At 38.3% G+C, this 72089-nt stretch overlaps 1 long non-coding RNA gene and 1 pseudogene across 8 annotated transcripts; both read left to right on the top strand.

The window, feature by feature from the left end:
• Positions 1 to 20673: 20673 nt before the first annotated feature.
• LOC138803122 (U6 spliceosomal RNA) lies at positions 20674 to 20772 on the top strand (annotated as a pseudogene).
• Positions 20773 to 41124: 20352 nt separating this feature from the next.
• Positions 41125 to 67657, top strand: LOC138803114 (uncharacterized). Of its 8 annotated transcripts, XR_011364868.1 has the most exons (8): positions 41125 to 41323; positions 41939 to 41986; positions 42647 to 42846; positions 45690 to 45794; positions 49667 to 49836; positions 58963 to 59050; positions 66420 to 66654; positions 66939 to 67657. It is a non-coding gene; the product is annotated as an uncharacterized lncRNA (long non-coding RNA). The 8 variants fall into 8 exon arrangements; XR_011364870.1 differs by lacking the exons at positions 41939 to 41986; positions 42647 to 42846 and adding an exon at positions 57429 to 57576; XR_011364869.1 differs by lacking the exons at positions 41939 to 41986; positions 42647 to 42846 and adding an exon at positions 57405 to 57576.
• Positions 67658 to 72089: the final 4432 nt, after the last annotated feature.

Here is a 72089-nt window from a genome sequence, read left to right as displayed (position 1 = left end):
CTAGTGGGTCCCTTATGTTCTTCTTTGTAATTATGAAAGTTAAAAATATCCTTTTCCTTAAATCCCTCTAGACCCTGTTTAAGCCTTTGTGCTTCTTCTCCATCCAGGATATCATCATAGGATGCCTGATGGTCTGTCGTGACCATGGAATCCATTTGTCTTAGCATGACTTGCCCTAGTAAATTGGCAGTAAGTTTTTTTGCAACTAAATGGCAAATCTTTTCCTGCTCTCCATCTAGGCTAGTCCATTTCATAAGGGCGACTGTCTCTTTGGACTGTGAGTTGCCCCCTACACCCAATAATTGGGGCCCACGTGCAAGCTTCCAGTCCAAGGGCACTTCAACCTCCCTGAGTACGGTTAAATATGTACTCATATCAATTAGGCAGTGAAACCACTTTCCACCTATGAAAATACTCTTTTAGGGCAGATTCCTTCCACCAGGGGGATGGTCCAATGCGCCTGGGTAGTCCTGCCATGAGGTTGCCTGGGCCTTATAGCAGAGGGGTTTCCTCCTTGAGTGAACAGGGCTGGAGGATGCCCCTCCCCTAGTTTAAAGGCTTCCCATCTAAATCAATTTTGGATTGACAATCCTTTTTCCAATGGTACCCCTTCCTGCACCTGGGGCAGAGTGTAGTAGGTGGTTTGGACCCCTCGGGCCGGTTAGCATGAGGGATTGTTGTAAAAAGTCTTGCTTAAAGTGGCCCCCCTGTCTGCATTCAAAACATGTCCCTCTCCCTGATGGCCCTTGCCCCTGGGCTCCCAGAGCCTGGGTAAGAGCCTCAGTCATTGCAGATGTCTGAGCCTGTAAAGCTAAGGTAGTGATTGGGACTGGTGCTGTTGCAATCTCACATCCTGCAAGACCACCACCCATCTGCTTAGGGAACTCTCTCTCAATCCCACGCATGCCATGCTGTGGCCTGCCTTCATCCCTTCCCAAACCAGTAGCTTTACAAGTTGATCTGGGAGGTTCCCTGACGGCTACTTGCGGAGAACACTCTGTTGGAATCGGTCTATAAAATCAGGTAGAGGCTGACCCAGTTTTTGTCTCACTCTTGATATGGGGAACTCAGTGGGCCCTTCATCCAATTTGTACCACGCTGCAAGTTCTGCCTGCCTCACCTGGTCATGGTACAGGACAGGTATTGTGGCCTGTTGGAGTACCCTGTCCCTGTCCCTGTTAACATGGCTTAAATAATAAGTATCCTGGGTTGAGCCTGCTAGTTATTCTCCACCCACACTCTGCATTCCTCCTTAAAGAAAGCACACCATTTAATAAACTGAGAATTTGCGAGGACGGCTTTGGCCACATCCAGCCAATCCTCAGGGACACATGGGTGATGAGCAATGTCCTGCAATAGGGTCTAGGTCCAAGGAGAGTTTGGGCGATCCTCCACCACCACCTTGCGGAGCTCTTTAAGATCCTTTGCTTCCCATGGATACTATTCCAATGGTCTGTTAGCTCCTGGTGCCAGATTGACCAAATATTCTTGGGGAAGTGAATCCTTTGGCCCAGGGTCAGGGCTCCCGGGTGGCGGCTCCCAGGAAGGACTTCACATAGGTTACATCCCTGATTCTCGGTCCCTCCTTGGAAGGTCTATAAGGGTCCATGCATCCCAGGTCCCTCTGTAGGGCCGCATACAGCGCCATACCTCTGCCCCAATTGCGGGAATAGGGTGAGGGCCTAGGACAGTCATGGGCACCCACATCAGAGGGGGTAACCTTCACCCTCATTTTGACTTCCACTGTGTATGCTTCTGTCTGATAAGTTGAATTTGACCCATTCGTTTTCCTTACCACTTCCCAAGTCCTCTTTTACTCCCTCTAGGCCTAACGTTGCCCCTCCTCTTCCTTCTGTGAGATAACATTACCCATACTAAGGGTTTCACTTACCCGTAGAGACACCTTAGCCTCAGCCAGAATATTTTCCTTTCATGCCCCACATTGGGTGCCAGATGTTGAGTCTTTGTAAGTTCCGCAGAAGATGGATGGGGTCCCAGGAAAGGAAAGTGTGTCACTCACCTGTTTCCCAGTATCCCCTAGGCCCAGAGACAGTCATATGCAGCAGGGAGTCAAGTCAAGCAGGAACTTGTTTATTACCATGCAGCAAGCACTTTTTAAAGCAAAAAACCGCGTGGCATGGACGGGGAGGAAAAGGAACCAACCAATCACTGTAGAGGTCACCCTATCATGCGCCTAAGCTTTCTATACTTTCCCTGATGTCTGTTTTTTGTTCAAGCACTGATGTCACTGTGCCTGGTTGTGGTACAAAGTCAGATTTTAACATAAACAACTCGGGCTCTACCCACTCAACTCCCTCTCAGCGCCATCTTTGATGCTCATGTGCCCTACATCTACCATCCCTTCCCTCCCATCTCCACAACTACTTCTCCCTGCCAAGGTTAGTGACTTAATTATTTTTTTGGCTTGGCATAGGGTTTGAACTCAAGTAGATGCATCTCTGCACCTTCCCTCACATTGCTAAGGATTTACCAAAACCCTGTGTTCAAATCCCAGGCTAGGAAACAAAACTGGCAGAAATTCCAAACCAGGGAGCTTTATTTTTTTAATTTAGTTAATTAATTAACTAATTAGTTAATTTTGCTAACCACGAGGCCTGAACTCAGGTCGTGGCAACTCTGACTCAACTTCTATCGCCCTAGCCTGTGGTGCAGCCTCCAGATCCATAGTAGATCCTGGGACCCTAGACCCAGAGGGCTTGCAGGAAGACCAAAAAAAATTGGGACAGCACAAAAAGTGGTGAGCTATAGAGGGCTGGGGAGTTTTACGATTTTTTGTTTGCACTGTGACCATCCTGGTTCTGAATGACATGGTAGGAAAGTGGACCTGACCTGCCATTGCTGATGGCTGGCAGGCTATCATGGAAGCCATAAGCCAACAATGTCAACATAGGCTTTTGCTCAAATCTTGGTCCTGACACCTACCAATGGCAGGAGATCACAAGAGACTTGTTCCAATGCATAAGAATACTTATTGAAAGAGTAGTTCATGCTTCAATGTAGTCTAAAATTGGATGCAATAATCCTGGGATGCTGATTGATTTTAATTAATAGTTTATTAAGCACGAAAAGAATAATATTATTTCAATGGCAATATGATAATTACCTAATAGTGGGTAGGGACATAGTAGATATCATTCAATCATAGACAGCTCTGGCACTCTTCACTAATATATATTTATTTGTGTACTACCGTCTGCCTATCCATATCTGGCTGTTTTGGCCAAACTTGGGGCTACATCTTAGTGCCTGGGAACCACCAGACAGCTTCATTGGCTAGAGGTTGCTATGTTCACACTCACCCATTCATGACTGGGCTTGCTAGGCCCATAGTTCATATCCTAGCACTGCCAAAATTTTAATATTGGATTAAGAAACTCAGTGTGACACATGTTTTCATTTTCTGGGAGAGTCCTGGGTGTCAGGCATGATGGAGAACACATCTACAAATCTAGATTCTATGTGAAAGTATGTAAACAATGTAATGAGTGGTACAGGTGTCAACAGAGCAAATAAAATAAATGGTAAATAAATGAATAAAACAAGAAAGAAAATGAATAACCACAGCAAACACGATATGTACTGAACATCTGTATGGAAGTATAAATCCTATCTTTAAAATGTATATAAGGAGTATGTTTTCCAAGCCTGAGACCTGAATTCAGTCCCCCTATGAGAAGGCAATGGCGGGAAATCCTGAGTTACTGGTTTCTGTACCACAAAGAGTCACGGAATGTGATCGATCTAATCCTTGAATGAATAGTTCGTGCATGATGTGAGTAGGAAATGATAAGCAAGACACATGGGGTATCGCTTATTTGTAAAGAAGTGTTGATTAAGCGTGAAAATAATCATCACATTCACGAAATGGAGGCTTTGGGAAAGATCCAAGAATCAGTAGACACACCTTAGATTGGTTTCCATCACAGGTCATCGTCTCTCCTACGCTATTCAAATATGTACTTATTTGCATACTACATTCAACTTATGAATGGATGACTGTTGTGTGCCCTCCTCCTGCATCTGCATCTTGGGGCTTCATCTCATGTCCTGCGAATGGCCTTGCTCCTCAGTGGTTCACAGGCTGGTGTGATAACATGGACCCATTCGTCAATTGCGCTGGTTAGACCCCGAGTTCAGATCCCAGCAGTGCCAAAAGATTCATCTTGATGTCAGATGTTGCACGTATTTTCCTTTCCTGTGCAAATCCTGGATCTCTGCTAGTATGGAGAATTCATAGGCCATCCTGTGGCCATGGGAATAGGTTGTCATCCATGTCAGCCCACTTATACCTATCATCACATACTCAATACTATAGCTACACTAAATGCACACTGCAGTCCACACACGGATGTGAATATAAATCCCATGTTGAAATGATGCATGCAGGACTATTGTGGCCTCCCTGGGGCTCAATCTCAGTTCCTGGGAACGGCCCAGCCCCTTAGTGGCTCACAAGCTGGTGTGTTCACGTGGACCCACTGGGCCGTTGGGCCACCTAGGCCCTGAGTTCGAATCCCAGCACTGCCAAAAATTCACCCTGATGTAAGAAGCCCTTAGTTGCACCTGTTTTCCTGTGTTGTGCAAGTCCTGGGTCTCAGCTATAATAGAGAATGTATAAGCTACTCTATCCTCATGGGAATAGGTGGTTATCCAGGTCACGACAGTTATATCCGTCATCCTATATTCAAGAAAATATAAAATACATCAATGAATAAGACACAAAATACAGAGAATGACTACACCAAACTCAAGATGCTGCCCACCCATGTATGGAAATATAGATCCTCTATTTAAATGATGAATTTATGACTATATTGGCTCCCAACAGGACTGGATCACAGGTCCTGGGAATGGCCTAGCTCCTTAGTGTCTCACTGGCTGGTATGTTCACCATGACCCATTCAACAAATAGTCCTGCTAGGCCTTGAGTTCAAATCCCAGCACTGCCAAAAGATTCATCATGATGTAAGAAGCCCATCAATCCACCTGTTTTCCTTTGGTGTGAAAGTCCTGGGTCTCAGTGAGGATGGAGAATGCTATATAGGCAACCCTATAGCCATGGAAATAGGTTGTCATCCATGTCATCACAGTTATATGTCACCCAACTCAAAAAAATACACAATACATCCATAAATATGACACAAAATAAAAAGAATTATTACACTGAATGCAAGATGCATACCACACCTGTAGGTGAATAGAGATCTTATGTTTAAAAAAGGTGAACTTGTTAATTCGTCTAGTGCTAGGGCTTCAAATCAGGCCCTGGACCAGGCCTGGAATTGTAGTATTTGAGGATGGTGAGCTTCCCCTTCTCCCACAGTGCAACAGAGCTACCTCATTTCAAATCCCAGCACTGACAAAAGTTTCATTGTGTTGTCGGAAGCCAGTCATTGCACATGTTTTCCTCTCCTGTAAAAGTCCTGGGTCTCAACTAGGATTGAGAATGCATAGGCAACCCTATAACCATGGGAACAGGTTGTCTTCCATGTCACATAGTTATTCCTGTCACCATACTCAGTAAAATACACAATACTTCCATGAATTAGACACAAAACAAGGAGAAGAAGTGCACCAAATGCAAGATGCTGTCCACACATGTATGTAAATATAGGTCCTATGTTTAAATTATGAATTTAAGACTATGCTGGCACTCCCTGAGACTCGATATCAGGTCCTAAGAACAGCATATCTCCTTCGTTGCTCACAGGCTGGTGTCCTCACCTTGACCCTTTCCCAAATTGGGCCTACTTGGCTCTAAGTTCAAATATGAACCCTGCCAAAAGATGAATCCTCATGTGAGAAGCCCATCGATTCACCCGTTTTCCTGTCCTGTGAAAGTTGTCGGTCTCATCTAGGATAGAATATGCATAGGAAACCCTACAGCCATGGCAATAGGTTGTCATCCATGTAAGCACTGTTGTATCTGTCACCATAATCAGTAAATTACACAATACTTCCATGGACAAGTCAGAAAATAAGGAGAAGTACACCAAATGCAAGATGCTGTCCACATATGTATGTAAATATAGATCCTATGTTTAAATAATGAATTTATGACTATCGTGGCCCAGCCTAGGGATCAATGTCAGATGATAGGAATGGCCTAACTCCTTAGTTGCTCACAGGCTGGTGTGTTCACCTTGAACAATTCTCCATTTGGTCCTGCTAGGCCCTGAGTTCAGATCCCAGCACTAATAACAATTGGATCATGGAGGAAGAAGTTGAGTGTGAAACCTTTTTTATCCTCTGAAACTCCTGGGTGTCAGGCATGATGGAGAACACATCTACAAATCTAGATGCCATGTGATAGGATGTCATCAATGTAATAAACAGAATCGGTGTCATCATAGTAAAATCAATGGTAAATAAATGAATAAAACAAAAATTACAAGCAGCAACCATACCAAACGTGTATGGAGTGAGCATCCATAGGTAAGGACAAATCCTGTCTTCACAATGTATATAAATAGTACTTTTTCCAGGGTTAGGGTTTGAAATCATTCCTAGAGAACAGGCCTGACTTTCTTATCTTCAAGTACAGAGAGTTTCCCTTCTTTCACAGTGCTCCAGATTTACTCAGAACCTGAGTTCAAATCCACATTCTGGCCGAATAAACGGGGTGAATTGTAGGCCAGGGAGCTAATTTCTTTTATTTATTTATTTATTTATTTTGCTCAGCAGTGGACTTGAACTAAGGTCGTGGGAACTCTGCCTCAGCTTCGATCATCCTATGCTGGGGTTCAGCCAATGGACCCACAGCTGATCCTGGGATCCTAGAACACCAGGCCTTGTGTGGAAAAATGCAGTGAGATGGCCTTTTTATGTTTTCTTCCTTTGCACGGTAACCGCCACCCCCCCGGGTCTGAATGACACTGTAGCAAAGGTACATCACCTTGCATTGCTGAAAGTTGGCAGACTATTGGGGAAGACATAGACCCACGTGGCAATGTAGGCCCTGATTTCTAATCCCCCTCCTGACACCAACCAATGGCAGGAGATACTAAGAGACTCCTTCCCACCCATAGGAATAACAATGGAATATTATCAATGTTACGGTTGAATGATTTGATCGTGAATGATGTCTCTACAAAACTGGACAGCATGACTTCAGGAGTCTGATTTTATTTAATATTTATGAAGCATTAAAATAATACTATTACAGGAATGCAATAATTTCAGACATTGACTGATTTACTTAATAGTTTGTTAAGGATGATAACAATAACATTAATTACATGGAGGCATAATAAATTGGTAGGAATGTAGTCTATATAACTGAATAATGCATAGACATCTCTAGAATTCTATCAAGATATATACTTATTAGCTTACTACCATCTGTATGTCAATCTGTTCTTATTTTCTCAACACCTGGGGCTCGATCTCAGGTCCAAGGAACTGCCTGTCAGCTCAATTTGCCTCAGGATGGCATGCTGACCCTCACCCATCCATGAATTGGGTCTTGTAGGCTGTGAGTTCAGATGCCAGCACTACCAAACAATGAATCGTGGAGTAAGAAGCTGATGGTGACATACATTTTCCTTTTCTGTGTAAGTCTTGGGTGTCAGGTATGAAGTGGAATATATATGCAGACCTATATCCTATGCAATCTATTTAATCACTATTCTATATGTCATAATAGTCAATAAAATAAACAATCAATACATGAATAAGACTAAAAATAACTACACTGAATGCAATATGGAGTCAACATATGTATGTAAGTATAAATAATATATTTACAATGTACATGAATAGGATGTTTTCTAATGGTGGGGATTGATTTCAGCCCTAAGGAACAGATTTGAATTTCTTGACTTCAAGGAGGCAAACCTCCCCTTCCCACACAGTGCAACAGAATTACCCAGACCATGAGTTCCAATCTCAGTCCTGGCAGAAAAAAAATGGCACCTTTCTACTATGTGACATCCAATTCTTAAGTATTTCATTATGCCTCCATTTAATGAATGTGATTGTTTAAATGCTTCATAAAGTATTAACTAAAATTGTTCAGTGTCCTATATATAATTGTGTATAATTTTATCCTAGAATCATTCAAGAACTGCCCATTCAATCATGACATACATCACATTCCATTGGTAATCATATGAAAAGAAATGAGTTTCTTAGTATCTCCTGCCATTTGGAGGTGGCAGGATCAGGATTCAAACTGTGGGCTCCAGCTCCCACCATTTAATCCCGAGGATAGGAAACTCACTGGTCTGTCAAAGAACATCAGTAAGACCAATGATTAGGCAGGCACCAGTGGCTCTCAGTAGTCTTCCTTGATACTTACAAGGCTGTGATAGGAGGATCATGGTCAAAGTCACCCTAGGAAGGAAAGTCTTTGTGACCCCTGTCCAACTTGTACTAACAAAGCCAGAAGTAGAGCCTTGTGGCTTCAGTAGTAGAGGGCTAGCCTTGAGCAAAATCAATTCATGGACTGTGCCCAGATCCTGAGTTCAATGTCTGGGATTGACAACAATCTAACATACACAACAATGGTTGCAGCCATCCAGCTAAAGCAGGTCACCCTCTTGTCCCCAACTGGATTGGACACAGTTATCTGGGAAAGGGGCTGCTGCCATCTTGACTCCGGCCATTCTGCCTGCATCACAGGATTCCGGCCACACCCCCATTCTTTCATGGTTTATTCTGACCAATGTGATACAAGAATGGCAGTCGCACCTACATTCCATGCTGCCAGGAAGCACCAGGATTCCCTGTTTGTTGACAACACTATCAGCATTTGAGGAAGATAGATGTGGCTGAGTAGTGAGCAAGAGACTCGAGGCCTAGGAGGAGAAGCCTTGCTCAGTCCCACCAAGTGCCTGCCTGTGCCCCGGCTCCCTGTCCCCCTTCACTATGGAGTAGAGTTTCAAACTTGGTGCTTCTGGCTCACACCACAATGACTCTTGGGGTCCTCATGTAATGGTGCAATGGTGCACCTCTGGCCAGCTTGAGTCCCTGACCTGGTCCTGGCCCTCCTGTCCTCGACTCTGGACCTGAGTGTCCGCCATGCCTCCGCCATCAGTGCTCGCCCCACCTGGAGCAGCTGCCAACATCTTCTTCCAGCAGCACACGAGAGTGGCTGCCACACAGTCCCGCATCTCGGGACCAAATTTCTCCCCCCACACCAGGATCGGTGCCTCCCTTGTGCCCCACAGTCTGGTCAGGGCTCTGCCACAAGTGTGTCCAGGGATGGGGGTGGGTGTTGAGCCGTGGATTCCATCCCCATCCCTAGCAGCCAGTGTCCCAGGAAATGGGGAGATAAACGGTTGGGTCAGGAGTGGGCGCCACAGAGCCCCTGGCCTGAAGCAGTGGGAGCCACACAGCAGCACATCTGCACCCTTCCTCTCCCTGGTGGGAATGTGGTGGCTTTAGTCAGAGATGGGAAGCAGCATCTCCACACCTGCCTTCTGGGGTCATTTCCTTTTTTCTGGGGGTAGGGTATGTTGGATGCAGAAGATAGGCCCCCTTGCTCTGTGAACCCTTGTCTTCTGTGCTCAGTCACCATTTCACCTGAAGAGGGTCCCAGAAAAGGTGCTGGAGGTCAGAGCAGAAGGTGAGTATCTGGGAAAACACTTCCCCCCCAAACACATACACATGGCCTGTCCCCCCCTTCCCCCAGCTGTCAACAGTTCTCACAGGGTTATCAAATTTCCCGGCTCTGCCAAATTCTGCTGGTGTTCCCGGTCCATCTGGTCTCCAAAAAACTCTGGAGAGGCACTGATCTGAGTTTGTGTGTATGTGTGTGTGTGTGTGTGTGTGTGTGTGTGTGTGTGTGTGTGTGTGTGTGTGTGTGTGTATGTGTGTGTGTGTGTGAAAGAGAGATACCGAGAGAGGCACAGAAAGAGAGAGAGAGAGGGAAAGAAAGAGAAAGATCATCTTTCTCTTTGTACAGCCTGACTGTGCTCAGATGAGTGATCAGTTGGCATATTGCAGGTGTTGCATGGACAAGTCTTCTGTCACCAGTCTGGATGTGTGTGTGTGTGTGTGTGTGTGTTTGTGTGTGTGTGTGTGTGTGTGTGTGTAGAAGTGTGTTGTAAAAAGGAGGTGGATGCTTTGTTACCGGCTATCATTAGGGAGTGCATGGGCTTTGCAGCTGAGGTCTGGGGACCTGGAAGGGTGAGACGCTTGAAGGGGACTCAGCACTGTTAAAATAGAAGAAGAAGCTGTGTACTCCCTTGGGCCTGATTGGTGGCAGTGAAAGCTTGGGAAGATCTGGGAGTGCAGCCTGCAGGGGGTGGCTTCCCAGGGGCAGAGAGAATGGCCAGCACTTAGTAAGGATATGAGCCCTGCTAGTATGGAGCGCAACAGCATAGGTCAGACTCTGGGTCTTCTCATCATGACCTCTGATGGCCGAGGTGAACACTATTTTAAATCTTGAGCTGTAATCTTCAGATATCAGCCTCCTGAGTAATAGGATTATAGGCATGAGCCTCTGGCACTGGGCCTCTGGTTCTTTTTGGTATATTAGGGTTTGACCTCAAGGCCTTTGGCTTGCCAGTCAGGTCTTCTACCATGAGAGCCAAGCTTTTCTGTCTTGGGCATTTCTGAGATGGAAACTTAATATGTGGTCTGGCTGGGCTGGATCCTGGTCCTCCTATCTGTGACAGGCATGCACCAGGAGAGCTGGTCCTCTGTAGTTGGGATGGTAGACATGCATCACCATGCTCAGTCATTGGTTAAGATGGATTGTACCAAATTCAGTGCATGGCAGCTGATTATTGACCACAGGTGAAGCTCTGGGTTGGGCCTCGACCCTTGGCCCTCAATCTCCTCATGGGATTGTTTCGAGGAAACAAGGGATTAATACAGAAGGATCTCTGGAGCAGGGCCAGGCACAGAGGGAGCGGCAGTCAGATATGGTTCTCAGCAATTCTATGAGCATATAACAGGAAGATACCAAGAAAGGGCTCAGAAGGTGTGTGTTATTAATGGTGTGACAGGTATGGGATTATGAAACAAGACATGGCTCTATTTCATTATTACCCTATCCCCATGAGGAAGAAGATCCTTCACTTTGTTCAGTTTTGCAGCTGGGGAAACTGAGTCATGGAGATGCCAGGTGACCTCCTCATGACTCCCAGCTGACAGGAAGCTTGGCCTGACTTCTCTGCCATGATCCCTAGGACAATGGGTCCTATTCAGTCCACATCTTGTGGTGAGAAGTCCACTGCTTGTCAGTTGTGGGGCTTGAACTCTTGGCCTCGGCAGTGTCCTCCAGGTCCTAGGCTCAAGGCTAACTCTCTACCACTTGAATCACAGTGCCACTTCCAGTTTTCTGGTGGCTCTTTGGCGATAAGAGTCTCACAGACAGTCCTGCCTGGGTTGGTATGAACCATGATCCTCATATCTCAGCCTCCTGTGTAGTTAGGATTATTGGCCTGAGCCAATTCTGACCTTCTCTCTCTCTGTCTCTCTCTGTCTCTTTCTGTCTCTGTCTCTGTCTCTGTCTCTGTCTCTGTCTCTGTCTCTGTCTCTGTCTCTGTCTCTGTCTCTCTCTCTCTCTCTCTCTCTCTCTCTCTCTCTCTCTCTCTCTCTCTCTCTCTCTCTCTCTCACACACACACACACACACACACACACACACAGGAATTGGTTGAATGCGTAATAGAGTAGGTGGCCCAGCATCCCCATGTGGCTGGAACCATGGCGGCCCTCTCATTCTGGAGGTAGGCTGTGGGTCAAGAGCTTTCTCGCTCAGTCTGTTGTACCAGCTCTATGAGGTAAGCCCTTCTGTGGCTGGCTAGACCATGATGGTTACTCATTGTCCATCTAGCCTTACTGAACTTAGTATTGTGTTCTAAGTCCTTTTCTAGTTAAAGTTTCTGGCAAAAATTATGATACATATTTAGGAATGAAAATGTAATGCCGTCTTAAGAACGTCATTTAGGGCTCTGGCAATGTGGATTCATGTTATGGTGATTGCCTAGCATGTATGAAACCAGGGTTCAATTCCTCAGTACACATAAACAGAAAAAGAAACCCTGGAAGTGGTGTTGTTCCTCAAGTGGTCGAGTGCTAGCCTTGAGCAAAAAAAAAAAAAAAAAAAAAAAAAAAAAAAGCTGAGGAATAATTCCCTAGCCTTGATTTTAAGCCCCAGGCCTGGCAAAACAACAACAACAACAACAATAAGAACAACAAACATTCAGTTAGTAAATGCAAAATAAAGAACCCATACTTGGAATACATAATTGCTCCTTCCATACTGATACCTGACTATAGTCCCCAATTCATGTATTTTACCTATATTAGGATACTGTTTTTAAAAAAATTTTGTTCATTAGGTCACGGCAATTAATGCCAGGAATGTGCTGAGATGTCAGGTGAAGATTAATTCTGGAAATTCAAAGTTTCCAGGCTTTTGTAAGGTCACTGCTAATCAGAATGAGAAGGGTAGCCTAAGTGAGATTTGGAAAACTTTTTGACCAAAAACAAGAAAGGGATACACAGTTGGAAGTTTGGGCTAATTTTGTCACTATGTTTTCAGAAGTCAAGTTTCCTATTGAAATGCAACTCATATATAAGCCTCAGTTGTGTTTTAAGTGCTCTCTTCATTACAGAACATTCCTAGATGCTAAATGGCTCATGATTCCCATCCAAAAATTCTAAAAGTAAATAAGCATCATTGTGTTGGATTCCAAAGAAATGATGAAGGATTACAAATGGTTAAGCCTCGAGAAATATCAAAGTACTTGTAATGTAAGAGTTTGTAGACCTTGCTAAATTAGAATTGAGATTTAAAATAAATATTTTGGTTTTGTTTGTAATTTCATATTCTTTAGGATACTACAAAACTCTTTTTAAGTAGAAGGTTTAATTGACAAATTCACAAATGATTCTGGCATTCTATTTTCCTAGAATATACTTTCAAGAGAGTTATAATTAGAACTTAGTTAATAGATAATTCCAACACTTCATGTATAACGTGATAATGTGAATAATCTAGACAGAGTAGCATACAATTAAATGACATTAATTTATAATTTATAATTTATAATTTATATTTATAATTTATAATTTATAATTGAGGGTTTGGTATACTATGGTATGAAGAGAGTAATTGTGTGACATCTTTCTTCTACCTATATGTAATTCAGGAAGCCATTTCCTTAATTAAGTTCCACTTTACAAATTGAGAAAAACACTAGGTTTGGGATTTGTTTTCATTTTTGTTTTTGTTGCATTGGCTTGTCATAGAGCTTGAACTCTGTGCCTGGACACGGTCTCTGAGCCTGTTTATGCCCTACCACTTCAACATCATTGGCACTTGAGTCTGGCTTTTTCTGAGAAATTTACTGCAGATAATTATCAAAGAAACCTTCCTACCTGGGTGGGTTTTGAACCATAATTTTCTGATCTTTGCATCCTGAATGTCTATGATAGTGAAAAAGTATAAATGTATGTAAATAATGATTGCAAATGTTCTGATCTCAAAAATACCAATGGGGGGGGGGAAATGATGCAGCTCAGTTTATTGTGGTGTTCTTTCCAGAACAAGAAGGGAATCACATTAGTAGAAATGTAATATTTTTTTCACAATAGAGATAAGCTATTCATTATGTGAATTAAGGAATTTTAAGGTAAGGTGCACCTTACAAGTTGGAAATTGTTGGGCTAGGATGAATTTATGGCATAAATCTTGGGACTGATGATCATAGAAATAATAGCTTACTCTGATAAAAAATATTGCTTATTCTTGAAGAATTAATTAGTACAGATGCTTCAGAGTTTTATTTTCTACCAGAATGTGGCTATTTTTCTGTTTACCTCTCAATCTGTTAACGCCCATTGGAAATTGTATGTATTGCAGAATTTCATAAGATGCGAATAGGTTTTGAATCTCTCAGATATGGAATGTTGAAAATTTTAAAATGAGTAGTTATCAACCATAGGAGTTTTGAAGAACCCATATATTCTGTCCTCTTAACAACTTATTTAATTATAAAAATTATGGGTTTCCTTAAAATTAAACTGTTTTCAGTTTTAGTAAGAAAAAGTACTAAATTTAATCTTTTTCAAAATATTGGCAAGTATATTGTGAAAATATTGTCTAGTTGGATAACATTCAAATTGAAGACTCTCTGATAGAAAAGGGGTAATTAATTCACATTAGATGCAAAATAGAATTATTATTTTTTTAATTTAATTTAATTTTATTTGAGAACATACTGTACAGAGGGGCTACAATTACATGGGCAGGATAATGCATATATTTCTTACCAAGCATTGCAGCCTCCTCCTTTGTTTACCCTTCACCTCCCTTCCCCGCCTCCCCCCTCCCCCCACCCAATTATACCCCCCTCCCCCCCAACACCGACATTGTAAAGCTGGTTTTGACATGACATTTTGTACTTCTCATTGTTGCAACAGGTCGACCTGAATCCTTAAACGACTTGTTTGTCCCCATCTCGTCCACATGTTATACTGACATCAAATATAGTGAAAGCGGGGGTTACACTGTGGGGGAGGGACATACAAAGCAACAAAGAAATAATCTTATAAATGCGTTAGAAACACATGCATGAAAGAAACGAAAACATTAAAATACATATTTAAGGGTTCATTTTCCTAACATCACATTATCTGACCTTTTCCGCTTGACTCATACCTATACTGTATATTGCAAATAAGGGAAACCATGGGACCTATGCTTCTTTGGGCCTGGCTTACTTCACTTAATATAATTTTTTCCAAACCTTTCCATTTCCTAACAAATGGGGAAATGTCATGCTTTCTGATGGAGGCATAGAATTCCATTGTGTATATATACCACATTTTCTTGATCCATTCATCTACTGAGGGGCATCTGGGTTGGTTCCAGATCTTAGCTATGGTAAATAATGCTGCAATAAACATAGTTGTGCTGGTAGCTTTAGTGTGGTCTTGTTTGTAAACATTTGGGTAAATGCCCAAAAGTGGGATTGCTGGATCATAGGGGAGATCAGTAAATGGTGCTGGCAAAATTGGTTAACTACATGTAGAAAACTAAAGCTAGATCCTTATATATCACCCTGCACCAGAATCAAGTCCAAATGGATCAAAGACCTTGAAGTCAAAGCAGACACTCTGAAAACATTACAGGATGGAATAGGAGAAACCCTAGGTCTCCTTGGCTCAGGCCGAAATTTCCTGAATAGAGACCCGGAAGCACAACAAATCAAAGAAAGGTTGGACAAATGGGATTGCATAAGATTGCAGAGCTTCTGCAGGGCAAATGACATAGCTGGCAAGATCAATAGAAAGCCCACCGATTGGGAGAAGATCTTTACTAGCCATACAACGGACAAGGGTCTCATATCTAAAATATACTTGGAACTCAAAAAATTAAACCACCCAACAACAAATCCTCAAAGAAACAACTGACGAATAAATAAGTGGGCAAAAGACTTAAAGAGAAGCTTCTCTGAAGAAGACAGAATGATGGCCAATAGACACATGAAGAAATGTTCAACATCCCTAGCCATAAAAGAAATGCAAATCAAAACAACATTGAGATATCACCTCACTCCAGTTAGAACAGCAAAAATCAAGAACTCTAACAACAACAGATGCTGGAGGGGATGTGGACAGAAAGGAACCTTACTTCATTGTTGGTGGGAATGTAAACTTGTTCAACCACTTTGGAAAGCAGTATGGAGGTTCCCCAAATAGTATTATTTTTTAAAGGTTACTACATAAACAATAATATTTACTGTACCAATACAATGAAATTATATTTTATACAGCTTATTTTTTAATTTTATTATCAAAGTTATAAACAGTAGGGTTACAGTAATTGTAAGTAGTGAATACATAACTTTTCAAACTTGTTAACCTTCCCTCATATTTCTCACAGTTTTCTTTCACCCCTTCACCCCTCACAAGTTGTAATGTACATTTCCAACATATTGTCTTGTGCGTATTGCTATTGCATTGGTTGGCCCTTTGTCCTTTGTTCCTCTTCTCTTCTCTAATTAAGGTAAATGAATACACAATACACAGGGTAACAAAATCAAATACAGCAGGGATAAACCATAGGGAAAAAAATCCATTGCTGTTCTTCTTCCCTTCTCTAATTAAGGTAAATGAATACACAATGCACAGGGTAACAAAATCAAATACAGCAGGGATAAACCATAGGAAAAAAACCATAAAAAATAGAAATCACATAGGACATTAAAAACAACAACTGCAAATAAAAATCTCTTGGATTTTTATCTTGGATTTCATTTTGCTCAGCATCAACAAATATGGTCATATATATGCATAACAAAGTCACTGGAAAATAATAGTTGCATGGACACTATATAATGAAAACAAGATGTTAATTTTTTTATGTTAAAGATGGAATTAGGATTGGTGAATTCGTGGTTCTGATAAAGGAATTTCAAAAGAGTTTAAATTTTAATTGTTCAAAATTTTTAACAACATAGCCTATTAAGAAAATTTAAAATTGCCTGGGAAAATAGGCTTTCATGCAAAGAAGTCCATGGAGACTTAGTAGAGAGGAAGCAATGTGGTTGAGGATGTCTCTTTTTCACACTAAACAAACAAACCTCAGAAACCTTGCTGTAAATCCTGTAGGTTCCCTTGAGAATTGTCTTTACCCTGGAAATATACTCTCACTGTGTGAAACAAGGTTGTAGTGGAATTTAAATACAAAATTCTTAAAAACATAAGATATCAAAATTTGTGAATTAACCTTTAATTATCAAACAGTAATTCTCTGAAAATGAAAATTTGGGTCAAAATATTTAGGGAGAAACTGCCCTCCCCAATGAAAGAAGGTATTGGGTTACACTTTTCTCTTTGTAACATTTTCCACAATGTCTTTGCACGTGAAGCAGTGAAACACAGAAAAAAAAATCTGATTGGATACATCAAACCAATGATTTCACATTTCTAAGTGGTTCACAAAATATAATATCCTTATTAACATGAGATAGTGAAGACAAATTACATAAGACAAAAAATTTTGGGATTAGAAAAGAATTAAAAATAGAAAAGGTTAGAAAATTGTTCTTAGAAGTCCTAGCTAAGCATGTTGGCTTCAGCAGTGGAGGGAGGCCCAAACTTTTTGATATAGATTGTCTTAATATTTTTGCTACCTAAAGTGACAGAGCTTATTTGGCTCACTACACTGAAGAACTGATTGAATGAAGACAGGAAAATAAATTCTACATCCAAATGAGACAACTTAAGAGAGTTTTAAAAGAGAAACCATGAAGATGTAGCAGTGGCTGAGGCTGTGTAGTCCGTCACTAGACGTAAAGCCAAGGACCAGTGATAAATTGGAAATCAAGCAAGAGCTAAGAGGAGGACATAGAAGTAGGACATAGAAGCATTGTCCTTTTGTACCAGACACTATCTTTCAAGGTATGGGTAATTTAATTCTGTTCTCCTTCATACATCTTGTTGAGCAAATGCAAGCCCAAGAGAAAAATAATCTATTGAAAAAATTTTGCAAGGAATAACTTCACTTTTCCTGCTATGGTATCTAAGGAGAGTCTTAAGAGAGAAGATAAAAGCAGTGTAGTTTTTAATTCGTCTAAGCATCATGTTAGGAATATATATCTTTGAGGTTAGAATTGATTAAACCAAAAAGTGATGGAGTACTTATTTTTCTGGGCACTTTAGACACAAGAAGACATTCAAGGTAACAGAAAAGGAAAATGTATAGCTAAATATTTGTGATCACAGAATCTTCGACTGGTTTTCTGGAGAGAAATGTTTACATTAGATTTTCCTCATTAACATAGATGTTCTTTCATGGCAACCAAATGCAAGAGGGAAGTTTAATGGACTCGCTTGCCCAATTCAATAGCATGATAAAAAATGGCAAGTAATATTTAGTGAATTACTTTGACTAATTAATTTGCCAGAACAAAGAAGGAAAAATATAATTCAAAATCGACTTAAAAGTATGAAGAAAACGTAGTGAAGAGAGATGAAAGAAAACATAGAGGATTGTTTTCTCTCCAGTGGAGCAATGGTTTCTTGATCTTGTTTCATCCATTCTATCTTCTCAAGCTATCAAGTGTGGCTGAGGGCTGGAGTATCCAGTTCATCCAAAGAAAATTAGCAGAAGAAAGATAATATTTGCAGCTGATGTAGGTGATTTATAACCTTAGACAATCTATTTAAACCAGTTCAAAATTCTCCCATACCCCAAACTGCCCTCTTTGAACAGCTTTATTTGCTTTTACCAAGAATGCCCTTCATTAACTCCTTACAATTTTGAGAGGTCATATTCATACTCTCTAGAGATTGCTATTTGGTTGTGATTTTTGCGTGTTTTTTTATTTCTTGTTGTGTTTATTAACTGAATTTCATAAGGTTGTGCAAGTGTGTTACAATTAAATATATCCATCCAATTATCTAATACTCCTGGATCACAGTGACTCCTTCTATCATTCTCAACTAACCCCTTCTCCAAGATTTATTTCTGATATATCACTTCCTTTATCACATGTGTATTCTAGCTGTACTTACCCTTTGTTCAATTTTTCATCTTTACTATTATTCCTCTCTGGTTTCAACTTCCTCTCTGATACTCATTCTGTTAAAATGTCTGATAATACTTTGAAAGGAGTTTCAATCCTGCATATACTTGAACTGATGTCAGCTTATATTTCCATAATTCACTCATCTGTAGTAACAATTTGCAAGAATGGAGATGCGAAGCACCTAGACATAATTGTATTCTCATCTATTTGGAAGATTGATCTTTAGTCAAAAAGAAAGTTTAAAATGGCATAGAATGTATTCCTAATTATCAATTTTTATAAATGGCTTTGTACAATGGTGTGTGATTATTTTATTTTACCTGGGATAATATTTTCTACTACTTGTAGGTTTTGGAAAAAGAAGAAAGCTAAGATTTACTATTATAGAGGAATATGATAGAAATAGAAGACAGATTTTATGTTTTTCACATCTCTGATGAGTATTCATATTCAAGACATAAAGTCATATTTCTTACTATGTTATACAGATAGAGAAAAAATAAAACAACATTTGATAAGGCAACTATTTCTGACTATTGTCACTATTTGTGGAGCACATGGGCAGCAAAGATGGTTCTGAGAGGGAGTTGAGTGGGCAGAGCCCAATTTACTTTACCTTCAGTGCATAACTAGACCGTGGAAGTTTAGGTGCATGATAGGGTGTGGCCTTTACAGTGATTGGTTCCTCTTCCTCCCCTCCCAAGCCACGTGCTCTTTTTTTTTTCTTTAAAAAGGGCTTGCTCTGTGTTAATAAACGAGTTTACTGCTTGACTTGACTCCCTGCTGCGTCTGATTTTCTCCTGGGCTAAGGGAGGCTGGGGAACGGGCTACCAGCCACACTTACCTTTCCTTAGACCCCTTTTGTCTTTCGTGGGATGGACGAAGACCCAACAACTATTGTGTTGAAATTAACTTCATTAGCTAACCTTAGGGTTTGAAATATGGGAGGCTGATCTATTGAACACATTTTTGGAAGGCACCTACTGAACAACACAAATGGTGGGTGGTACTCTTTCTACACTTTAATGAATGGTTGAACCTGTTTGTCATTGGTGCTGGGTAAATAAATCAACTCTATTGTAACTTGCTCCCTACACTTGAAAAACTTGTAATGGCACTAAGTATCAACTACTTGTCAAAAGTTATTTTGGTGAATATGATTTTAAAATGTTTATTTGAAAAGGAATACACTTTCAGGAGATTAAATGTACGTTGTCATTGGTTTGAGAGTGACATTTTTATATCACAGAACCAAGTTTAACTGAAGTATCAATGTTTTGAAGCACTAAGGATCTTCTCATTTAATGTTTTTCTAAATTACATTTCACCTCTAAGTCAAGTTTTCCAAAAGTTGATAGAGCAATTATGGATCGATCATTCCAGGAACTCTTTTTTGGATCACTTATGCTGGACTGAAATATTTCATTACTCATTAGAGGAGGAGTATTAAAAATAATCTTATGACATTTTGTGATCTTGTTCACTCATATGGATTGGTCATATGTAAACTGAAAGTTTGAATTACAGCACTGTCTCTCAGATTTTGTGATCTCCTCATTCATTTTAAGTTGCCTTGCATTTCACAATTGCTTACTGATAATTCCTGCATCTCAAGGAATTGGGGATCTGAAATATAGGAAATGAGAAATTGATATGGGTCTTCAATTAGTTTCTGTTGGCATGTTGCATGGGCCTAGGTGAGAAATCTTGCCCATGTTATCTGATGATGCAGATAACTGGGTCCTGGGATCCTAGGATCTCATTTAGGAAGTAAGACCTCATTTGGGAAAATTTCAACTGCAGAAGTTTAGAAGTAGCTCTTAAGCAAGGCTTACTTTGAATCCATTGGTTCCACAGAGCTATCTCAGTTGGATAAATTACTACTTGAAACAGCCATCACCTTTAGACCTAGCTATAAATACTTGAAAGTACAATCAAATCCAAAATGGAAAATATTTAAAATAGGAATTGACAAAAACTTGCAAATGTGAGCAATGGACTGAACAATAAAATTTTTCGACTATTCACAGTATTTCAGGGAAATAAGATCAATAGCACTGTTAGAAACAATAAGGTTTCCTTGTAACAAATAGGCACCCAAGAATATAACCCTGTATAAAGATTGCAACATTAACTATTTAGTTTAGATGATACTATATGCTTCAGCAGCATGTATAAAAAATTACAACAATACAGAGATTAACAGGGCACTTGCATAAGGATGCTATGAAAATTTGTGAAGTATTCAAAATTTTTCATTCTTCACATACAAGAAATGAAAAACATTAAAAATTGATTACAAAATTACAAGTAAAATTACACGTAATTCATATAATTAATAGTTTGACATCAGTGTATTAAATCTTCACCTTAGAAAGGCCTTTATATTTCCTAACAAATGGGGCAATGTCATGCTTTCTGATGGAGGCATAGAATTCCATTCTGTATATATACCACATTTTCTTGATCCATTCATCTACTGAGGGGCATCTGGGTTGGTTCCAGATCTTAGATATGGTAAATAATGCTGCAATAAACATAGTTGTGCTGATACCTTTAGTGTGGTCTTGTTTGTAAACACTTGGGTAAATGCCCAAAAGTGGGACTGCTGGGTCATAGGGGAGCTCTATGTGGACTCTTTGAGGAACCTCCATACTACTTTCCAAAGTGTTTGAACAAGTTTACACTTCCGCCAACAATGAAGTAAGGTTCCCTTCTGTCCACATCCCCTCCAGCATCTGTTGTTATTAGAGTTCTTGATTTTTGCCATTCTAACTGGTGTGAGGTGGTATCTCAATTTTGTTTTGATTTGCATTTCTTTTATGGCTAGGGAGGTTGAGCATTTCTTCATGGGTCTATTGGCCATCCTTCTTTCTTCTTCAGAGAATTTTCTCTTTAAGTTATTAGCCCACTTAATTTTTGGGCAGTTGTTTCTTTGAGGATTTGTTGTTGGGGGATTTAATTTTTTGAGTTCCAAGTATATTTTAGATATGAGACCCTTGTCCGATGTATGGCTAGTGAAGGTCTTCTCCCAATCCGTTGACATTCTATTGATCTTGCTAGCTATGTCCTTTGTCATGTTGAAGCTCTGCAACTTCATGCAATCCCATTTGTCCAACCTTTCTTTGATTTGTTAGGAAACAGAAAGACTTGGAAAAATTATATTAAGTGAAGTAAGCCAAGCCCAAAGAAACATAGGTCCTATAATTTCCCTTATTTGCAATATCTAGTATATGTATGAGTCAAGCAGAAAAGGTCAGATAAGGGGATGTTAGGAAAATGAACCCTAAGATATGTATTTTAAATGTTTTTTTTCTTTTTTTTAATTTAATTTTATTTTATTTGTGAACATACTGTACAGAGGGGTTACAATTACATGGGCAGGATAATGCGTACATTTCTTACCAAGCATTGCAGCCTCCTCCTTTTTTTACCCTTCACATCCCTTCCCAGCCTCCCCTTCCCCCCAATCCCAATCCTTCTCCTTTGCCCCCCCTCCCCCCCCCCCGCACCGACTTTGTAAATCTCGTTTTGGACATGACAACTTGTGCTTCTCATTGTTGAAACAGGTCCACCTGTATCCTTAAACAATTGGTTTTTCCCCATCTCCTCCACAAGTTATACTGACATCCAATATAGTAAAAGCAGGGGTTATACTCTGGGGGAGGGACATACAAAGCAACAAAAAGATAATCTTATAACTGCGTTAGAAACACATGCATGAAAGAAAAAAAAACATTAAAATACATATCTAAGGGTTCATTTTCCTGACATCACATTATCTGACCGTTTCCCCTTGACTCATACATCTACTAGATATTGCAAATAAGGGAAACCATGGGACCTACGTTTCTTTGGGCCTGGCTTACTTCACTTAATATAATTTTTTCCAAATGTTTTTTTTTTCTTTCATGCATATGTTTCTAATGCAATTATGAGATTATTTCTTTGTTGCTTTGTATGTCCCTCCCCCACAATATAACCCTGCTTTCACTGTATTTGATGTCGGTATAATTTGTGGAAGGGAAGTGGAATAACAAGTCGTTTAAATAAGGATACAGGTGGACATGTTGCAACAATGAGAAGTACATGTTGTCATGTCAAAAACGAACTTTACAACTTGGGGGGGAGGATTGGGTGTGGGAGAGGGAGGATAGGAAGGGATGGAAAGGGTAAACAAAGGAGGAGGCTACAATGCTTGATATGAAATGTACTCACTATCTTGCCCATGTAATTGTAACCCCTCTGTACAGTATTTTCACAATAAAAAAAGAAATAGAAAAAAGATAGGCCTTTATATGGGGCTGGGAAGGTGGATCAGTCTTAGAGTGCTTGCCCTGCAGGCCTGAGGCCTTGAGTTCGATTCCTCAGCACCACATAAGCAAAAAGAAAAAAGCTGGAATTGGCACTGTGGCTCAAGTGGTAGAGAGCTAGCCTTGAGCTTAAGAGCTGAGGGACAGCGCCCAAGCTCAGAGTTCAGTCCCACAACTGGGCCCCCCCCCAAAAAAAAGAAAGGCCTTTACATAGCATATCCTCTATAAAACTTTTGAAATTAGACAACATTTTCGTTCTATCCCAAAGAAATATAATACTATAAGGACCTAGGAAACAAAGGAATCTTAAACTATTTCTATATGGAATGAAACCTGAAAGGAAACATTAATGAAGCTATATATTATAAAGTAGCATAAAATTCAAAGTATTATATCTGGGGGACAATAAAATAGATTATGGACACTATACAAACATAGACTATAGAATATTTTAAAATATACTTTTTCAGACAAGCACGAGAAATATCTTTAGTTTCTGTATTAATTTCAATAGATAAGTTAAAATTATTTCTGATTAAAAAGCCACAAACTCTGAAGAAATCATTATAGATGTATACAAAAACACTTGAATACATTTTGACATCAAAGGCAGGCAATTCACTTGAAAGAATTCCACAGAATCCATGAATTTTTACAGTAAGTGATTGCTGTTATTTGTATTTTGAAAATATTTTGTATGGACACAAAGGATGGAATGGCATTTTTGAAATTTAAAAAAAGTAATTGAATCATTAGGACTTAGTGGAAAAATTTATGCATTCTTCCACAACTTCAAAGAGGTAGTGATACATACTTATCCTTTTAGCAATATCAAACGCAGTTTCTTCCAAATTGTTCTTCAGTCATGGTTTTATGTAATGTTTCATCAGTAGGGGATCAAATGAATTTTTGCTATCTTAATTTCCATCAGCAAGATTCAAGGGGGTCAAGAGGCCTTTAGAATGGGCCTTGGAATCTGCATCATGATGAAGTGAGAAAAAAGCCACTCTGTTATTATTCCACTTATAAGCACTGTGCAGATATGTCCATCCATCTACAGTTATTGTATGTGCCACTTGAGCCACCAACTCAAGGACAATGTCTAAGTGTCCACTGTAGACTTCCTGATGAAGAGGCATATACTCATCGTCATCCCTTGTATTCACATGAGTGACCATTTTGGAAAGTAGTCTCGGCACTGTAGTAAGCCAATTATTTTCGGCAGCACAAAGAAGAAATTTGCTTGGATCCTTCTCTATTTTTTTATTGCAACTGATATCATTTCTCATATTTTCATCTTGTTCCTCATCTTTATCAGAATTGCCTAACCAGAGACTTTGAGTGCCAGTGAAAATGAGGTGTCCATGTATTTCCCTGATAGTTCATGTTGGTTGACCTGCTCAAAAATATCTGGTGAATTTTCTGCATCTTTTTTCACCATGTTTTATTTTCTCTTTTTCCATTTTTACTATTCTAAATTATTCTTACGAGAGTAGGGATTTGATGGAGAGCAGAGGAAAGATGTTCCTCCGTATTCAATGGTACAGACTGAAAATGAGGACTATGGCTGTCTTCATGTGCAGCTTATTCTAGGAATGAGAAAATATGAAATAATGCCTTCTACATTAATGATTTGTGAAATGGCAGAGCAGAAAATGAAATGATGAAACCAAAAATATAAAAGCAAAATAAATTAGGATAATTATGGAGCAATCATATTATCTATGAGAACCATGAAAGAGAGAGAGGAACAGAGAGATGTGCAAGGACCTACCTAGCCACAAATCCATGCCTCTGATCAATTTATAGAGCAAGCAGAATTTTATTTTTTTAAAAAGATGGAAAGAGAATTCATGTATTAACTTGAAATTTGTAAATTCACTTTTGTAGCCTACATAAAGAGACACAGATTTACTAATATACAGACAAGAATCTAAATCCTTGATACTTCTAGTAACATATCTCACTTAAATCAGTTGAATCACACTTTTCCTGTACAATGAAGGAATAGGCCCAGACTAGGAAAGCAGCTAGAGAAGGCAGGCCAATTATATCTGTCACAAAAACTTTGTGGAAAATGGTATTTAGGATTACTTACTGGTGATCCACTTGCACTGGAAACATGATTCTGACCTATTGCTTGCTGATTCTGAACTATTGTTTGATCATTATATTCTCCAAGAAGAAAAAGTGAGAATTGATAACAAAGGACTATAATGCATTTTGATTTCTCATTAAACACTTTCAATCATCAAAATCACATGAAGACAATAGACAGCCCTATTTTTTAAGATGAAAACAGTGACTTAAAAAAACAAGGAATTTACGTAGTCATGCAAAGGAATTCTATTTTATTACTGCATTATACATTTTTTCTAATGTTGGTACCAATAAATATTGGATCAATTAGAAAGCTCATATGTTCAACAGTGAGTTCTATTACACTATATCATGGTATTTTTTGTGTAAGGTCTTAAGAAGAAATTTTCATTACTAACTTGAATTTCTGATAGGACAATATCATCACTCTCAGTTTTAAATTGCTACCTAAGTATGTGCATTAGATAATCGTAGAGAAGGGAATATGTCCAGAAAGGAAGCCATAACTTAACTCAGCAAAAGTAGGTACATTGAATCCTTTTGGAATTATTTTCTGTGCTTGCGAAGATTACTATTGACTTTGTCATTCCTTTGGGGGAAACAAAGTCATATTTACACATTTTCTGTCGGTCGTGGGGCTTGAACTCCAATCCTCGGCACTGTCCCTCAGGTCTTCAGCTCAAATTTAGTGCTCTACCTCTAGCTACAACACCACTTCTGGGATTCTGGTGTCTAATTGAAGATAAATGTCTCATGGATTTTCCTGACAATGGCTTGCTTTGAACCACAATCCTCTGGTCTCAACCTCCTGAGTAGCGAGTATTATAGGAATGAGCCACCAGTACCTGTCTCATATTTGCATTTATGTGCACTAAATGACATTATGTAGACAAAGAATGGAAATTTGAATCAAATGATGTGACATTGCAGCTTTTTAGAAAAATTGAGGTAGCAATAAATATGTCCTCCTTTTCCATGTTGTTACATTAATGACTCATGAGGTGTGGGACTCTAACCTTAGCATCATCTGCTGTCTGCTTTTGTGGACTTAGTATCAGAAATTGTTCATAGAGAAATATGAAAGACATAGATTTTTAGAAAGCAAAGGAAATCAGTTGTGAAAGAACAGTATAGAAGGATATACAACTTATCACACAAAGATTAAGAACTAGTCTAAGTGATTAGAATGCTAAAGGCACTGAGGAATAAGCCTAGTTGATAACTAGTTCTTCAATAACCATAAATGCTTCCATAGAACAGTTCGTGGTGTAACTTAGTTATTACTATCATTTATTCCTTCAATCTGGAGTTATTCCTTCTCCTCTGTCAAAACTATTAATTAACTTCTGCCTTTTCGGTGCCCTGATTTACCAAAAAGATTTCCAAATCTCACATATGTACTAACCTTTTTATTGTGATTAGCAGTTACCACTCAAAAGCCTGGAATCTTTGAATTTCCAGGATTAATCTTCACCTGATATCTAAACATACTACTGGCATTAATTACCATGATCTATTATGAAAACATTTTTTTGTTCAACACAGTATTCTAATATAGGTAAAGTACATGAATTAAAGACTATTGTTAGATATCATTTGGAAGGAACAATTATATATTCCAAATATGGGTTCTTTATTTTGCATTTACTTGATAAATGACTCTTTTGCCCATCCTGGGGCTTGAACTCAGGGCCAGAGAACTGTTCCTGAGCTTCTTTTTTATTTTACATCAGTGCCAACACTCTACCACTTCAGACAAAGCACCACTTCCAGTGTTGCCTTTTCTGTTTATGTAGTATGGAGGAATTGAACCCAGGGTTTCATGCATGCTAAGCAATAACTGTTCCATAAAGCCAAATTCCCAGAGCCCTAAATGACTTTCTTTTTTATATTCATAAGTTTTTTTTGTGTGTGTGAAAATATAGTACACATGGGTTACCATTACATGAGCAAGGTAATGAGTACATTTCTTTTTTTTTTTTTTTTTTTTGGGTCCGGTCGTGGGGCCTGAACTCTGGGCCTGGGCACTGTCCCTCAGCTCTTCAGCTCAAGGCTAGCGCTCTAACTCTTGAGCCCCAGCACCACTTCCGACGTTGTTGTTTTTTTTTTGCTTATGTGGTGCTGAGGAATCGAACCCAGGGCCTCAGGCATGCAAGGCAAGCGCTCTACCACTGAGCCACCTTCCCAGCCCATGAGTACATTTCTTTTCAAGCATTATTGCCTCCTCCTTTGTTTCCCCTTACCATCCTAGCCCACCGATCCTCCCATCCCGTCACCAAAGTTGTAAATTTGTTTTTCAAAATAACGTCTTGTGCAATGGGACTTTCTTAGGATGGCATTACGTTTTCATTCTGTTAATATGTATTATAATTTAGGGGAGGTGGTAGAAAAGGAAGTGGAAAACAATACTAAATCCAGTAAGGCTGACATTCCTATCACATTACTAACGAAGTCGTGTTAAGACCTACAGGACTCATAGGGCTGTTGCATGTGACATTATTATGGAAAACACTATTAACTGTGATCTCCAACATCCATAATATGCTGCTTCCACTTTCAAGGTCAAGAGCCAAATATCTAAGACTTTTTATTGACTGGGTGTGTTTCCTAGGAAGGAAGAAGGAGGATGTGATAGGTGATGGTGGAAAAATATGCGTATTGGCTCCCTGTCCACATTTTTTACAGTTTTAAAAAGTGATACTGATGAACTCCCACTTACATCCAATTGACTTGCTGTCTGCACAAGATGAAGATAAATGAAGATATTTATTCTGGTGGATAGTCACATATACTAACAAAATCCATTTCTGGAAAAAAAAGATACTTGGTAAGAAAGTATAAAGTATTGTCTACAAAATGGTTTCTTTTCTTGGAGAACATAATGTAGTATTGAAATGATTACTCCAGCTTTCATTGAGGTTTTATGCTCTCTCAGTATCAAAATGTTCTCTAATTCCTGTAACATCCTAGCATAAAAGACATGATTTGAAGTAGTTTTAGAAACAAAGGTACATAATAACTTCCTTCCTGCAGAGACTGTGATGGCAAGTATGATAGATTATATTGTAGTTCTCTTTTTTTCCCTCTTTATCTCGTGTTGCATATCTTGGCATATTACTCTATGTTCTTAACCAGCTTCCTGTAAGTGAGCTTTACCTCTACTCTGCAATGTCAAGATGGGTCATGTGACTTACTTCAGCTTACAAATGTGAATCAGAAGTGGTCAAAGGCTATTTCTAGGGGAAGATTTCTATCTCATTGTCTGTGTCTAACAGTTGACTTGTTTTCCTTAGCTATAAAAATAGCATATTTCCAGAGGGAGTCTTCTTTCAACTTATATACTGGGAGAATATAGCATGTGAAATTGAAGCAAAACTCAAATACAGCCTCATATATATAACACAGGCAGAACTAAGCTAATATTAGAATGTGATATTAAGATGTTTGTTTTTTACCATCCTTGTATAACTTTATAATTGACTATAGCACACCAGAATTTAACAAATCCTAAACAAGAACTAAAGAAATAGACAATATTTCCTGTAGGAAATTATTACATTTTTTTAATTTTAATTTTGTGTTAACATACTGTACAGAGGGGTTACAATTACATGGGCAAGATAATGAGTACATTTCTTATCAAGCATTGCAGCCTTCTCCTTTGTTTACCCTTCACATCCCTTCCCAGTCTCCCCTGCCCCCCCAACCAATCCCCCCCACCCCCGCACCAAACCTGTAAAGTTTGTTTTCGACATGACAACTTGTACTTCTCATAGTTGCAACGGGTCCACCTGTATCCTTAAACGACTTGTTTTCCCCATCTCCTCCACAAATTATACCAACATCAAATATAGAGAAAGCAGGGGTTATACTATGGGGGAGGGACATACAAAGCAACAAAGAAATAATCTTATAAATGTGTTAGAAACAAATGTATGAAAGAAAAAAACATTTAAATACATATCTAAGTAGATGAATGGATCAAAAAATGTGGTATATATAAACAATGGAATTCTATGCCTTCATCAGAAAGAATGACATTTCCCCATTTGTTAGGAAAGGGAAAGGCTTGGAAAAATTATATTAAGTGAAGTAAGCCAAGCCCAAAAAAACATAAGCCCCATGGTTTCTCTTATTTGCAATATCTAGTATATGTCTGAGTCAAGCAGAAAGGTCAGGTAATGTGATGTTACAATTTTTTAATAAATAAACATTATCCATGTATTGTGAGGTTATCTTTTTTATAGATGTGTTTAATCACTCTAGAGCACTGTATAAATATCAAAAATCATTATCTAGACCTTGTGATTGAAATAAGGAAGAACAAAAATAAATAATCGCCTTTCATTTCCCAATAACACAAATTTGAATAATTATCACATGGGGGAAGTATACTCAAATGGGTACTTAATAGTCCCAGGTGTGGTTCAAAAGAGACATGATTAGGTAAGAACCATCAGAAAGATATAAAGATTCCTAGTTAGAAGATAAAGGAAAAAACAACAACCCAGACTCTGAATTTCTGGAAAACAGAACGGGAAGTAAATGTGTTTTCCACTAGAATCATTTTTTACAACTTATAGACAAATAAAAATAATAATATACATATATGTCTATATGCATGTATTTACACATCTGTATATTCTTATATATGTATATATAGGTATTTGTATATAAATACACATAGTGTGTATGCATATATATTTATTTAAAGAGACTTAAATCAGAAATATATTAAGAGCATATTAATGCCAATGAAAAATTTTAACGATCCTGAATAAGTTATCAAAAAATCCAAATACATATCACTATAGGAATATAACAACAACCAAGGAACATATGGAAATATCATAACATACCTAGACATTGCATACATATAGAGATTAGTGGAAATAGAAACAATAAGATAGCCCTGCACAACAATTATGTAGAAATTGGAATCCTTGTACAATGGTGCTTGACACTTAAAATGAAAGGGTCAGTTTGTTAAACATACTGGCAACCTTTAAGATATTACACAGAGTTGCTTCTATGATCCATAATTTTGAATCATAATTTTATATGCAAAATAGATTTCAACACATATCCAATGAGACACATGTACAAGAATATACAAAGCAAAACCTTTAAAAATAACATATAATAAAATATTGAAATGCTAATTTAGGATGTTATACCCTTATAAACATGTATACTAAGCAATATGCTCTATCCATGAGAAAAATTTGGAAACAGTAATATTACATGGGAGAAATGGATAAAATATTCAAAATTTTCTAATTATATGAGCTCTTTTAAATTGGCACATCTGTAGAGGTAGAATATGAAATATTAGCTGCTCAAGGGGAGGTTGGTTGAAATGATGACAGAAGTGCCTACTAATAAATATTGGAGTATTTTGAGAGGGTAGTGATGATAAAATGTTCTAGAACTGAAGGTGATGTTCTTATTCCAACTCTTTAATATTCGAAGAATCATTGTATTTTTTGGGGGGTGGGGTCCGGTCGTGGGGCCTGAACTCTGTGCCTGGGCGCTGGCCCTCAGCTCTTCAGCTGAAGGCTAGCGCTCCACCACTTGAGCCACAGAGCCACTTCCGGCTTTTTTCTTTTTGCTTATGGGGTGCTGAGGAATCGAACCCAGGGCCTTGAGCATACAAGGCAAGCGTTCTACCACTGAGCCACCTTCCCAGCCCAGAATCATTGTATTTTATCGAAGAATTACAGATTGCATTTGCATTAACCTTAGGAAAAATTTTTTGAATATTAGTAGGTGAATCTGAGTGATAATTTAGAATTTAAAATCTCAGAATTCTATAATGTATAACAAGTATGTTAATGAATAAAACTATCCATAAAATATGATGTGTGATATATACTCTGAGTGACTATAGATGACATTGCGAGTCTGAATATTCTGCAAAATTATGTAAATTGAGGGATGAGATAGGATTGAGAAGGATGAGGGATAATGATTATCAAGATGCATTGTATTGGCCATGGAATGTGGCTTAGTGGAAGACTGCTTGCCTTGCATGTATGGAGCCCTGGGTTTGATTCCTCAGTACTACATAAACAAAATGAGCTGGAATTGGCACTATGACACAAGTCGTAGACTACTAGCATTAGGAAAAGAAGCTCCAGGGCATTGCCAAGGGCCAGAGTTCAAGCCCCAGTACTAGCCAAGAAAAAAAATGCATTATATTAAGCCAGGCAATAGTGGCTCACACCTGTAACCCTAGATAATCAAGAGGCTGAGGATTGAGTTTTGAAGCCAGCCCAGGCAGGAAAGTCTGTGAGATTCTTATCTCCAACTAAATCTCAGAAAAATCTGAAAGTGCTGCTGTGCCTCAAGTGATAGACTTCTAGCATTCATCCAAAGGAGCTCAGGGACAGCTCCCAGACCCAGAGTTCAAACCTCAGGAGAGAAAAAAGAAAAAAAAACACTCACTAAACACTATTCATAAACTGCTTGGTCAAACAGTAACTCCCATACAACTACTTAAAGTTAATTAAAAATATGAAATACAAGTGATTTTGGGAAGCAGACATACATAGTATACAGGGGACAAAATAAATTTTATATCAGGCACTTTGCATTGAAATTTGTTCTACAGTCTTCTTACATCATTTATGAAATGGACAATGCTGCCAATTGCAGGTCAATTTCCTTGAATAACAGATTGAATTCTGCTGTCTATACATAGGAAACACTAGAGGCGATTTTTTCACCTCTTATTGAAGTATAGCTGATATTTTAAACTAGATTTGTCCCAGTATAATATTAATTTAATCAATCATTTCATTAGGGCGATGTTGGTCAGATTGTTTTCCAGTAAATCTTATCCCTTATAATAAATGAGAGCATGCTTTGAGAATCTCCTATTATGATGACCAAATACTTTATGAAATTACCTTAAAAGGGGAAATATTAAGCTTGGCTTCTTATTTTATACATTTCAGTTTATGTTTCTTATCCTCATTGCTTTAGATTGCCGGTGGCACAGAACCCCATGTAAGGAACATGTGATGGATTATGGAAGCCAGGAAGTAAAGAAGAATAAGAATAGGAGTGGGAGAGGGAGAAAGAGGAGGAGGGGAATTTGGAGAGGGAGAAGGAAAATGAGAAGGAGAAGGAGAAAGAGAATAAAAGAAGGAAGAGGAGGAAAGTACTTTGATCTTAAAATCCACTTTGGTCACAAGTTCTCAGTGACCAAACGTCTACAACTATGCCCTCTTGAAAGGGTTCACCTTTCAAACGGTTTACCTTTGAAAGGGCAACAGTGAAAGCTAATCATTAATCTCAATCCTTTATGATTTCAGGTGGGTAAATATTTCTATATATTGGCATAACTTCTGCTTCTAAATATTTCTATGAATTACTCAGAGAAGCTATTTGGCATGAAGGTGGTTTGATTATACCATTATTAGAGAGATACTTTGAGTGCAAATACATTTTATTTAACAGATATGGAAGCTTCAAAAGATTTCATTTTGTGACGTTCAATAATGACTATTTCATCTAACTCATAATGACTTGAATTTTTCATAATTTTATTACATTCCATTCAAGTTTTTGTCATCTATACTGAAGTCCTTTCTTTCTAGTTGAAGGAAAAATAAATACTATCACAATCATTTATTTCTTAATAATTCTATAGAGGAGGTACAATACTAATTTCATACCATTCAAACTTAACTTATGTTTAAGTCTATAGGAATAATTGCTTAAGTTATTGAACATCTTGCTTCATCATATATGGAAGATTGATTCAATTTCTAAAAATCACTGTTTACAAAAAATACATGAAATTCAGTGTTTCTCTGAAATGCCTTGGTAATCAAACCTCAGAAAATACATGAGCATTAACTAAGATTTTTATATTCTCAAAAACTGTGTGAATCTATATTTTATGTCAAAAAAGTTTAGGTTTAAAAGAAGAGAAAATCATGTGACCGCAGTAGATAATATTTAATTTAACAAAAATTTTGCTTCTTTCACCCTGACAGAGCCTATTGCTTTTACCTTACATCAGATATTTGATTAACGATCCCTTTGTTGCTTTTGAATTTAGCGTATTTCAATTTATGCAAAGATTCTGTCATTTAAACTTTCGAGTGTATATTTTTTTATAAAAAATGAAAACTATTCACAGTGCAGGTTCAGGTTTAATAACTAAATAAATAACTACATGTTAATTTGTTAAATTGAGCGTCTAGATTTCAAAGAATAAGAAATTTATTTTATAAGTTTTTCCAAGCCTTTCCATTTCCTAATAAATGGGGCAATGTCATTCTTTCTGATGGAGGCATAGAATTCCATTGTGTATATATACCACATTTTCTTGATCCATTCATCTACTGAGGGGCATCTGGGTTGGTTCCATATCTTAGTTATAGTAAATAGTGCTGCAATAAACATAGTTGTGCTGGTAGCTTTAGTGTGGTCTTGTTTGTAAACATTTGGGTAAATGCCCAAAAGTGGGATTGCTGGGTCAGAGGGGAGCTCTATGTGGAGTTTTTAGAGGAACTTCCATACCACTTTCCAAAGTGGTTGAACAAGTTTACACTCCCACCAACAATGCAGTAAGGTTCCCTTCTGTCCACATCCCCTCCAGCATCTGTTGTTTTTAGAGTTCTTGATTTTAGTCATTCTAACTGGAGTGAGGTGGTATCTCAATGTCGTTTTTTAAAAAAATTTCATTGTAAAAATTGTATACAGAGGGTTACAGTTACATGAGTAAGGTAATGAGTACACTTCCTACTGAGCATTATTACCCGCTCCATTGCATTTCTTTTATGGCTAGGGAGGTTGAGCATTTCTTCATGTGTCTATTGGCCATCCTTCTTTCCTCTTCAGAGAAGGTTCTCTTTAAGACTTTATCCCACTTAATTATTGGGCAGTTGTTTCTTTGAAGATTGTTATTGGGGGATTTAATTTTTAAATAAGCCAGGCCCAAAGAAACATAGGTACCATGGTTTCCCTTATTTGCAATATCTAGTATACATGTGAGTCAAGCAGAAAAGGTCAGATAAGGTGATGTTAGGGAAATGAACTCTAAGATATGTATTTAAATGTTTTTTTCTTTCATGTGATTGTTCCTAACACATTTATAAGATTATATATTTGTTCCTTAATGTGTCCCTCCCCCACAGTATAATCCCTGCTTTCACTGTATTTGATGTCGGTATAATTTGTGGAGGGAAGGGGAAAAACAAATCGTTTAAATAGGGATAAAGGTGGACCCATTGCAACAATGAGCTGTACAAGTCGTTGTGTCAAAAAACAAACTTTACAACTTTAGTGTGGGGAGGGGGGATGGTAGCAAGGAGGATTGGGTGGGGGGATAGGGAGAGGATGGGAAGGGATGGGAAGGGGAAACAAAGGAGGAGGCTACAATGCTTGATAAGAAATGTACTCATTATCTTTCCCATATAATTGTAACTCCTCTGTACAGTATGTTCACAATAAAAAATAAAAAAATAAAAAAATAAATTTATTTTATTGTTAAATATGTTATATCTTTGCTGAATATGGGTTTCTCAAGCTTGTAATCCTCACTACTCAGGAAGGTGGTGTTCAAATCCAGCCTTGTCAACAAAGAAATCATCTTATAAATATGTTAGAAACAATCAAAAGAAAGAAAAAAAAACATTTGAATACTTATGTTGAGGTTCATTTGACCTTACATCAACATATCTGACCTTTTCTGCTTGTCTCAGACATGTCCCTTCCCCACGGTATAACCCCTAATTTCATTGTATTTGGTGTTGGTATAATTTGTGGAGGGGAAGTGAAACAACAAATGGTTAAATAAGAACACAGGTGGACCCATTGTAACAATTAGATGTACAAGTCGTTATGTCGAAAAACGAACGTTACAACTTTGGCGGGGTGGGGGGAGGTTTTGGGGGTAGGTAGATGGGAAAGGTTGAAAAGGGGAAACAAAGGAGGAGGCAAAATGCTTGATAAGAAAGTGCTCATCCATTCTTTTTTTGGGGGCTTGGGTTCTGGTCGTGGGGCCTGAGCTCTGGGCCTGGGCACAGTCCTTCAGCATTTCAGCTCAAGGCTAGCACTCTACCAATTGAGCCACAGCACCACTTCCGGCTGATTTTTTTCTTATGTGGTGCTGAGGAATAGAACCTAGGGCCTCATGCATGTAAGGCAAGCGCTCTAACACTGAGCCACCGTAAGCTACCAGCACAACCTTGTTTATTGTAGCATTATTTACCATAGCTCACATATAGTACCAACTAGATGCCCCTTAGTAGATGAATGGATCAAGAAAATGTGGTATATATACACAATGGAATTCTATGCCTCCATCAGAAAGAATGACATTACACCATTTGTTAAGTAATGGAAAGACTTGGAAACAATTATATTAAGTGAAGTAAGCCAAGCCCAAAGAAACATATGTCCCATGGTTTCCCTTATTTGCAATATCTAGTATATGTATGAGTCAAGCAGAAAAGGTCATATAAGGTGATGTTACAAAATGAACCATTAGATATGTATTTAATTTAAATGTGTTTTTTTTCATGCATTTGTTTCTAACGCATTTATAAGATTATTTCTTTGTTGCTTTGTATGTCCCTCCCCTACAGTATAACCCCTGCTTTCACTGTATTTGACGACGGTATAATTTGTGGAGGGGAAGGGGAAAAACAATTCATTTAAATAAGGATACAGGTGGACCCGTTGCAACAATGAGAAGTACCAGTTGTCATGTCGAAAATGAACGTTACAACTTTGGTGGCCGGGGAGGATTGGGTGGGGGGGAGCAGGAGGTGCCTGGGAAGGGATGTAAAGGGTAAACAAAGGAGGGGGCTACAATGCTTTATAAGAAATGTATTCATTATCTTGCCCATGTAATTGTACCCCCTCTGTACAGTATGTTCACATTAAAAAAAAGTTTGTGAGACACATCTCAATTAATGTAACACACATCACAACACACACACACACACACACAAAGCCAGAAGTGGGGTTTTGGCTCAAATGTTAGAGCAATATCCTTGAGGAGGGGAAAAAAACTAAGGGATAGGTCTTTTTTTTTGGTTGTGGGGCCTGAACTCTTGTCCAGGGAGCTGTTCCTCAGATCTTCAGCTCAAGGCTAGCACTCTACCACTTGAGCCACAGCACACTTCCGGCTATTTTTTTTCTGCTTATGTGGTGCTGAGGAATCTAACCCAGGGCCTCATGCATGCAAGGCAAGCACCCTACCAGTGAGCCATCTTCCCAGCCCAGTTATAGGTCTTGAGTTCAAATCATAAGAACAACACACACACACAATATTATGTCTAAATTCTTATTTTCGTTTGTCGTAATAAAAAATATCATGAAAAGCAATATTTGTTACATATCCTGAAACTTTGTTAAGTTGTTTTAGTACAATTTGTCTTAAGATATAGCATAGGTTATTCAAATTAACATTAATCTAGTATATTCACAATTACTCATCACACCTTGGAGTACAACAGTTGATATTTTTTCTACAGCCATAAGAAATATTCTGAGTAAAAGAAATAAAGGAAGGATGGAAGAAAAAGAATGAAAGAAAGGAAGAAGGAAAGGAAAGAAAGGAAGGAAGGAAGGAAGAAAAAAGAAAGGAAGGAAGGAAGAAAGAAAGAAAGAAAGAAAAGAAAGAAAGAAAGAAAGAAAGAAAGAAAGAAAGAAAGAAAGAAAGAAAGAAAAAGAAAGAAAGAAAGAAAGAAAGAAAGAAAAAGAAAGAAAGAAAGAAAGAAAGAAAGAAAGAAAGAAAGAAAGAAAGAAAGAAAGAAAGAAGAAAGAAAGGAGAGTATGAGAGAGAGAGGTAGGGATGGAGGGAAGGAGGGAAGAAGGAAAGAAGAAAAGAAGGAAGGAAGGAAAAAAGGTAGGAATGAAGGAACCTAGGAACAAAGGAAGGGAGGGAGGAAGGAAAGGACAAAAACTATTTAATTTATAAAATCTATTTACCCCAACATAAACTTCATGCAATTAACACTTTAGTAAATGCAAGTTTGCCATTGTGACTTCTCTGCATGTTCCCCATGCATGAATCCAACCAACATGTGAAGGATCAGAAATAACCAGATGAATCTGTTTGCATCTGTAGTAAATATGTACACAAATCTTTTTCACATTTTCTATACATCATCAAATTGTTATTTGCAAAAATTTTACATTTAGTTATAAATATTTTAAAAATTGAGGTAACCAAAGATGTCAATGTATTATATAATTTGAATACTAGTAATTATAATGCTATTAATATTACAGTCTTCATGTTACATTAATTGTAACAAATTATTATGTATTTTATCAGAGAAATTAGCATCCTCTTATTTTGGTGACTGTGGGAGTCCTAATAGTGGACTATAATTAAAATCAAAGGAGATATATATTTGTTGGCTCAAACGAATATTTCTGAAAACAATTAACTCATCAGAGATTGTTCAAATACATCAGAAGGGCCTTAGAAATGCTGTAGCACGTTTACATGGTTACCTATGATGTGATTCGAGCCACTAAGCAATCATATTTCACTTTGCCATCAGTATAACTATTCCCTTTTTAGGAAGAATCATTCACATAATTCAGATGATATAAGCTTGTCCTTAGGGGACTGTCTTCTATGAAATAATATCCTAATGATACACCACACTTAGTTAAAGAAAAAGTTGCAAAGTTTATTGGATGATGTAACTCCTTCCAGATACACATGTTGAAATTGAATTCCTCTGTCTGGTTACATTACAATGAACCTCTCCGTGATGACCCTACTGATCCTGATAAAAGAAGCCCAATTTAATTACTCTGCCTTGCAAATGCCCAGCAAATAGCTTATAATGAACCAGAAAATGAACTCCCATAAGACAAAAAATGAACTCCCATAAGACCAAGAATTTCTTTGAATAACCATTTTTATATTAAATGTTTAAGCTACTAGGGTATGGATAATGTACTCTTGATTATTTTTAAGCCACTTACTATGAAATATTCTAACAGCCCAATGGCTGACAAAAGCAAAGTAGTCTTGATTTAAATTTCACAAATTCTGTTAAAGGATTAATAATGTTTTATTATTTGAATTTTATTCTCCAAGTCTCCATGTTCAAAATATTTTTAAATGGGAATTGAGTTGAGGTTCAACTCTCTATTCAACTATCATAATTATTTTTTGCATATTTTTATTATCTTTAAGTAATTGAACAAAGGAGTTGCCATTCACTGAAACAATGTATGGATACAGTGCATCTTGATCATTGTCACGCTTTCAACATTCTCAACCACCCCTTATGTATCTCAATATTATGTTATGGAATTACTTGACATTTAACAAAGCAGTTTATGTATACAATGAACCTGGAATTGTGTTACCACTTCAACATCTTCACCCCCATTTCACGCTACCCCTTGCATTGTATATTTCAATTATGGGAAGTATACAATGGGTTATTGCCTGTATTTTATCCTTTTCCCCTTCAAGTTCCTTCCCCTCTCACATTGTCCCCCACTGTCCTCTCTTGCAATACACATTTACTGGTATTTAATTGTTGGTCTTTGACTTAGTCTTTTAAGAGAATTATAGTAATTTCACTCTCCATGTTCTCTGACACGTCAGATAATTCATTTGTACCTCCTTGCATACCATGCAGTGTGTTTACTTTTACATTTATAGACAACTTCCATTTACCACAAATGAGGAAAATCATGCAACGTAAGTTTCTCTGGTTCCAGTTAATTTCAGTTAACATCATTATTTCTAAGTCTTTCATTTTCCTTAAGAATGGTGCAATGTTATCCTTTCTGACGGATGAACAGAATTCCATTATGTATGTATATATGTATGTATATATATATATATATGTATATATATATACACATACATACAAATATATATACATACATACATAATTTTAAATGGGGATCAACAAAATTATATATGTATGTATATGTATATACATATATATGTATATGTATATACATATATATGTGTATATATATATATATATACATATATATGTGTATATATATGTATATAATTCCTGGTCCCTTTTTACAATGAGAGGCATCTGGGCTGATTCGTAATAGTTCCATTTTGGCAATCAAAATGAAAAACAGTCATGGTTTATCCTCAAGAATATCATTATTTCATATGCAAAAAAGTAAAATAAATGTAATCTTAATTCAATGGAACTAAGAAATCAAACACTTATTCAGTGCATCAATTCCATAGATTATATGATCTATTGATAAAATTAATAAAACTTGGTTTAAGTAGATTACTTAAGTCATGAAGCAAGTGATAATTTTCTTTTCTAGGTGGAGTTGATACAGAAATCAAAAGCCAAAAAGTCCAGAGTTCTGTGTGCTTGATATGTATGAATTTACACATATGCTTGGCTCATCGCAAAGTTATTTGAGGATAACTGAGAACAGGATTCGAATTTTAAAAAATCACTCAAAACTTTAGCCATATTTTGTAACTATATATGTCATTTTTTATCTGTTTATTTTATTTAAAAAATCTGGTAAATGTATTTAAGTTACATGAAAAATAATGAGAAATAAATAGCCCTCAGCTCCTTAAAAGACAATCAATAAGAAAAAATAACACAACAAAGAAAAAAGTTGAACTTCATTTTGAAATAGTCTTTTTATATTGTGGTGTTTTGCAATTGTGTATTATGTTACTATCCCATGAATCTGGGCTCAAATCACTAGGGCTACTAGAAGAAAATTTCAAAATCTAAAGCAGCTAACACAGCTGTGCAGTTGTTGGTAGGTTTCACTACAGTAACACCAGGCATAAACTGTACAAGAGAAATAATTCTAGTGGATTGCAGGCAAGAATGTGATGAAAAGCATACTTTTATCTTCCTAGATTAAATAAGAAGACCACACTTTAAAAGCTTACTATGTGATCAGTCCTTAAATAACAGTGCCACTTTTAAGGCACTCTAGAGAATTCAAGTCCTTTAGTTCCCCACAACCTTTACTGCCATTCACTGCAAAGGTGCAGTCCCCGTTCTTTTTGATATTTCAAATGGCTTCGAAATAACATTAACAATAGTTCAAGTTGTTGAGAAAATTTACTTTAGAATAAGCAAAAAATCAGAGTCAACTGCATATCATAACCTTTAGGGAAAATGAATTAAAAAATATGGCATATCCTTTCTAACTTAATATTAGACATTAGGGCAAAATGCCAGAAACAGCTTGCAAGAAGGAAATACAAGCCTTTGATGAGATATATTAAAGATTACTGAGGCACGAGTAATTTTCCTTGATTTTCTATGATAGCATATTTTTGTCTGCTAATTAGGGAAACTCAAAATGATTTTTAAATATGATATGAAAAACACATCATCATAAATGAATGAAATCAGGGAGTAGATGGTTAAGGAGCTGGGTCATTCTGTTAAATATTGTCATTATTTTTAATGATCTGGTGTCTTTTTATGTGTGGAATTATGAATGTATTTTATGTCTGGGCAGGAAAGTTTGATTATTTGATCATTGTCTCATACCCAATGTCAGGAACCAAACCTGAGTTAGAGTGCTAAATATGTGTGTGTATGTGTGTGTGCCTTCAAGCATGTATTTACAAGGAAGAATCTACTTTCTCTCAGGGTATGTACTTAATTGTATTAGTTATACTACATTAATGACAGCATATAAAGGTAATGAACATTTTGGGCCATATGCTTATGTTGCTAAGATTGCATGAACTAAATATTATATTTGGGGTGTGAGTATTGTGGTGAAAGATTGAAATTGGAGCTATGTCCATTTTACAATATGCTAACTGCTAATTCTGCTTCTGTAAACCTGTTTGCGCAAACACTGACCTTTCCCCTTCCAGAAATAAGTTAAAAAGTTACAAAGTCCAGATGGAGTCCAGCCCCGGGACAAGGTCTTCAAACATAGATAAAGAACAAAAGAATATGTTCTCCTGAATTCCTGTGTAAAAACTCACGGCAGGGGGCTCAAGACAAGGACCATCTGGCGAGCCCAGCAAACTAGGTCAAATGTCAACCAATTGCAAGCCTGTAAATATGTGGACTCCCCTCCAGAGAAGCCTCCCCCTTTAGGGAACCAACTAGTTTTCAACAAGTGTTACAAAACTTCCTGCACAGAGCTGAGCCAATCCTGGGGAGCCTGGGGTCTTATGATAATCCTGTGGTTTTTGTCTTTAAAAGTGCCTGGCTTCCAGTCTGCCTTTGACAGGGAGCCCGTTTGCGCAAAAGCCTAATAAACTCCTCTTGCTTGTTGCATCTGCTGGTTTGGAGTCTTTGTTCTTGGGGTGCCCTCCCATTGAAGAAAGCATCCCAGTGCGTCTGGGGTCCTTCAGTTGGGGGCTCGTCCGGGATAAGGCGCCCCCAGACCCAAAATTTCAAGACCAGTTGGAGGTAAGACAGAGCTCTAATTTTCTGTGTTCTCCATGCTTGTCATGTTCATTTTGCGTTTTGGGGATCCAAAAGTGCCTGTACAGTACTTGTGTGGTGGACCAGAGGGAAAAGCAGATGTGCCCACTACCCTGGTCCCGCCCTGGAGTCCTACTCCAGGGTCGCGTGAATTTGTGGTGGACTAGAGGGAAAAGCAGACATGCCCACTACCCTAGTCCTGCCCAGGAGTCCTACTCCAGTGTCGCATGGAGGGGGGACGAGATCCGAGTGTCTCTATGTTCGGAGGAGTTAAGGCAAGGGCGGCCTCTCCCTTCTGAAGTTTCGCTCCTCATTTGTGCTCACTTGGGGACCGCACGGCGTTTGTCTAGTCTTGTCTGCATCTGTCTAACGTTGATTGTCTTTGGTGTCTGTTTTGTGACGCTCAAAGAAATGGGACAACAACTAACCACCCCCTTAAGCCTGACTCTAGATCACTGGAAAGAAGTCTCAGCCCAGGCCCACAACTTGTCGTTGGAGGTCCAGAAAAAGAAGAGGATAATTTTCTGTTTCTCTGAGTGGCCCACCTTCAATGTAGGGTGGACTAAGGAGGGCTCCTTTAATTTTGGTATTATTTTACAGGTGAAGGTTCGAGTCTTCCAGCCCAGCCCTCACGGACATCCTGACCAGGTCCCCTACATATTTACTTTGGAAAACCTTGCTCAGGACTTCCCGAAGTGGATTAAGCCTTTCCTTTCCCATTCCATCCCTCTCTCAGCCCCTCCACCCTCTCCCATTCCCCTCACCCTTCTTCCTCCTGCCCCCACCCAGCCCACCTTTCCTCCCCTGTCTGTCCCTCTGCCACCCACTCCCCTCACTCCTCCCCCACCACCCTTATGCCAGTCTTCCCTTTACCCCCTAAAGGAATTGTCGAAACTTAAAACAAAGGACTCCTCCACCTGCTCTCCAAATCCCCCCGTTCTGCCTGACAGTCAGACAGACTTGCTATTGTTAGAGCCTCTCCAAATGCCAGACCCTCCACCGCCCTATCTTCAGCCCGCTCCAGTGGAGGAATGCAGGAAGCCACAAGAGAGCTCCCTTGTTCCACCTATGCCTTCTCCCAATTCCACTGAGCCAGAGGCGGAGCCACAGGTGCCATAGTCGCCCAGAGCACCCTCGCCCCCACTTAGCAGCCGCCTGTGTCTCTGCTGCCATCGAGGAGGGGAGAGCGAAGGAGTCTGAACAGCTCATTCCTTCCTCCTCCCGACCGTGGGTGGCCAAGTGCAATACTGGCCTTTTTCTGCCTCAGATTTACATAATTGGAAAACCCATAACCTGCCCTTTTCCCAGGACCCCCAGGCCCTGACGGGTTTAATTGAGTCCATCTTGCTAACGCACCAACCCACCTGGGACGACTGTCAGCAGCTCTTACAGACCCTCCTCACTACAGAGGAACATCAGCGAGTGTTCCTAGAGGCTCGCAAAAACCGACCCAATGCCAAATGAGATCGATGAAGTATTCCCTAACTGGGACTTCAACACCATTGCTGGTAGGGAATGGCTCCGTCTTTATCGCCGGGTTCTGTTGGCGGGTCTTAAAGGGGCCGGGAGACGCCCCACTAATTTGGCCAAGGTACGTGAAATAGTGCAGGGTTCTGATGAAACGCCTGTGGGTTTTTAGAAAGATTAATGGAAGGATATTGTATGTATAAGCCCTTTGACCCCCCCACCTTAGACAGACAATCCGATGTTAATATGTCCTTTATTGGGCAGTCAGCCCCGGACACTCGGACTAAGCTGCAATGGCTGGAGGCACTTCAGGGGTATACTTTGCAAGATTTAGTCAAGGAGGCAGAGAAAGTTTTCAATAAGAGAGAAACTCAGGAAGAAAAGGAAGAAAGATTGCGTAAGTTGCAGGAGGATAGGGAGGACAAGCGAGACAAGAAACGTACCAGAGAGTTAAGTAAGATCCTGGCCACCATAGTCAGACAGCCAGAAGGGAGAGAGAGTAGGCCAGTGAGGAACCCGGGAGACAAAAAGAGACCACCATTCAGCCGGGACCAGTGCACATACTGCAAAGAATTTGGGCATTGGGCCAAGGACTGCCCCAATGACAGAAAACAGGCCAGGGGAGCTGGGAGACCTGCACTGGTGTTGTCATTAGGAAGTGACAACTAGGCTAGTCAGGGCCAGGAGCCCCCCCTGAGCCCCAGATAACTTCACGACTTTACGAGTGGGTGGCAGTCCAGTTACCTTCTTGGTTGACACTGGTGCCCAGCATTCGGTACTCACTCAACCAAAACGTCCCCTAAGTAATAAAAAGTCTTGGGTGCAGGGAGCCACTGGAGGAAAATTATACCAGTGGACAACTGAGCGAAAAGTGCATCTTGGAACGGGGTTGGCCACACACTTGTTTCTCCTGGTTCCTGACTGCCCCTACCCGCTGTTGGGGAGGGACCTCCTCTCAAAAGTAGGGGCCCAAATTCACTTCCAAGAAGGGGGGGGCTCCATTAGAGGACCCCAAGGACAATCTCTCCAAGTTCTGAATTTACGCCTAGAAGACGAGCATCGTTTGCATGAAAGCCCTCAGCCAGTCTCAATTGACCCCAAGTGGTTGTTAGGTTTCCCTCAGGCTTGGGCAGAGACAGGGGGAATGGGATTGGCCATTGGACTTAAGCCGTCGGCTGCCCCAGTGATGATACATCAGCATCCACTAAGCAGGGAACCTAAAAATGGAATCAGGCCACATATACAAAGGCTGCTACAATTGGGCATCCTAAAAACATGCCAATCCCAATGGAACACCCCGAGACTTTGTCCTAGTTTGTTTGCTTTTGTAACTTGCTTGGTTGTCAATTATGAAGCTGCCATTGACCACCTGCGAGTGGCCCCAGTTATATCTCAGCCTCGGGCCTTGGCTAGGGGTGTTCTGAGCGTGGGGGAGAACCTGTCAATCTGAGGGGATGGCCACAAGGGACTTTTGTTCCTTGCCCCAAGATGACTGGGAATACTCCTCCACCTTGGAAGGCCCCTGGGTCAACGTCTGCAGGAATCTAAGAGAAAAATCCTCCGGAGGTGAGTGGGGGGGTTGAGTCCCCTGGTAAGTGAATGGTGGTGAGATGTTGCCCCATTCACTGAGACTTGATTTTGTCTTTGTGGCCACTTGTTTGTCTTGTTAAGTTTAGTGTGTGTGTTTAATGTTTTCTGGGGTAGGGAAGTTATGGGTGAGTGTGGCAGGCTCACTCAGCAGACTCTGGATTCAGCTTGCTGAGTGGGAGCAGCACAGAGTTCCGGCAGGGATAAATTGGGGCCCATTAGTCCCCAACTCAGCCTTCAGTTCTTGTCTAGTTCTGTTTTAGAATTGGTACCAGTTTTAAATGTGGATTCTTGGTTTTTGTGTTTATCTGTGTTTTTGTTATTTAATTGAACATCTCTGGGGAAATAAAAGTTCCAGCTGGGTTTGGTCACAGACCTGCTATGCCCACCCTCCCTGTGAGGAATGGAAGGTTACTAGGCTAGTTTGGTTCCCTTCTAGCCTCAGGATGCATTTTCTCCTTGTGGAGGCTGCCAGCAGGGAGGGTGTAGAAGGCTGTGTGCCTGGTTTGGACTTTTTCAGCTAGTCCTGACAATGTAACAATTTGTAAAGTGCTCTTGTCTAAAATTGGATAGAAAAATTCGGCCAGTTTAAAGTGACCCCCTCCCCCAGCCCTCCTCCAACAGAAGGGATTCAAAAGACTAATTAGTGAATTGCCTTGCTAGACAAACAAGCAGTCACTTTCTAAGACAATGGGTTTTCTATCTTTAATATGACTTCAGTAGGACAGTATCCAACACATAACATATTACTTAATGGATAGAAGAAAATCTCTAATAGGAAATTATTTGATTTGGGCATGGAAGTTATGGTTATACTTTTAAAGATTAGGAAAAGAGGTAAAAGTTTTATTAGAACTTGTAAAACGAGTATGAAGTCTTGACCTTAGACATGCCAAATTCTTAACCTGGCACACACTTAAATTCTTAGTGGTACTGAAGGACTAAACCCAAAACCCTATACTTATGAAACAGCATCTCTACTACTGTCATACCTGCAGATTATAATTGGATTTCTTATTTTGAGGTAGTATCACTATGCCTGGGTCTGATTGGACTGCAGTCCTCCTAACACAAACCAAACATTGTACCCAGAAAATGATTAGTTTCTGAAACTTCTTTATATTGTCTGGGCTTGCCTGGAACTGGAATTCTCTAATTGTTGATGCCCAAGAAGATAAGATTACAAGTTTGAGACACTTTATCCAGTAAAAATATACAATTTTAAAATTTCTTGATATTTTCTATATTTGTGCTTTACATATGTAGCTAACCATGATTTTCTCCCTTTTTTGTTTAGTACTCTTGAATTGAAAACATTGGTTTGTTTTGGATGGAATCCCATGAAAATCAAAAAAAAACTCCCAAAATTTTATTTCAAACATCATGGAAAAGAAGGCTTCAGGTTGGAATAAAACATTGATCCTTAAGTTATAAATGCTATATATTTATAGTGTTGGTCAAAGTTTTCTTAACTATGAGAAGGAAGACAGAAATGTGAAAGATGTCAGACATAATTTTGATAAACTTCTAGGTCTCCGTAGAAATTCTGTAGTTGTCACTTCATGTTATCTTCCTTCCTTAAAGCTTGCTTTATTAAAGCCCTTTGGGTGGATATTGGCTGGACTGATTGGTAATATTCTCCAGGAAATGAAACTGATTTTAGAAGGCTGATGGTGTGGTAAATAAAGGAATGATGAGAATAAGTACAGATATTGTCACAGAATGAGCAGACCAGGCTCAACTACTGACCACCAAAACAAAGCAAAGTTTCCAGTCTAATGATCCACATTGGAACATATATATGTAAATATATAGCTACATAAACATATACATATAAATATACATATACCTGCATGCATGAATTAGTAAATCTCCAGTAGAATATAGAGCAACTTGGCTTGACAATTATTAAACTATATCAAACTGGTTGCAGGAAAGGTGCAGTAAAATAGCAATAATTTAGAATACATTTTTTTCAATTTTTATTTTTTATTGTGAAAAAACGGTACAGAGGGATTACAATTACATGGGCAAGATGATGAGTACATTTCTTAACAAGCATTATAGCCTCCTCCATTGTTTCCCCTTCCCAACCCTTCCAAGCCTTCCCGAAAACTAATCCTCCCCCTACAACCCCACCAAAATTGTAAAGTTCGTTTTTGACATGACAACTTGTACTTCTCAACTTGCAATGGGTCCACCTGTATCCTGATTAACACTTGTTTTTCCCCTTCCCCTCCACAAATTATAACGACATCAAATACAGTGAAAGCAGGTGTTATACTGTGGGGGAGGGACATACAAAGAAACAAAAAATAATCATATAAATGCATTAGAAACAAATGCATGAAAGAAAAAACTTTAAAATACATATCTTAGGATTTATTTTCCTAACATCGCCTTACCTGACCTTTTCTGCTTGATTCATACATATACAAACTATTCCAAATGAGGGAAACCATGGGACCTATGTTTCTTTGGGTTTGGCTTACTTCACTTAATATAATTTTTCCAACTCTTTCCATTTCCTAAAAAATGGGGCAATGTCATCCTTTCTGATGGAGGGGTAGAATTCCCTTGTGTACATATACCACATTTTCTTGATCCATTCATCTACTGAGGGGCATCTGGGTTGGTTCCATATCTCAGCTATAGTAAATAATGCTGCAATAAACATAGTTGTGCCGGTAGCTTTAGAGTGGTCTTGTTTGTAAACATTTGGGTAAATGCCCACAAGTGGGATTACTGGGTCATAAGGGAGCTCTATGTGGAGTCTTTTGAGGAACCTCCATAGTGCTTTCCAAAGTGTTTGAACAAGTTTAAACTCCCACCAACAATGCAGTAAGGTTCCCTTCTGTCCACATCCCCTCCAGCATCTTTTGTTATTAGAGTTCTTGATTTTTGCCATTCTAACTGGAGTGAGGTGATATCTTAAGGTTGTTTTGATTTGCATTTCTTTTTTGGCTAGGGCTGTTGAGCACTTCTTCATGGGTCTATTGGCCATCCTTGTTTCTTCTTCAGAGAAGTTTCTCTTTAAATCTTTTGCCCACTTATTTATTGGGCAGTTGTTTCTTTGAGGATTTGTTGTTGGGGGGTTTAATTTTTTGAGTTCCAAGTATATTTTAGATATGAGACCCTAGTCCGTTGTATGGCTAGTGAAGAACTTCTCCCAATCCATGGGCTTTCTATTGATCTTGCTAGCTATGTCCTTTGCCAGGCAGAAGCTCTGCAACTTCATGCAATCCCATTTGTCCAACCTTTATTTGATTTGTTGTGTTTCCGGGTCTCTATTCAGAAAATTTCGGCCTGAGCCAAGGAGACCTAAGATTTCTCCTATTCCATCCTGTAATGTTTTCAGAGTGTCTGCTTTGACTCCGAGGTCTTTGATCCATTTGGAGTTGATTCTGTTGCAGGGTGAAATATAAGGATCTCACTTTAATTTTCTACAAGTAATTACCCAATTTTGCCAGCACCATTTACTGAAGAGGCTGTCTTTCTTCCATTCTAGTTTTTTAGATCCCTTATCGAAAATTAGATAGCTATAGGTCTGTACGTTCATTTCTGGGTTTTCAATTCTATTGCATTGGTCCTGAGGTCTGTTCTTGTGCCAATACCAAGCTGCTTTTATTACTATGGCTTTATAGTAGAGTTTGAAATTTGGCATTGATATTCCTCCAGCAGCGTTCTTTCCGTTGAGGAGCATTTTTGCTATTCGGGGTCTTTTATTGTTCCATATGAATTTTTGGATTGCCTCTATTTCCTTGAAGAATGAGGTTGGAATTTTGATAGGTATCGCATTGAATTTGTAAATAGCCTTGGGAAGTATTGTCATTTTCACTATGTTAATCTTTCCAATCCAGGAGCATGGGAGTTTTTGCCATTTTTTAAGTTCTGTTTTGATTTCCTTTTTCAAGTTTTTAAGGTTTTCATCATAGAGGTCCTTCACTTCTTTAGTTAAGTTAATTCCTAGGTGTTTTATTTTTTGTGGGGCTGTTACAAATGGTTTCGCTTTCCTAATTTCAGCCACACTTTTCTCATTGTTGGCATACAGAAAAGCCATTGATTTGGGGGGTTAATTTTATACCTTGCTACTTTGCCAAAATTTTGAATCAGCTTGAGTAATTTGGGAGTGGATTCTATGGGATTCCTTAAATACTGGATCATGTCATCTGCAAAGGGGGAGAGTTTTATTTCTTCCTTCCCTATTTAGATCCCCTTTATGTTTCCATCTTGTCCTATTGCTGTAGCTAGGCATTCTATTACTAGATTGAAGAGAAGTGAAGAGACTGGACAGCTATCTATTTCTACAAATTCTAATCAGATCTCAGCAGATTAAATATTTTATGGAATTCCTATTAAAATATTGCTTTGCAGACTGACTGATTCTTCATACTACACCTATATATATCTGTGAGTTTGTATGTGTATATTTGTGTGTGTTTGAATAAACTAATACAACAATGTAGCAGATAAAATATTAGTATGGCCTATCCAAAGAAACATACATCCCATGGTTTCCCTAATTTTCAATAACGAATATATATCTGCGATAAACAGAAATGTTCAAAAGCTATGTCCATTTGACCAGACAAGATAATGTTAAGGGAAATGAACCCCAAGATAGGGACACAGTGGTTATTTCTTTCTTGCTATTGTTTCTAACATACTTATAATGTGCAATGTGATTTTTTGTGTGTCTTTATAGGTTCCTCCCTCAAACTATAACACCTGTTTTCACTGTATTTGAAGCTGCTACATCTTGTATATATGCTCCTCTAGTTTGGGAAGGGGAAGGAAAAAACCAAAATGCTTAAACGGGATACAGGTTGACCCATTGTAACAATTAAATTCACAAACACTATGTTGAAAAATGAACTTTACAATTTATGTTGGGGACTGAGGGAGGGCAGTATACTTTTGGAGGTAGGAGGGAAGGATGGTAGGGGAAAATAAAGGAGGAGGTAACAATGCTTGTTCAGAAATGTACTATTACATGTAGTGAGCAACCAAAAGTAATATTATCTATTGACCATGCTCTGCTTCCAAGGAAGCCAGGTGGATAACTTCTCATGCTGTAAATCAAACTGGTTATCTTATGTCTTGGTATTGTAAAAATATCAGGAACAGAATAATGAATGAATGTTGTAAACTGAGGTGAAGTCCATATGTAAATGTGAAAAACTGATAAAACAAAAGTATCTGAGCAATATATTGTGTTTTACATCATAAGGAAGACCTAGAGGAATGAATTCTCTTTTTGATATCCTATCATAGGTCCTTAGAAGGTTGAAATCTTTCCTCATTCTTGTAGAGGCATCATCAGATGAGAGGAACTGTATTTTTTTTGTTTCCTTCAATTTATTCTTCAGTCCAAATCTGAACTACTTGAGATTGAAAGAAACCAAGGGAAATTATACACGTATACTTTGGAATGAATAATCAAGGTAAAATAAATAAAATACTTACAGCCTTGTAAAAGGTATAACTAAATTGAGTTATATATTCGCAAGTGTAAATAGAAAATGATTTAAGCAATATCAGGTTATTGCTAATTGAAAAATGTTGAGTTGCTTAATATTTTTCCTTTCTACTACCTTGAATTATTTATTGATTTTGCATAGAAGATTAAAGATGAGATTAACGAGAAACTTGATTTAAAATGGACAAAAGTTCTGAATAGACATGTTTTCCTTAAATCCCTGAAGATCGACAGTGGGTTAACAAAGTTGTACTTAATACAACTTCTATGCTGGCTTAATGCTTTGAGACCAGAATTCATTAGCGAAATGTCACTCAAAATTACTATGATACTACTTAATTACTTTTATAACTCTTATCAAAAAAATCAAAGGAACCAGGTGTTGTGGTAAAGGCTTGTAATTCCAAGCACTTAGGAGGTTGGATTTAAGTCTAAGGCCAGTTTGGGGTGTGCTGCAGATAGTAAAAACTTGCCCATTATTATAAAATATAATAATGGTGAGAGTGTGGAGAAAAGGAAACTTTCTACCCTCTTGGTCAAAATCCAGGTTAGTATTCTCGTTGTAGAAAGTAGTATGCAGTTTTCTAAAGAGGCTGATATCTGAGGATCAGGTTCAAAGCCAGCCCAGGAAGAAAAGTCTGTGAAACTCTTATCTCCAAGAAACACCAGAAAACTGGAAGTGGTGCTGTAGCTCAAGGGGTAGATCGCTAGCCTTGAGCTGAAGCCCTGAGGGACAACACCCAGGCCGTGAGTTCAAGCCCCAAACCGACAAAAAAAAAGAGAAATGCTAAGTTAATGTATCATCTTACCCACCAATAATGTGATTATTTCTCTCTCGGTAACTCGTGAATATATCTGTAGTTCATTGTTATTTACCTTATTCACAACAACAGCCAATATATAAATCAAAGTTGTGTTCAACTACAGACTAATAAAGCAACTGTGGTACATGTACAAATTTTTCACATTTCTGCCTTCCTTCTCTTCTGATATAAGAAAGCACTGACTAACACTATAAATATATTGCATTTATAACGGAAGGATCAGTGTTGTTGTTGTTTTCCAACCTGAAGCCTTCTTTTCCATGATTTTTGACATAAAATTTTCAGAGTTTTTTTTATTGTTATGGGATTCCATCTAAAACAAAGCTATGTATATCAAGAAACCCAAAGTTTTCAACTCAGAGTACTAAACAAAAGAGGGAGAAAAGTAAGGTTAGATCTATATGTTAAGCACAAATACAGGCAATATCATGATATTTTGAAATCGTGTACCTTTACTTGATAAAGTGGCTCAAACTTTTAATCTTATCTTCTTGGGCAACAAAGATTAGAGAATTTCATTGCCAGGCAAGCCCAGACAACAAAAAAAAGTTTCAGAAACTCTAAGCATTTGCTGGGTGCAATGTTTTCTTGCCTGTGTTAGGGGGACCGCAGTCCAATCAGTCCCAGGCAAAATGATACTACCTCAAAATAAGCAATCCAATTACAATCTGCAGGTATGGCACTAGTAGAGATGCTGTTTCAAAATTATAGGGTTTGGGGTTCAATCCTCCAGTACCGCTAGGAATTTGGTAAGAATTTGGCAAGTCTAAAGTCAAGACTTCATACTTATTACTATCTTTGTGATAACTGCAGCTTCCTTATTTGGAAACTGAGCTGTTCAGTTAAGAGTGAGTAGATGAATCTTATTATTTAAAATTTCATTTAACTGAAATTGGAAAGATTAATGTCTCAGACATTATTCACATTTGAGATTCATTAGCCACATATAGCCAGTGGGTAGTATGTTAGACAATGCATATATAGAATATTTCCATTATCACAGATGTTTCTGTTAGAACTGTTTTAGAGCATGTTTCTGCTTGTTAAGGGATGGTTCATGTTCATAAACTACATATGCTACATAGATGGTACTAAGACTGAAGATAAGACCAGAAATGCTAGACACCCATGAAGTTAAGATATAGATATAAATTGTTCTACATAGGCACACTTATTTGTGAGGAGGAAGAGGATCAAACAGTCAATGCCAGCAGAATCAACGCTCTCAACTCTTGGAAAGAATAGGTGGAAATTTTAGCAATTCTTGCAGCTTTGCTTCTGTGATTGAAATTGGCTGTGGTATTCTCAATGGTGATTTTGTTGGAAAATATACATGTGTAATTATCATATTAGCTCACAGAAGAATTAAGATTTGTGCTTTGTAAATGTCATTTGGTATTTATATGTGACATTTCAAATTCTTCTGGTACCAATACACCACAAATATCTTTATATGGCTTCTGAGTTTTTGTTTTCGTTAGCTTTGTTGTTCTTACAGCAGACATTTAAAAAATAGTGGAGAAGTTAAGACTTCCTTGTGTTTTATAATCCCATTAGTACTCAGTAAGCTTAATAAACAGTGAGAATACAATAACTATGTGAAGAAATTATATCTCCAATTAATTACTGGAGCAAAGAGAACTGGCTCTCCAGAATCTCACCTTCAAAATTCAAGAATGAGATTGGAATAAGACAAGCAAAGACAGAGATAGTAATTTGCACTGAAGTTGCTGTGCTGTCACAATGAACACCTGTTCTCATGCAATCTTTTTGAATCTCACAGTTAGCTTTTATGTGGTTTTTATTAGTATGACAAAGATGACTGACTTTCTCAGATTTACATTTGGAAATGTGTGGGACACATTCCTTTATCTATGGAATCTACCTTAAAATTGTGCATCATTCACTTTGGTCCTCGGTGCCTTTTCTATCCTTGTCACAAGTATGTATTTCTACAAATGGAGACGCTGGATTTTGGAGGTTGTGTGATTTGCAGTAGAAGCAAAGTATTATGGGTAGGACCCTTTGGTCCATTTTGACGCTTCTTTGTAGAATTCTTATCGTGGTACTTAATCATGGACTCATGTGTAAGTAATTCCCCCCATATTCTCTATTGGGTGTTCTAAAAGCTTCTTGTATCTGAATAGGCCTATCTTTTTGCATGTTTGGGAAGTTTTCTGCTAGGATCCTGTGAAACAAATTTCCTAGACCATTAACTTCTGTCTCTAGGTGTTCCTCTACACCCATTATCCTCAAATTAGGCCTTCTGATGGTTTCTTCCAAATGTTGAATAGATCTATCATACTTCTTGGTTTTTGTCTTGGATGGTTGTATATTCTTTCTCTATAATATCTAGGCTGTATTCAATTCCCGAAATTCGATCTTCTGCATGGTCTAACATACTGCCAAGACTTTCTACTTTGTTTTTTATTTCTTTTTCTTCTAGTTGGTCAGCTTTCAAATTCTTTGCTGGAGCTTTGTTTTAGATCTTGCATGAAACTCTTTAATTCCTTAATTTTGTGTTCAGTGTTTATTCTCAAATCACTTAGTTGATTGGTTATGGTTTACTTGGACTGCCATTCCTTCTCTTGGGTTCCATTCAGCATTCCATTTGTAGTCTCCCTGATTTCTTTCAGCTTTCTGTTTATGGATTCCATGAATGCCTCCATTGATCTTTGTCTATTCTCATCCGGTTCTCTCAGTTTCTGTATTTCTCTTTGATTAGCTTCCTCATGTTCACAGAATTCCTGTAGTTCTCATTGAGTGTTCTCAGCCTGTTCACACCATTCCTGACTTTCTCTTTGTCTGTTCTCAGCCAGCTCATGCAATTCCTCCTCTATCTCTTTGACTGATCTCAATCTGCTTATGCAATTCCTTTATTTCTCTTTCAGTGTTCTCAATCTGCTCACAAAATTCCTGTATCAATTTTTGAGTAGCTTCCTCAAGCTCATGAGTCTCCTGTATTGATCTTTGGTTACCTCTTCTCTCTACCTATCATCCTCACACTGATACTTTGCAAATGTTCACTCTTTTCATTTACGCTGTTTATCTGTAGTGTTTGTAGAGCTTTTTGGGAACGTCCTCTGGTTTATTCATTATCTAATCTGTCCCCTGATTGTCATGAGTGGGAGCTGAGATCCCCGGACTTGCTATTTTTCTTGAGTTTTTCTGGCCATTTGGGATGAGTGTAACACCAGTTTTGGGCTCGAACACTATTTTAAGGTAAGCATCAACCAAAGTCTGTAGTTACACAGTCAAAAGTCTGCAGATACATTCTAGTTCAAGAGATAGAATCTATTCAACATCAAACAGTAAAGGAGAATTTGGCAACTAGAAATTATTCGGTTTAGGGAGTATGTGGGGAAAAATAGGATTAGTGGGATGTGGAAAGGTGAGGGAGAGTGGAATTAACCAAGTCCTAATCTCAAATAAGGGAAATGGATTGGACAGAATGAAAGCAGATAGAGGAAAAAAGAAAAAGAAAAAAGAATAAGAGAAAAAAAGAAGAAAAATAAAAAAAAAAGATAAAAATGGGAAAACAAAAATTTACAATTAAAATGTGAAACCCTTAAAAACTGCAAGTTTGAAGGACTAGTATTCAGAGAAGAATGGGGATGGGATGAGAGGAGAGGAGGGATCAAAAGGAGACATGAAAAACTAGAAAAATAAAAACCTTTTAAAATATTATATTGGTATAAAGAGGTAAAACTGCTCTTAAGGAGTTTAAGTCTAAGGTTTTGAGTTGAGTAATAAATTTCTGGATTAAGTGTGTATTCCTTGGGGGATAAGATCTAATAATCGGCAAGAGGTATATCTGAAGATGAGCAGAGCAGCAATTAAGTCACACAGAAAAGAATGAAAGAGAAGAATTGAAAAGAATGAGAAAAGAAAAAGAGAAAAAAATGATCAAAATGTCAGTAGAGATTTTTAAAAAGCATACAAACATATACACCTAAAATTAAAATTATACGAGGAAGAAAAGAAAAAAATAATAGAAAACGAAATTTTTTTAAAAATTAGAAATTAATTTTTTTTTTAATATTTAAAAATAAGGTACAAAAAAGAAAGTTCTTTGTTTTTTTTTGGGGGGGTGGGAGACGGGAAGATTCTGTATCTCCCTTTTTTTCATATCCAGTCTCTTGGTGGAGTCTTTGATCTGCTTGTGGTGGTTGGTTTTCCTGTGGCTTAATTGGTTAATAAAGTCAGTTTGTTTGGGCAAGCAGAAAAATGCTCTGCTTTTCCCAGGATTTTGTGGTCCTCCTCCCAGGCTAGTTCAATGGGATATAGACCTGCTTTGAGTATCAAAAAAGAGGGAGATGGCTGTTACCTCTCGTTTGGAGATGCTGTGATGAGGTTAGGTTCTGTGTAGAGTTGAGGCCTTTCAGCAAACAGTAGCTTTTCCCTGAGGGGCTAGCTTCTGAGACATTCACAGAGCCCAGCCTGGAGCCACTGTCAGGGTTTATGTTTACTGAATTTCAATTGATTGTCAAGGCTTCCATGGGGAGGGGCAGCCTCTGGCTCTGTTTATGCAGAAAAGAGAGCAACTCCTGGGGACAGATTTTCCTCTGCCTGGGCTGAGTGACTGTTTCCTGTGTGGAGTTGAGCCTGGCAGATCTGAGCAGGTTCCTGTGACCTGCTAAATGACTCTCTGTTTTTCTCTCAAGGCCTGAGTTGGCACTAGCAGCTCAGCCGTGCCTTTGTCAGTATCAAAGATGGAGATCTCTGGTAGTAGGGTGGGGGATGATTGGCCTGCCCTCCTCTGCTCCCTGAGAAGGAGTGAGGATGGCAGGCTTCTACTAACACCGCCAGAGTGTTGGTTCCTGGGTCATCTCTGGTCTGTGATCTGCAGGGTGAAAATATCTGCTCCTTGTCAGTTCTTGCTGGTGTTGAGTAGAATTCGCTTACCTGCTGCATCTGACTCTTTTGTACCAGACTCTCTGTGTTGCAGGTATGGAAGCTATGGCTGTTGCTGTGTCGGCGGCAGCCAGCAAGTACTCAGATCTGTCTCTTTGCCTGGATTTTCTCTCTCTGGCCACACTCTCTGTACCGTGCTGGCACACTTGGTGTAATTCTCTGGCCTAGGACTGTTCACTGGAACACTAAAACTCCTTTCTATGCAAGAGCTTTTTTTGCCTCCAGCTTTTCCTCCACCATCTTAGTTCTTCACATTCTTAGATATGTTTTAACATCGATTTATCCAATGCCAAAGACATTGCTTAAGACACCATTTTGATGAATGAAAAGAAATCATGCTGCAATCTCATTATATGGCAATTTTCTGGTTTAAAATTCTTTTAGATTAAAAATTGATGGTGGAAAATGAACATTCCATATTCAATTTTATATTTTCCTAATTATTTTAATATACTTTCCAATATTATATAATGTTAAAACATTACTACTTACTTAGATTTTGGATTTCTAAATTGGCCAGAGTAAAAGTTCTATTCATTCACAATATTAAGACCATAGAGGGTCCATTATGACCAATGAGACATTTTAAACTTTTTATTTGTGGTCCTTAAAGGTTGTGCTGGGGAATCAAGTCCAGTGCTTCATGTGTCTTAGTCTACCATTTGCCTGAGCCTGATGTGACCTGTGGTTTTACTTTTACTCAAATGGAATAAAGAAAAATTTCACTAGGAAGGAAAAATTACTTGGTTACTTTCTCCAATATCTCTTGCATACATAAAGTAATATAATTCTATAGTGACAGAAAATGGTGTTCCTATTAGCAGTAACTGTTTATTTTTTGTAGCCCCACTCTTCACTAAGTCTTGCCACTATCCAATTCCCTCTTCCCATAAAACATGACTATATCCACTGGAAAACCACTTCCAGGCAGCCTCCTCCTTAAAAAGTCAAAACTTAACTAACATACCACCTGGTAGAACCGCTATAAATTTTCAAAGGCCTGACTGCAATCAGACTCCTTCCTGAAATCCCTCCTTTGCTACAGGGAAAGCCTTCTTCCACTCCACCCCTTCCTGCAATCCATGCTCTGCATGGATACCAGGATACATCCATATCTCCTCCTTCTATATCCTGCTTTGCTGCACCAAGAACCCTGCCTACATCAGGCTCCTCCCTTGAATCCTCAATTCATCCATCAGATACTGGGCCCATAACTACTCTAGTTCTTCATAGTCCCATTGCTCCCATATCCTAGTACCTCCAAGCTCCTCCCTTCCCTTTCATACCCCACCCACAACTAGCCTTCTCCCACAAGCTCCTCCTCATTTCATCAGAAACTTCACCCATAAATAGCCTAATTCTAAATGGCCTAACCTCGCAAACACAGCCTTGAACCTACTTCTTCCCACAAAGTCCATAAGGCTATTACAAAAAACCTTCACTTCCCTATAACTGCCCTTGAAGCCCAGCCTTGCTTGGCTAGAAGCCTCTCACACAGCCTATCTCCTGCCTGGAAAGCCAGCCCTGCTCCAACACAAGCATCTGCAAAGATGACTTTCAAATCATCTCTCTAATGAATAATTTCGGAGTTGCTTGCGTTACGATGTATCAGAGATTTTAGTAACAGAAATTCTCTACCAGAATCCATGTTGGATTTCCTCCTTCCACTAAAGTGACCTTTGGAAAAGATTGAAGTAATATACAGGTGAAATGCCAGAAATAAAAACTTATTTGAGATCATAACAAAATTATGATGAAGATCCCATTCAATGTGCTTGAAATTTTCTAACAAAAGGAACTTAAGAATATTTAACTGCAGACTTTGTGAAGACTAGAAGACAAAAATACAAGAAATGTCCTGTTAGACCATGGTTCTGAAAACAAAACAAAACCAAGGAAAGACAATATAATGAGACAGAAGAGAATGAGGAACTTGTACATAGAATGAAAAACATACACAGAATCAGGTAAAAATAATTTTGGTCACAAAATTATTTTTATTATATATATTTCATTGTAAATTATATATATGTATATATATATATATATATATATATATATTTGTAAATATTGTTCTTCGCTAACCTGTGACTTAATATAGGTCTCAGCAGGGATCTGCTCAGGTAGTTGTGTAGTTAGTCAATTTCATCATTGCAACATCCTCAGGATGGTAAACTCCCACACACCTTAACATACCTCCAACAACACTAGACATACACTCCTATTGGTCCAACAGAATAAGCCAGACCTGTATTTTACCAAAACTTTCAATGTGGCATTTTACCAAAGCTTTGTATGCTATCGTTTATTCAGGTGTGATACAAAATGTCTCTGCCCAGAATTAAATGATGGCATTTATAGCTAAAAAGATTTAGGGTCATTATTAACATCTATCGCATGCTGAGGATTTATTTATACCTCTCTTTTTCCCTTTCTTTTTTCCTCCATTCTTTCTTTCTCTTTCTTTTTTTTGGGGGGGGCAGAGTCCAGTCGTGGGGACTGAACTCTGGGCCTGGGTGTTGTCCCTCATCTCTACAGCTCAAAGCTAGTGCTCTCCCAATTTAGCCACAGAGCCACTTCCGGCTTTTTTTAAATTATATTGTGCTGAGGAATCGAACCCAGGACCTCATGCATGCAAGGTAAGCATTCTACCACTAAGCCACCTTCCCAGCCCCTTTTCCTTTCTATTTTCTTTCTTTTTTATTTCTTTCTTTCTTTCTTTCTTTCTTTCTTTCTTTCTTTCTTTCTTTCTTTCTTTCTTTCTTTCTTTCTTTCTTCTTTCTTTCTTTCTTTCTTTCTTTCTTTCTTTCTTTCTTCCTTTCTTTCTTACGTTATTTCTTCTCTTTTATTTCCTCTTTTAGGAAATGAGTATGAATTTAGATATTTTGTTTGTTGAACAAGTATTCTACCATTAGAACATCCTTTTTCGATTTATTTACTTTGCTCATAGGTTATCAATTTTGCTGAGGGCTGAACAGAGGCTAAGTTCCTCACTTCTGTCTGCCAAGTAGCTGGGATCACAAATGCATTCCAACGTGCCAGGCTTTAGGATGATATGAGACTCTTAGTACTTTCCTTGCATATTGGTTCTGAAATGTGATCTTCTCAAATTTTACCTCTTCAATTAGTGATGTGAGTTCCAGTAGGCTCCCCTGTCAGTATATATCGTCTAAGTGAATTATTGAAGGCAATTTCATTTTAATCTCTTTTTCTTTGCCAGTCCAGGGACTGTTACAGTTTTATTTCTATACAGTTTTTGTGTATATGTGCACATTAGTTTTCAAATATTACATTTTGATCGGTTTTTATTTTTTTTATTTTTCTTGGTTATGGGGCTTGAATTCTGGATCTAGGTGTTGTCCTTGAGCTCTTCAGATCAAGACTATCACTTTACCACTTGAGCCACAGTGCCACTTCCTGTTTTCTGGTGGTTAATTGGAGGTAAGAATGTCACGGATTTCCTGCAAGGGCTAGCTTTGAACTATCATCCTCAGATCTCAACTCCTGAGTAGGTAGGATTAGAGGCATGAGCCACTGTCACACAGCTAAATTGTTACTTATTTTAAGTTCTATGATTTAGTTGAGGGAGTAGAATGAGTGTGTAGAAAGGTAACTTTCAAGTGATCTCTCTAAATAATTTCAGAGTTTCATTTTCATAATGTTTATTTCAGTGATTAATGTGACAATGTGTACTTGAAATTATAAAAAATTAGTTTGATGGTACATAAAGAGCCAGATAACACAACATGCTTTTCATTTTCTAAAGAAAGGAATGTCATACAAGTATGTTTATTGCCAGGCTTTTTCATCTGAAAAACAAAGAAAAAAGAATATCATAAAAAAGCTGAAAGGGATCAGCAACCATGTAAGAGTGATATAGCATTGGAGACATCAAGACCTGAATTGGTTCAAGTAAAATAATACTCTGGGAAACGTATCTGTGAACTAAATTTATTCATTGTAAATTTTTTATTTTTATTTATTATGATACTTGATATATAAATACATACATATATGTATATATGTATTTTTGTATGTATATATGTATGTATATATATATATAAATTTGTATATTTATGTATATCAACCCTGCAACACCACTGAGCATGCAAACTTATGTGTTCATCATTGTAAGCTAGACCTGTGTTTTACCAAAGCTTTATATATAGTGTGTTATATTTTCATTTAGGCTTGACACAAAATGTGTTTTCCCCTAGAAATAAATGATGACATTTATAATTACAATAATTTAGGGTAAATGTTTACATTAAACACATGCTCAGTATGAGTTGTTCTTTGTTTCCTTTTCTTATTTTATCTTTAGGAAGTTGATTTAAGTTTAGATTTTGTGTTTACCAGACAGGTATTCCACCACTGGAGTCACTCCACCAATCCTTTCTTGTTTAAGTTACTGTACTCATAGAGTAGCAATTTTTGCACCCATCCCAAAAAGCAGGGATCATGATTGCATTCCAAAATCCCTACTTAGTAGGTTGATATGGGTGATACTTTCCTTCCTAGACGGATTCAGAATTGTGATACTCTCAAATTCTACCAATTTAGTTAATGGTGTGAGCTCCAGTTCTGCCTACCTCTAGATGATATTATGGAAATAAATGATTACAGGTAATTTGAGTTAATCATTGGCAAATATAGGTGATTTGATATTAAAATATATGGTAAGTTTGAAAGTAAGAAAAAGAAAAAAGGAAAAAAGAAAGAAAGAAAGAAAGAAAGAAAGAAAGAAAGAAAGAAAGAAAGAAAGAAAGAAAGAAAGAGCAAGAAAGAAAGAAAGAAAGAAAGAATGAGAAGGATAGAAAGAAAGAAAATTATTGAGAATGAATTTTTTGGAGTCAGGAATCGCATGGTAGAGGTACTACCTGTATTGTGTATTAGGTCTGCCCCAGGCCATGCAAACCCTTTGCACACACCTTCCCACTTCTTGACTAAGTTTCCACTCTTTGTTACCTAGGTATTTGGCACACCTGGAGGCAGCCACCTCCCCCTCCTGCTAAGTCACAACCGGGTCAGCCTCTGGTCACACTTTCCATCTAACCAGAGATGAGTCTCAGGCCTTAAAGTCACATGTAGATCCAGTGTGGCCAGAATTTACCCCGACCTGGCCTCACTTCATCTGGTTCTTTACCTAGATAGGTCCTCGCTGGAGGTTGGGTCACCCCATTTTTTTTACATGCCTTTCTACCATGTATGGTATGGGAAGCAGTTCAGTAAATAAACTACTTACCTGACTGAATACCGTGTGGTGTTCTCTTCATTGACTACTTAATGAAACTCACCTAATTAATATGCCTTACACTTAAGACTTTCTAGTTATGAATCCATAGATACTTTTGTGACACATGTGAGTTCAGTATCTACAAAATATATGTACTGACTCATCATTTAACAATATAATTCTGCCTGGAATCTTTAATAGCACTTTACTTAACCATAAAGTCTATTTTGTTTGCTTTCCTTTGTTTTGTTTGTTTTTTCTTAAAGTAATAAAAGCGTTAGTGGGACAATCTGAAAGGATCTCTGGCTTCATATTTTCTCATCCCCTTGGGCTACAACCTGTGTGCTACCAGCTCAGACGATGGGACTTTGAAATTTTGGAAAGTAGATGCACATCATAATGACCCATGGCTTCGGGATTTCTGATTCTTTTTGAAATGTAATTGTTACTTAAGTATGTACAGTGAGGTTACCATTTCACAAAAAAATCAGACATTTACATGTTTATTTATATTTTTTGTCAGTTGTGGGGCTTGAATTCAGGGCCTGGGCACTGTCCCTAATACTCTGTGCTCAAGTTAGGTAGCACTCTAACAATTGAGCTACAGAACCACTTCTGGCTTTTGAGTTGTTAATTGGAGGTAAGAGTCTTATGAGGACTTTTATTCCTGGGCTGGCTTTGAACTTCAATCCTCAGATCTCAGCCTCATGAGTAGCTGGAATTACAGGTATGAGCCACTTGCACCTGGCTTGAAATGGTCTTGTGTGTGTGTGTGTGTGTGTGTGTGTGTGTGTGTGTGTGTGTGTGTGTGTGTGTGTGTGTGTGTGTGTGAAAATACCATAGAGAGTGGTTATAATTATATGGGCAAAGTAATGAGCACATTTCTTATGAAGCATTGTTGCCCCCTCCTTTGTTTCCCCTTCCCATCACTTCTTATCTCACACACACACACCTCACTACCCCCCCCAATCCACACTCACCCCCCTCCCCCGGGCAGGTTGTAATGTTCGTTTTCTGACATAACATCTTGTATATCTCATTGTTCAATGGGTTCAACTGTATCCCTACTTAATTTGTTTTTTTGCTTCCCTTCCACAAATTATACCAACATCAAATACAATGAAATCAGGGGTTATACCGTGGGGGAGGGACATAGAAAACAACAAAAGAAATCATCTTATAAATATGTTAGAAACAATGGCATGAAAGAAAAAAATACATTTGAATCCTTATCTTGGCATTCATTTCACCTAACATCAACTTATCTGACCTTTTCTGCTTGTCTCAGACATATACTAGTTATAGAAAATAAGGGAAACCATGGGACCTGTTTCTTTGGGCCTGGCTTACTTCATTTAATATATTTTTTTCCAAGGCTTTCCATTTCCTAACAAATGGGGCAACGTTATTCTTTCTGATGGAGGCAGAGAATTCCATTGTGTATATACACCATATTTTCTTGATCCATTCATCTACTGAGGGGTATCTGGCTTGGTTCAATATTTTAGCTACGGTAAATAATGCTGCAATAAACACAGTTTTGCTGGTAACATTAGTATTGATTTGTTTGTGATCATTTGTGTAAATGCCCAAAAGTGAGATTGCTGGGTGATAGGAGAACTTTGTGTGGAGTCTTTTGAGGAACCTGCATACAGTTTTCCAAGGTTTTTGAACAAGTTTACACTTCCGCCAACAATGCAATAAGGTTCCATTTTTGCCACATCCCCTACAGCATCTATTGTTATTAGAGTCCTTGATTATACCCAATCTAACTGGGGTAAGGTGGTTGTTGTTTTGATGTTGTTTTGGTTTGTATTTCTTTTATGGGTAGGGAGGTTGAACACATCTTCATGTGTCTATTGGCCATCCTTCTTTCCTCTTCGGAGAAGTTTCTCTTTAAGTCTTAGGTCCCTTATTCATTGGGTAGTTGTTTCTTTGAGGATTTGTTTTAGGGGGATTTGATTTTTTGGATTCTAGGTATATTTTATATATGAAACACTTGTCCGTTGTATGGCTAGTGAAGATCTTCTCCCAGTATGTGGTCTTTCTATTGATCTTGCTAACTCTTTCCTTTGCCTTTCAGAAACCCTGCAATTTCATGCAATACCATTTCTCCAAACATTTTTTTATTTGTTGTGTTTCTGGGACTCTTTACAAAAACATTGGTCTGTGCCAAGGTGACCTAATGTTTCTCTTATTCACGGACTCCACTCCCAAATTACTCAAACTGATTCAAAACTTTGGCAAAGTAGCAAGGTATAAATTTAACCCTCAAAAATCAATGGCTTTTCTGTATGACAACAATGAGAAAAGCATGGCTGAAATCAGGAAAGCAACTCTATTCGTAATAGCCCCACAAAAAAAAATACCTAGGAATTCATTTAACCAAAGACATGAAGGACCTCTATGATGAGGTCCTTAAAAAACATGAAAAATGAAATCAAAACAGAACCTAGAAACGGGAAAAACTCCTATGCTCCAAGATTGGAAAGATCAATATCGTGAAAATGGCAATAGTTCCCCAGGCTATCTACAAATTCAATGCCATAACTATCAATATTCCAACCTCATTCGTCAAGGAAATAGAAGAGGCAATCCAAAAATACATATGGAACAATGCAATACCCCAAATAGCAAAAACAATCCTAAACAGAAAGAACAGTGCTGGAGAAATATCAACACCAAATTTCAAACTCTACTAAAAAGCCATAGTAATCAAAACAGCTTGGTAGTGGTACAAGAACCTCCCTCAGGACCAATGGAATAGAATTGAAATCCCAGAAATGAACCTCCAGGCAGATAGCCATCTAAAAAAATAGAATGGAAGAATGACCCCCTCTAAGTTAATGGTGCTGGCAAAATTGGTTAATCACTTGTAGAAAACTAAAGCTAGATCCTTATATATCACACGGCACCACAATCAACTACAAATAGATCAAAGACCTCAGAGTCAAAGCAGACACTCAAATAGTCACTTTTAATATGATGAACTGCTTTGTGCTTCTGGCTCACATATATAGTCCTTGCTATAGTTAGGATTGCAGGTATGAGAAACAAACACTAGGTGTGTGTTGGCTTGTTTTAATATTGTTTGTTTCTTATACTACGAAGTTCTTATTTGTATTTTCACCTAGGTAGTGGAGATAGGTGCTAGCCAGTATTGAACCTTCTTTGGTTGAGATGGGACCATGTGGAAGTTCTTGCCTAGAATGACATGGAATTGAAATCCTCCTGCTCTCAGCTCCCCATGGACCTGGGATGATAGACATATTCCATCACACAGAGCAAGAGGTTGGGCAGCATTGCAGGAAAAATTACACTGGTCTTGAAATGATGTCCCACATAGGTAGCTTTACAGGCATATGCCTTCAAAACATTGTTGTATTCAATTTCACTTTGAAGTAGTGTTTGCATATACTTAGAGATACAATGATAACACACTACATGTTTAAGATATAGAATAGTCAATATAATTAGCACGTTTATCTCCTAAAACATTTAAGCTAATGTATTTCGGTAACCTCTTGACTCGGCTAGTTATTTTTTTTGAGTATACCACAAACATGAATGCATTGATAATGTGCATAGAAGATTGGAAGTTGATAGAGACAGACAAGTTGGACTATGTGTAGTAAATATATATTTATCTATTGCTGCTGCTCTGAAGAACATTATCATATATTCACCATGACAATACCACCATATATTCACCATGAAAATAATTTTCCTGCAGTGTAGAATTTTCCATTTCATAATCTGCCATCTTTTATCTTTTTTACATTTTCCTTATAAGTATGAATGTTTTCTTGTATGTTTTGAAATTATTAAGATGTAATGTAAACATTTGTAGAATCTACTGAAATTATCTCAATTTGTTTGGTTTTGTGATGCTAAATCATTAAAACCAAGGTTTTCCTGAAAGTTTTGCTAGCAGACTATATCACTAAATTGTATTCTAAACACTTTTTATTATTGTATTTTGATATAGGGTTGTACTGTTGCTGTTTTATGATATAGAGTGTTGTGAAGGTGGACTAAAACTTGCAACCCCACTGTCTCCAGTAACAATGCTTTATCACCAGGTTCTGTAGGCTCATAATTATAACTAGCTAATCAGGGGTTTTAGACCTGAGATTTAGTTCAGATGGCCTGAGCAGAAAATTTTATGAGTCTCTCCTCTCCATTTCACTACTAAAAGGCTTGCAGTGGAACTTTGGACAATTGTTAGAGCACTACAGTCAATGGCTGAGATCTGAGGATTACGGTTCAAAGCCATCCCGAACAGGAAGGTCCATGAGACTCTTATCTCCAATACACCACTAGAAAACTGGAAGTTGTGTGGTGGCTCAAGTGGAAGAGAGCTCCCCCTGAGCTGAAGGGCTGAGGGATAGCACTGAAGCCCAGAGTTCAAGCCCCATGACCAACAAACCCAGGGCTGATGAGACCGCCTGGCAGAGTATTGGAACAATCGCTATCTCTCTGAGACTGTTTCACTGGGTTCTTATCAAAGGAACTTGGCTTGAGACAAAGAAGTGCCTCCATGCTTAATTTCTTATTACTGGGCTGCCAGAATATTTCATTTGCCTCATAAACTAGTGGAAGTTTAGCAATTTGCATGTGAGAGACTAGGATTAAAGGAATGAGCAAGTGGCACACAATATTCACCCTCACCTAGGAAATAACTACCTTAGAGGCCTTTAAAGGAATATGGACATAAGTAAGGATGTAACTTGAACTTGAATCTGGGGCCTGAGTGTTGTCCGATTTGTAGCACTCTACCAATTGCGCCCAAGGTCCATTTCTGGCGTTTGGCTGGTTAATTGAAGATAAGTGTCTTTAGAATTTTACAAACTAGAGTGGGTTCAAACTGTGATCTTCAGATCTCACTCTCCTGATTAGTAGGTTTAGAGGCATGATCCATTGTGTATGTCTTTGTAGAGATGCATATAAGCATCCTCACAGAATTTCCATGAAATTGTATAGACATAACTCTACTTTTTGTCTGTCATGTTTACATTACCATATGGGACATAGCCAGTCCTATGTGTGTCATGTTAATTCAGAAAAGGAGAAGCATAGAGTTAACTTCCTACTCTCCTCCCATTGGTACTGATCCTTCTACCGTAACTGGGAGGAAGATGAACAAGTGACAAAGTAAGTGGATGTTGGCATAAAGAAAAGTTTTGTCCTTGAAAACTTGATATGTTTGAAGTTTCTGAATCAAAGTCAACTTTCTTCTTTGCTCACCAGTTGTGATTTTTACTAGGGGATTGAGGCTTGGAACTTCAGAGGATAGCAGATTACATAGTTGTGGATGTGCTTGCGGTTTTGGACTCTCAAGGATGACAGGGAGGGCTGTGTAGAGCAAGTCTGATTCAGTAGGGAAACAACATTTTCTTCCTATTACAGGGAGAATTTTAGGGGATTATATTTGAGAAATTTGTAGAAGTGGGTTGTGAGGAGCATCCTGCTTACAGGAGTTTATTCCTACTTCCCAACAACAAGTCCTGCCAGACAGAGGCTCAGAATGGGGAGGGTGGGCTCTAATTTTCCTTGTCACCAATCTTCCCACAGCAATGGTTGTTCCATCATCCCTATGTGGATGGACTTCTACCCTGATGATTTCTATGAGACCAAGGACCATGACACCCTGAAAAATCTTACACAGTATGTCAAGCTCAACATGCCCTCTTCAGACCTGCTCTTCTGCTTACACATTCTTCTGGACTAGCTGGAGGAACCCACGACCCATGAGACAAAGAAAAAGTGGAAGAAGTCCTTGTTTAGATGCCTCAGAGCTCATGAGTAGGTATGGAACCTGCATCTCTAGGGGTGGGCCTGATTGGCCAAGGGCCCTTAGTACTCCCTAGCTTGGCAAAAATGTCATTTTATGGATATTCTATGCCAGGTAATAACTGTTCTCTTTTGAAAGAACTTAGAAGTAGCCACTTGTTTAAAACACCCTACCTTCGCATCAGTGTTCAGTCCAAACTCAAATTCTACAGCTTCCCCCATTCTATCCTTATGGAAGTTTAGTCACACCTTAACTTCTAGGGTCTACTCTAAGACTCCTGTACCTATTTCCATTCTCAGGTTTGCATCACCATAGAGCAGCTCCTGCAGAACTCCAGACAAAGAACCCATCAGTGATGTCGTCTATAGTGACTGATGGAGATCAGAATCCATCACTGATCTCAAGAAAGCATGTGAAGGTAGAGGGTTTTTCTTTTCCAATTTGTAGAGAGGCCCAAGTACATTTTGAGTCCTGTGGACAATCCACTGGTTTTGAACCCCAAATGTTATGCAGGTGTACCTGCACATACCACCAAGGAAGAAGATGATCCAGAATTTTCCCATTGATGTTCACAATCAAGCTAGATCAGCTCCAAACCAGTCAAAAAAACACGTCATGGTGTACAGGGTAAATGTATGCTAATGGAAAATGACCCCAGTATATGCTGAGAAAAACCAATAAGTGAGATCCAAAATCTAGATTCAGATGAGGTCAGAGAATCTTCCCTCACAGAATACCCAGACAAATCTGTCCTCTTGCATGGGATCCAATTTCCAATTGAGAAATTAGAATCTGTCCCTACCTGGACTCAGGAGAGAATCCTGTCTTTAATGAGGAAATCCCTTTGAGGACTCTGAGGCAGAATTTCTCCCTGAACGCCAAGTTAGAGACCAATCTAGATTTGGAGATTCTTTCTCCCCTTAGTGAGAAAATCCTTCTTTTTCTTTTTGTCCTGATTGTTGTAAAAGTTTCATTCTATTTATTTTTCGAACTTTATTAAAATGTCAATGTTTTTTGACATATTCTCGAATTCTTGATATATTTCCTCTTAAACTTACAATCTGAACCATCGTGTATACATGTTCTGTAGGAGGGAAAACACAGAGTGACAGAAAGCTGTACAAGAGATCCTACTGGATATAATGGAAACTGTTAAATGCACAGGGAGTGGCAATGAAGCCAGGCCATGCCAGCATGGGGTGATAAGGTGGCTACAAAAGGTCTAGGACATAGCAGATCAGATGTCCTAGAAAGTTAAGCTGTCTATTGGTATAAATGCCACAATACTTATAGTGGTATGTGGGACACGCTTCCAACAGTGAGTTCTAATCTGTATACATCTTCATTGTGCTTTGGGCAAATATGGAAGAAAAATTTGGCTCCAATAATATAAAAAGTCTACTTAGTGCTGAAAAAAATTGACAAAATATAAAATAGAAATATATACTGGAAAGTATATACCATCATCAATAGAAGAAAGAAGGCTTACAGATGTGAACAAACACAAAATCAGGAAGAAAAAACTCCACAATTAAATCAGTTTTATGTAAATACATTATATTCTTTATGTAATATATACTATTTTATATAATATATAAGATTGAATATGATTTTTCAAATTACAAAGGCATTTAACTTTTTAGTCTTCAGTATTTTTGCGTAAAACATTAGTGTAAATATTATTAGGGAAAGAAGTGATATAATTTGATTATAATTATATGAATATATATACGTGTGTTTCTAGATATAACACTTGTTATAAATAGATGAATAATTATATACATATATTTGTATATATCTGTCTATGAAGTGAATATAATGAAAGTGAGTATTATGAAATTGATTCCAGTATGTATACAAAAATTGAGTTCATGAAACTTAGGCCTGTAATCTTAGTGATGTGAGAAGCTGAATTCTGACTTCTATTATTTATTACCCCAAGCCTTAGATTTTCAGAGGAGTCCTGGGCCCTCCAGTGTAGCAAAGAGACACATATGCAGTGGGATCACACTCCCTGACCCCAGAGGAAAGTCAGTAGAAATCAGTACAGCCTCTATGTTATGACAGTCTACTCAGTACCTGTACCAAGATGGCCACCTGTAGAACATCAAATGGAAAGTTGGTATTCCCTCCAAAAGGTTCTAAAAAAGAGCCTTCTGAACTATAGTCTCTGACTATATTGAATTAAAACGTATTTCCATACCCAAGCTGCAAACACATAGAAATATGGCAAGGGCTCAAGAGAGATGGTCAAAGACATACAAATACATAAAATTATATACTCTGTTTCAGTAGTTCAATGACAAATCATGAAAAACATGTCTTGAATTTTTCTTTTTTTTTCTTTAAAGAAATAGACACATATTCTGAGTTGATCAGGAACTGGTGATAGTTTGGTTGCTGAATTGTTGAATGGACTCCTGGGAAATTGTGTGGGGGTGGGGTGTCCTCACACAGCTTAACAATACAATGGCCATAACGTCTATGATGGCACAGCCACCTTTGCCATAGCAGGAAATAGGTGTCAGGCACTGATTTGGCCCTGAAGTGGACTCAACAACACCAAAAGGCACAAAGAATGAGAGGGAATGCCTATTGGCCACCAAACTTCAGCCTGAAGAGCTCTCCTGACCAGAAGCTAGGATCAATTGAGTTGGAGAAGGCTGATCTCCTTGTAAGTCTGCTGAGCACTAAGGACTAGGCACTATTACAGGTGTTGGAGAAACAGAAGTGAATGTGGCTCTCTCCTCACTAATTTCATGCTGGAAAAAAAACCAGAAATCTTAATGATAATCTCTATAAATCAGAGACGTGAAATTGGTGATTTTGTGGCAACAACTTCACATTGATGAGGGATGTTGATTTGAGAGCCATCATCCAGCAGGTACTCCAAGCAGTAAGAACAGTAAGTACATCCCCCATTGATGGGAATGGAATTGACTTGCCTCAGAAAAGGGAAACAGCACTGACATGCTTGCTTGTGAAATAAGAATGGAAAAGTTCAAAGAAGAAAAAGATCAGAAATGAAGGTAGGAATAAATTAGATAGATATTGCATGCTGTCGTTACAAGAAGAAAAGTTCTGATTTTACTTTAAATCTGACCCACTGGAAACAAAGTGCTAAAATAGTAGTCAGACACATCTGATTCAGTAAAGAATACGTTTAAACTGTGATTCTAGCTGGGCTCAGGTGGCTCACAACTGGAATCCTAGTTACTCAGGAGGCTGATATTTGAGGATCAGGTTTAAAGCAAGCTCAAAGAGGGAATTTGGTAAGATTGATCTCCAATTAATCACCAAAAATATGGACATGAAGCTGTGGTTCAACTGGTAGAGCACTAGCCTTGAGGAAAACCTAAGGGACAGGACCCTGGCCCTAGGTCCAAATCCCAGGACTTCACAAAACAAAGAAGCCAACAAATAAAATTTGGTGCTGTCATTCATCACTTAGCATTCTAATTCAATATATTTGGTATGAGCCTTGAAAATTTTATCCTTAGCAAATGCTCTACCCGGATATTTTGCTTCGTTTGAGCTTTCAATCCCTGGCATCACCACTCTCTCCTCCCAGTTAGCATAGCAGTGTGCCACTGGAAATTTGAAGATATATTTTATTAATCATAAGAATTTGGATCATTTTCCACATACATCAAATGAGTAGTAGCCACATTCCAATATTCTGGATATTTTAATCATCCTTTGATTTAATAAGCATTAAGGCTTAACAATTCTAGAGTGTTTATCAAATTAATTCAATAGTCATCATTCTTCTACCCAATCATGTAACATATGTTTATAAAAGGAGAGACTATATGAAAGTGTGCACATGATAACTTCTAACTATAATACTCTCAAGAAGTAGGGTTTTACAAAACATCCTGATTGTTTTGCCAAAGGAAAGGATAAGAGATTTAAATAAGCCACCTAACATCTCAGAAGGAAAATGCTATTGGCTTTACAACAATTTCATTTGTCTAGAACTGAGGAAATGAGTTTCAGAAATGCCAGAAGCAAAGTGTATTATTTAAATCACCTCGTCATGAAGTACAAGCAGCCTATCTAGATCAACCTTCCAGGAACAAAAGCAATGAATGGAAAACAATTAATGCTCTAAAACAAGCCAGTTGCTGGTGGTTTATGCTTGTTATCCTAGCTACTTCGAAGTCTAGGATGAAAGGATCTCAATTCAAAGCCTGGCCAGAAAGAAAACCTTCTTCTCTGCAACCAGCAGACAGAAGCATCAGCTCTGGGCCTGACGCCCAGTTGGAAGGCTTCTGCCCATAGACATCCAAACACAAGACCACCCCAATCTGAAATATTATCAAATACATTCAAATAATATCTCCTGTTTGGGAGATAATATTTAAAAAATGTATAAAAACATTTCATGAGTTCCTGTTTAAAAAGGCAGTGTGAAAATGGAAATATGTACTTACTCACTGAAAGGTAAGTTACTGACCAGAATGATGTTAATGGTGCTAGAGGCCCATTTGGTAACTTATCCATTCAACCATTTTTCCTCACAACTTGTCAGTCAGCCTGAACAGTGAGGTTTTTGAATGCAAGGAATGTGTGTGTACATGTATCTTGTGAAAGTAATAATCAAAAGCTAGGCACTGGAAGCTCAGCCCTGGAAAACTAGCTACTCAGAACCCTGAGATATGGGAAACTCAGTTCAAACCCAACTGAGCAAAAAATACTCTTACTACTAATTAAACAGTAATGAAGAAAGCTGAGCAATGCTTCAAATGGTAGAGTGCAAAGCTAAGGGACAGAATCCAGGCCCTGAATTCAAGCTCCAGTACTGGCTCTCATATACCAAATACTCATGACAACAACACAGTATATGCTTATGTTAGCAAGGGATGTAGATGAATGGGATAATGTCATCATTTACCTCACCTTTAGTCTCAAGCATTGTGTACAGCATGCCTCAGTCTGTGAAAAGCCCTAGGTGAACCCTTTCCTCAAAATCAGTAGATACATCCTCGTTTTCCTTAGCACATTCACACACACACACATAAAGGGCTATATTTTTCATTTTTTAGGGATATAGTTTTCTAACAAATTTTGAAATACACAACCATTCATACATGCTTCAGAATTATGTGCCCTTGTTTAAGTTTCTTAGGGAGCTCAATAAATCCAGGTTCTGGCTCATTCTTATAATTTTAGCTGCTTAGGAGGGTGGTATCTGAGAATCACAGTTTGATGCCAACCCAAGCTAATAAATTCTCAATATTCTCATCTTCAATTAAGTAGCAAAAAGCCAGAAGTGGAGATGTGGTTCGAGTGGCACAGTGACAGCATTGAGTAAAATAATCTAAGCGAGAGCTCCAGAACCTCAGTTCAAGCCTGATTCTAGCCAAAAGCCAAAAACCTCCAAAACACCAAATCAAAAATATGTCAAAATATTTTGTCATTGTTAAGGCAAAATCCAATGAGGCAAC

The sequence above is a fragment of the Dipodomys merriami genome, unplaced genomic scaffold (assembly GCF_024711535.1).
Source record: "Dipodomys merriami isolate MVZ:Mamm:240054 unplaced genomic scaffold, mDipMer1.0.p SCAF_334, whole genome shotgun sequence".
In the NCBI taxonomy this organism is placed as follows: domain Eukaryota; kingdom Metazoa; phylum Chordata; class Mammalia; order Rodentia; family Heteromyidae; genus Dipodomys; species Dipodomys merriami.
Note: the sequence above shows the minus strand (reverse complement) of the source record. Positions and strands in the feature narration are given on the sequence as shown.